Source organism: Astatotilapia calliptera, chromosome 9 (genome assembly GCF_964374335.1).
Source record: "Astatotilapia calliptera chromosome 9, fAstCal68.1, whole genome shotgun sequence".
NCBI classification, from domain to species: domain Eukaryota; kingdom Metazoa; phylum Chordata; class Actinopteri; order Cichliformes; family Cichlidae; genus Astatotilapia; species Astatotilapia calliptera.
Window position 1 is genome coordinate 7,825,301 of NC_137430.1, and position 72,089 is coordinate 7,897,389.

The window sequence follows — 72,089 nt, forward strand, 5'->3', positions numbered from 1 at the left end:
AAAGATTAGATCCTTCTGTCCCTGTAGGCAGCTGGGTATCAACTAGTTCAATTCTGCTGGTCTCTTTTACTACAGTTGGTTCATTATGTCCATATTGCTCACTACTGTTTCCACTGTGCAATAGCCTCTTAAACTCCAGCTTCATCTTTTATTGATGTCATTGCAGTGAGCTGCCAGGTGCTTCTTGGGCAGTGTGGATGTTGGCTTTTGTGTTCATCCATAGTTCCCACATGTGTTAAAGATAACTGATCTCTTACTGCATTGGCTGGAATAGTAGCATCCATCAATTCTGTGTTGTCAGTCCTTGTCCATGTATAAGGCATACATGGACAAGTAGTAGTTCCAGTAGTCCACTTATCATCAGTATATCTGGGCATATATACAGATGTATAGTATTGCACTATTGCAAAAAATTCACATTCATTCACTCAGCTTAAATGGCTGAGAGTAGTACAACATGCTAATATAAACTGGGAGTTGGTGCAGACTATTGACTGATTAGCAAAGTCTGATAAAAAGTAAAAAAAACAGGGACACTGCAGGTTCATATACTAACAACTGCTCAATCATTGAAGTCATGTCCAGAAGCATACCCTGCTTTGCTGTCTGTTTGGTCTCTAATGAAATTTTTTAGCCTGGATTACAGAATCCCAACTCTGTGTACAGATATGAATCACACAGCATCAGTCATAAAATCACAGGATTAGAGAGAAGGTTCATAAGACAAAGAGGCATTTGAGAACCCACACACTTTTGCTTAGAGAGTTACAATTCACAGCAAAAAAAAAGACACACCTTAATGTGTTTATGTTAATTGCTATAATTCTACTCTACCTGGTTTATTTTATCAGCAAAATGTGGAGATCTGCTCTTCAGAAGTGTTACCAGGTCTTCATAAGCATCACTTGTTCGCTCATATCCATTCTCCTCCCCCTCCTGTTTTATGCCCTGTGAAAACAAAGTTAAATTAACTTTTTTTTATTCCAAAAACCACAATTTATTGTGGCTCACATGTCAGCTGTTGTTAGTTAAAGTTACAGTTGAGCTGAGGTTAGAACATATCTGAAAGCTTGTGTGAAAATGAAATGATTATGTTTTAAGTCATATTTACATAGAAATATAAAAGATCACAATGTGGACCACACTGCCTTTCTACGGAAGAGGATTAGGACCACTGGAAAAAGAATCTGAGAAAAAAGTTAGAATTCTGACTTTTTTCTCAGAATTCAGGAAAAGAAGAAAAAAAAAGACGTGCCCACTTTTTTTTTTCCAGTGGCCCTAATCCTCTTCCGTACCTTTCACTTCTAGTCTTACCCCATTGAGAAAACTCCCAGCAGTGCTACAGGTAATGTAGAGGGTTTCAGTGTCACAGGGCTCAATCACAAGGTAGCAAATGTCACCCTGCACCTGTCTCCACAGGGGGGCACGATAGCCATTTGAAAATTGAAAGTCTGAAAACAAAAACAAGAAAGCCAACTTAATAACCTTGGAAATGGTTAAAGGTACAGTCCGTTGATTTTCGAGTTTATTTCACAGAAAAAAAGAATTCAGCTTCAAGCCTCATCTCCTGAACTCAAGTTAGGGTTCTAACCAGGGTTCATACGCATTTTTGAGCATCAAATTCAAGCACTTTCAAGGTCCATTTTCAAGCTTTTCCAGCACATTACCAAAAAAAAAGAATGCCTGTTTCACTTTGCATCACCTCAGTAAGACCATGTAAAAATTAAAACAAACCATCTTAGGTCGACTTAAATGTACTTTGTGCCTCTTGTTAAAACAGAGAAAAATGCACCACACAAAAATACTGAAAAAGGAAATGGTTGCCTTATATGCATATAGTATACAAACTCAAACACATTTCTCTTAAAAATTAAGATATGCAAATGTGAACAAATGAACTTGTTAGAGATATTCATCTCCACTTGAAAAAAACAACAACCCCACAAAACAAGAAAACTGCACCAAACACCACAATAATACACAGCAAGGCCAAATTAATAAGTCTCTTATCAGGTATTGATGCTTCTTTCCTATGTGACACAAAAATAGGAGACAGATGTTTGTTTTTTTTAAGCACCCATGCCCAGAAAAATGGGGGCAAAAGGGAGGAGATCGCGTTTAATCGGTTATAACAAGAGGTCAGAAATATAAGTGCCGACGTGAGTAGTGTCCATAGAAACCTCCGAATCTCAGCCAGAAAATCATGTAAACCATTTCAACAACAACCAAACAAAGCGAAGATACCAAACAGTTAAAAGAGCAGCTATGTCACCATGAATCTGTGGACAGGTAATATCCATATTTTGATTTATGATTTTCTGGAGTTAAAGGTGTTATATGCTATAAAATACTTTTAAATAAATTAGGTGAAGGGACTTTAAGAATGCACAAGCATCTACCTAAAATCTATTTATTTAGTCTATCATCTGTGATATAATTATGCAAAATTATAATGTGTTGTTCATCTCCCTTAAACAAACAGGCAGCCTTAAAGTATGAAATATTAATATATTAAAACACTTAAATTTCTCTGCTGTCTTGCTCATAGAGGGGCTGTCTGATTGTTGAGGTTTTCTCTGTATTATTTTAGGTGCTTAGCTTACAAAATAAAGGTGATGGTTGTGATTTGGCACTATATAAATTGTTTTGAATTAAAGTAAAAATATAGTGTGTAACAATTTTCTTTTTACGCAAACAGTAGTTGAACCACACCAGCTGGTGCAGCCAGTCTAAATTTCATGTTTTTGATGTTTTCTACAGTAGCTAATCTACTGACATCTAACAGTGCAGCATGATATCATTGGTTATGATGTCTATAGTTATACTTGCAATATAAATCGGATTTGAATGGGGTTTTTTTTGTTTGTTTGCTTTTTCTGTAGAATAGAATAAAATGTGTCATTATGTGTGCATGCTGCTAAATGCAATGCAATGAAGCAAAATACCTGAGCTGAAAAATGACTTTGTAAACTGGAATCTGTCTCTCATGTCTTTGAGAGCAGCAGAACACAGCTTTTATGCAGCATTAGAGTTAACAGTGACTGCTTTCCTCGTATTCCAGTAAAATGTGGAACTGATTCAAACCTGATGTGTATCGCAGCGACTTCAACAGCCCTTTATCCCCTCCACCGCAGAACATTTGAAGGATTTCCACTTCATTCTTCACTGCTTTGGGGTTCAGCCTTACTTGTCTTTTGTGAATATTAAGGAAAACAAAACAATAATTCATTAGTAGTTACTTTTTTCAATATGCTTCCTAGTCCAATCAGATAGGCTGTTTCAAATGTGCTTGAACATGTCTAAATGGAAATATTGTGGAGCACTCACTCTGATATGTCTTTAAGAAGCTTGTCAAGGATCTGTTTGTCCATGTCTTGGAACAACTGAAACAGTTTGACCTTGACCTCCAAGTCCTTAGATAAGCCTTCCTCCTTCGTCCTGTCTACCACACTTACTGCATCGTCATGGGCTTCTATCGCCAGGTCAGAGGAAAAGCTCCTACCAAGAATCTTAACCAGGGGCTCTTTGTTTTCTGAACAACAAAAGAGGGGAGGTTTAGCGATTCAAATTCAAATGCTATGAGTTGGATTCATTCTGAACTATAAAAACAGCTGGCTTTGACTGTACTTTGTTTCTTTTCAAAACTAAGCTAATATTATCTCTCCATAACAAATCCACTGGCAGTATGAAATAAGTATTACTATATTCATCATGTGTCCATCTGTTAAAGAAATATATATTAGTTCAGAGAAAGAATTACCAATGGTGGCATAATTGGATGGCTGTACACAGTAACAAGGAGGACAAACACATTAAGTCTGTGGGTTATGGAAGAATGCTGGTGGTTGGACTGCTTAGGATGCAAATTGGACTCAAATTTACCTTCTAGACATGCCCGAACCTCCACCAACTTCTTATCATCTGCCAGATGAAGCAGTTTAGAGAGCTGGCTGAAGCTGCGTACATAAACAGTCGGTGGAGAGAGCTGCAGGAGTGGATGGCCCTCACTATCTCTTTCGTGGGACTGAACATCTGAGTCACTGAGTAGGAAATAAAACAAAAAAGAAACTTTAATTGCCTGAAATGCTTAATGGAGATCTGAGTCTTTGTTTTTGTACTTCTGATGAAATACAGTGGAACGTTCTCAATCTTACTGAAGCTGAAAAACAAATTAATTACAGTCCACATGCAGCTTTGAGTATGTCTAAGGTAAAAACATTTGGAGACCATGGTGACAGCAAATCCTGCACAGACACATAATACTGAGAGCCAGCCAGCTGCCCACTTCATGATTAGACCAACCTGATGTCGTAGTCTGTTTTGAAATCAGACGGCACTAAAGTGGTACTCCACTGGAGTGGCTCCTCAAACACATGTTCAGCTTCCTGTGGGTGTTGGGAACTAAAGTGCTCCACAAAGTGCAGGATTTCTTTCAACAAGGACTCATTCATTGGTGTGGATGCCAGCTTTGCAGTACTGGAGCTGACCATGGTCCATTGGGCAGCCCTGGTCAATGATATCCCCATCGCTGTGTCTGGGATACTCTAAAACTTAACATTAACAAAGGAACCATTTAAAACAGCCTTTTAAGTCTTGGTTTGCTTGTTGGATATGACAGGAAATAAATAAATATTTCTGGATGGATTCATGGATAATTTAAAAAAAAAAAGAAGACAGATGCTTGCACTGGTATCATGATGGCCATAGTGGGTCATTCAAATAAATGGCATGTACTATATACACTATATAATCCCCTCCCTCCTCCCATCATTATTATAGCTAAATACAATCTAGAGAGCCAGACCCTTACGTCTGTGTTAGCTGCAGAACTTTAACAAAAGAAAGACATATCCAACAATCAAAACTCGCTAGAGGACAGCAATGCAAAAATAAACAAGTAATGTATTATAATAACGGCGTTAACGAGACTGTGAAGAGCACCAGCACACTTTCTTGGGACAGGAGTGACTACAGTTAAGCGTATTTTTATGCTACAGAGTCCCGTTATTAGAAAAGCCGATGGTCTTCAGCTAATATTAGATACAACAACTGAAACCACACCGAGGTATTCCTCATTAATTCACCATGAAGCAAGTCTCTTCCGCTGTCTGTCATGACGTTATGACTATCTGTTTTTTACCTGTATTAGTACAAACTTACCGTGTATTTTAACTTGCTTTACAACACCTTTACTGGTAGCTAGTCAACCACAGTGTCCATAGAAACAAGACCACTATCGGCTCTAGTAAGTGCCCCTCCCACTTTTGTTGCCATGACACTGGTAAACGAAACGGCAAGCGAGTTAAGTCAAAATTCACAAAACCAATTGTTTCAGTTGACACATGACGATAGAAAACGACTTTTTATATAGAGAAGAAGAAGAAGAAGAAGAAAGGTGGTGTCAAGTGTTGTTGTTGTCACTTACTGAAGTTGGCAATCTTTTCAGCTGCTGGTGAACATGTTAGGAGCCTACAAGTCATGTCCTACGACCCAATCACTTACTGTATTCAAATTCAAATTTTATTTGTCACATACACAGTCATACACAGCACGATATGCAGTGAAATGCTTAGACAACTGCTCGTGACCTAAAATAAAAGACTATGAATAGGATAGGAAATAAATATGAAAATTAAAAAAAAAAGAAAGTTAAAAATAAAATAACTGTACAACAAAATACACAATATAGAAAATATATAAGAATATATGAAGAAATATAGAACAATAAGAGCAGCTGTACAAGTAATAAATGGTAATGAAAGAAATGTAATGTCCAGGGTTGTGCAATCCACATATTTAAGTGTCTTGTGCAGTGCAAAAATGCTTAAAAGTGATTTATTTAAGTGACGTGTGACTAAGTGAGTGATTTGATTAGATGACCACGCAGTGTAGTTGTGAAGTGCCCACTAGTGTAAACAAATGTCCGGAATGTCCAGTGTGTGTGTAAGAACCATATGTGTGGGTCAGTATTATGTGGTGATGTGATTGAGAGACCGTATCGCCTGCGGGAAGAAGCTCCTCCTCAGTCTCTCTGTGTTGGTCTTCAGGGAGCGGAATCGCTTTCCTGACCTCAACAGAGAGAACAGTCTGTTGTTGGGATGGCTGAGGTCCTTCACAATCTTCCTGGCCTTGGTCCAGCACCGTCTGCTGTAGATTGAGTGCAGGTCAGGGAGCTCGGAGCGGATGGTGCGCTCAGCTGATCGCACAACCCTCTGTAGAGCTCGTCGTCTGTCCTGCATGGTGATGTTCCTGAACCAGGTTGAGATGTTTCCCGTCAGGATGCTCTCTATGGTGCACGAGTAAAAGTTCCTGAGCACCTTGGAGGGCAGTTGGAAGTCTCTCAAGCGTCTGAGGTGGTAGAGACGCTGACGGGCCTTTTTCACCACGGTGTTGATGTGACAGGACCATGACAGGTCCTGCGTGATGTGAACTCCGAGGTATTTGAAGCTGTCCACTCTCTCCACTGGGCACTCGTTGATGACAGGGGTCTGGTAGTTCCTCTCCTGCTTAGTGCTGAAGTCCACTATCAGCTCCTTTGTCTTACTGACGTTTAGAAGGAGGTTGTTCCTCTGGCACCAGTTCTCCTGTACTGTACTACTTTGTTATTTTAATGATCACAGAAGTGTAGTAAACGTTTCACGGATAATATTTGTGTTTAGTAAGTCACATAAACCAGTAAAATAAAAAGCTATGAAATGTTCAGGATTTAGCCTGTGGAAGGTTAGTGTGTAACAAATGAGATAATTATAAAAATCACTCTGTGTGATAGTTTGCATGTGAGAGGTGTATGAAAACACAGCTGCTGGGTGATCTTATGTGTGTTGGGAAATAATTTATAATTGTGATTTTTTCATGAAGTTATGGCTATTGCCATAACTTGGCAATAGCCATAACTATGGCTATGCCACGTGTGTCTCTTAGATACAGTGAGTACCAAAATGCCACTGAAAATTTGTCACACTTTCTCAAGGATGATACAGTTTGATAACCTCGAGTCAAGACCTGCAATATGTGTGATGACAAACTAGCTGCCTTAAACTAGCCCACTGAATGAACAATGGGCTTTGAGGTCGGTTCCATAATCATTAATAATCAAGGAACTGACCTCACAGCCCATTGTTCTTTCAGTGGTGCTAGTTTCAGTCATTGTTCAAAGGTACTGTTTATAAGGTTGTGAAAATCCTGCAGTCAGCTGAGACTCAAAGTCGTCACTTAGAGGAGTGACAAAATGTTCCTCCCACTGAAGACGCTACGTCCAGATGAACAGAACTTTTGGGGATTTACTTACTTGGATGACTGAACATGCATCAAGACATAGCTCCCATAACAGAGGTGTGGGACAAGTGGGTAAAGGTTCTTCAGATTTTAGATTTTTAGTGAGTTTGGGTCATTTTTGACCCTAGGCGTGTACAGGACATGAGGACAACAGGAGGGCTAGAGTGTCTTCCTTAAAAGATGCAAAGCAACTTGTGGTATTAACAATTTAAGAGAAAATTTGGTCAAATACACTTACTTAGCACCTCCTAAACCCATCACTGTGCAAGCTTTAGACAGCCTGGAGGTGCTGTTGCCAGTACCCAGTACATCTCCGCATATTAAAAATGAGCCACTGACCTTGATTGCTTTTGGGGGGGAAAAACGTATTTGCCCATTCATTCACTTGTGCGTACAGCCTTGGGAGTGTGGAGGGTTAGTGCCACATTACTGTATGTGAAAGCAGCCATTTTGTGTCCCCCTTTACTCTAGTATCCTAATTATGAAGCAGGAATGAGTGAAAGACATCAGCAGCAATGTGTGGACAAACTGAGTAAGTGGCTTCTCCTCCTCTTCCCCCACCTAGCACTTCTCTGCCCAACACCATTAACTCTCCTTTGCTCTGCTCTACTCTCAAAGTGAGCACCATGGAAGGTGTTTGGGTTAAGTCAACCTGATTTTGATCAGTACAGGATTTCTTTTGAACATCAAGCGGAGGGCGGCTAAATCCTCTTCTTAGGAGCCCCCCCCCTTTCACCACCTCCACCTGTTCATTACCTTTATTCACAAAATATGCAACATTTTATTAAAGAGAAGTAGGGATTGTGCTGGTAAACATAAAGTTGTGTTCACTCTTTGCTTGGCTAACAACATATATGAATTAATTTGGGGACATTGCAATTACAAGTTTAGTCGTATTTTCTTTAATAAAAAATGCAGCAGTTATCAAGAATAATGTAAATTCATACAATGTGCCACTTAAAGAGTATATCATTACAGGGAGACATTAAAAAGGTATTTTCTGGAGACTGTACAAATGTGACTTTGATCTGTAAGATGGGCAGCAGGGGGGTGGGGAGGTAGAAAAACTGAATAAACAAAAAGACAAAAAAATGTTGGGACAAAGTATGGCAGACAAGAGTGTTAAAGACTTTTAAATCATATTACATCAGAGCAGTATAACCAATCATGCTTACACTTAAAAAAAGGACACAAATCAAGTTTGTATATGTCACAGTTGGTGGAAAGGGAGAAATAAATGATGCACAATTTGGAAACATACAACCTGAGCTGGACATTCAGCAGAGTAAGAGAGTATTCTTAGAGTAAAGAAAAAAAAGAATAAATATAGAGTTTAAGGAATCATTTAGACAGTTTGGATAATATGCTTAATGCTTTTTTTTACTGAGACTTTGGAAGACTGATAGCACTCTTAGAGTTTTAAATGCAGCTAGAGATTGGAGGCAATCAGCCGAGCAAGCACAGAAATTAAGAGATGAATTCAATATGAACTAACTGTTATTAATAGGGATGAACAATGTACTAAAATCACAAGTTCAGAAAGACTAGCAGACATAGGCTAGCTCCTCCTAATTGTTTCCAGTCTCCAACTATCCTTGCGCTCTACCTCCATGTATAAAGGACAACTTATCCATTGGCTTGTATTTTGTCATATACTAAGCAGATATTAAACACTGCTAAATATGCAAAATATGCAAAAGGTCATCTCTGGGAGGCAGTGCATACGAGCACTAGTTTCTGTTTGCACAGGCTAGGTGAGGGGCAACCAATCAAAGAAAGTATACTTTTAAGGAGCAGGAAGTTAAAAAACAAAACAAAACAAAACAACAGCCCAAAGCATAAATAAATAAAATATGGATTGTTTTTGTGTGAATTCTGGTGAATAAAAATGTAGCTGGAATTATAGTCTCCCCTTAATTTAAAGGAGGTCAGCTTGTCCCAGAATCAACAAGAGAGCAAAATCTGGAGCTAGGAGAATTGTAGCAGTGCTGATAATAGAGCCAAATAAAGCCAAGTAGAGCTGACAGAGCCAAAAAACTAAACTAGGGTGACGAACAAAAAAATGCTAGATTGAGAGAAAAAAATGCTTCTAGTAAAAAGAGGCTGTCACAGAGATGGCTACAGCTAAGATCATATTAAAGTCAGAAATGTATATAAAATGCATAAAAAGGACTACAAGCAGATATTAGAAAATATATTAATTTCTTTTAAATAAAATTACACTTATTGCCCTTTCTCAAAAGTGTACCTGACAGTGTTTTGCTTGGAATAACAGTCATGGAAGATTTTAGATGTACAAAAGTCTAGTAAGACAGAAGGCAAGTATGTTTTCCTTTCTCCTCTTTCCCTGGTGCTGTGCTCTTTTACAGACAAACACATGTAAGTTGTCCACGAAGAAGAAATACATCAATCCCTTTGGTTTCTAATGGTCTAATGTTATAAAACCACTAAAGGAGTCCTGTTTGGCCGGTTTACTGATGTGCTGGCAGGACTGCTGGTGCTACGATGCTCCAAGCTCGCTCCACGTTCCGGTTTGGACCAAGGCGCTCCAAGTTGTGGCCATGGATGTGTGACCCAGACTGAGACCCTGATCAATGTCAAAGTCTTAGATTCTGGAAAGAAGCCTGCAGCCACAACCCGATCACATCTGGTCAGACCTGGAGCTTCCAGACCACAGCTGAGGTCTAAATCCAACCTGATCCCAGGCAGAAGCTTATTTTTAGCTCGATGCAGTTCAGGTATGGCGACACAGCAGCCAGGCACTGTTTTATTCCTGATTTACTTCCCAACACCGTCCCTGGCAAATATTTTTTTAAAAAGATAGAAAACCTGCATATTTTTGTCAAAGCGCTTCCCTTTTCTCCTTTTACAGTCAGTATGTCTCTCAGGAGTGAGTCCAGCTGACTGGAATCCAGTGTGTCTCTGTCTCCACTTTCTTTAGTGCCAACTGCAGCTCGCTGAAGGCAACATCGAGGTTGTCGTTGACTATAACCATCTCAAACAGATGGCTGTACTGAGTCTCCATTGTCTGGGCCGTGTTCACCATCTCCTGAAAGTCTTCCTCCTGGGAAAAGAGGGAAGAGACAAAATAGATGGAAGTTAAAAACACAAAACGAATAAAATCTCTTTCGTCAGTCATCCAAGTGACTGATGAAACGTTTCTCCCACTGAGAACGCTACGTCCAGATGAACAGAATCAACTTTTGGAGAACTTATTTTATCATTTATCATTCAAGTAAATACTGCCTTTCTAAATGAGCCCAGGTATCTCTTGGTAGGTTAGGGTGCTGTGTTTTTACTGGGAACACTTAACTTTAAATTGGACTTTAGCTCATTTTCGCTGCTTGTATCTGTGATCTCGTTCTTTCAATCACTACCCAAAGTTCATGACCATAGATGAGGGGAGGGACATAGATCCACGGATGAATTGACAGCTTTGCTTTTACACGTTGTCATGATGAAGCTGTCTCTTACAGGGACTTTTGCCAGCAGTTCCTTCAGAATGTTTCTGGTGGTTTCTGCTTCATAATGGATTAGCTGTGTTTTTGTCTGCCCAACAAGAACATTAATCTGAGCAGGAAGCCGTTTAAGGAACAGCAAGCTGGGTTTGGAAGATGAATAGAAAATCAGAGAACTTAAAAAGAAAAGATTGGTTTAGGATGATGCCTCTTCTGGGGGACCAAACTTGAGAAAAAGCACACCCGGGACTCGTTTATTCCCACTAGGTGGCCTAATTTCCACAAGAAGTTATGTAGCATCTTGTGCCTGTTTAAGTACTTTGTAACAGCATAGATAAATTTCATTGCACAGCAACAAAATACTGAGTCACAGTTTAGGTGAACGTTCCCTCTGTTTTTATTGTAATTCTTTTATTTGTAGCCTTTATACATTTGTTGCTTTTACCTTACAGGACTATAAATCTTTACGCATTTCAGTGGCATGAAGCAGCACGTGTCAGCCTCAGTATCCTCTTTTACAAGCAACCACGTTCTCTGCTGGACACCTGCTTTGTTGTGCCAATAAAACCCACCTGTCTTTGCGTTTTAAAAAAGTGTCAGAAACCAAAGAGATTTCCTCAAATCACTTTGAAATGCCTGTGGTTCTTTCAGATTGGGTGCCAGTTTCTATGCTAACCACATTACAGCTGGGATTTTGCATTACATCAGATTGTTTTGCTTGTATTCACATCACGCTTCCAGCCAGCTCGACTGAAACAATGAGACGACTGTTCCTCGGCCTTTATCATTAAAGCAGACCTGTCTCTTGCAAAGAAAAATACAGCTAGCGTTGGATTGAAAATGTCTGGGACGACTTGCCCAACAACAGCTTCCCTTCATTTAATAGTAAATATAAGATGGGTTTGGGTCTGTCAGTGTACATGAACATTTACACAGAGACTTTGTTTGTTAGCTGGTTGAAATACAGCCCGCTGTCACACAGCTTTATAGAAGTATATTTGTATTACATGAGAGAATAACAGAAGCTAATAAAGGGACGTTAAAACTGCAACAGACTGTTCACAACCAGATTGCTTCTGACAACTAAAGCTTATTGTTCTCAAGACCCAGCTGGGAAATAAGGAGCGGACTGAGACAGAATTATGTTTACCTGTGTGAATAATATAAGCTGATGCTGTGTCTGTATCAAGGTTTAACAAGCTGACCTTCAACCATAAATTCACTGCATGTTCTAGGTGAAAGTGTATTGTACTCTAGCATTTTCCTCAACACTTATTACCCATAAATGCACTAAATTATGCCTCAATAAGTCGGATCCTATTATATTTTGTGTGAATATGACTTGACTAACTATCAGCTCTGGGCATATGTGTTGTAACTTTTTTAAACAGAGTAATGTTTGACCTTTTGATTTGACATGTGAGTTAAAGGTAAATCAACACATGTGGAAATGAAACCACTGGCTATCGACTGATGACAAATTAGCTTTTTATTAGCTTTCAAAAGTTTTCTACATTCCTAAACAATGACCCCTTTGGCTCAGATGTCTGCTGCCTATACCAGAAGCCCTGAAATATTGCCAGTTGTTCTACAGAGGTCAACTAAAGTCCTGTGACTGTATCACTGCAGATTGCATGTGTGTGACTTGTAGTTCATCGTAATATAATTGCCAGAGACTGCTTATTTTCAGGTCATTTCAGATCGGGTCTGACTACCAGGCTTTTAATTTTTATGGGGTTGTGTTTGGGAAATTAATTTGTACCAGTTTGTAATTTCTCTATGGTCCATTCTGGTGTCAGTATAGAGTTGATAGAGCTATGACTAGAAATGTATCAGTGGAGTCATCAACTGATGTGGAATTAAGATCTGCTGGAATTGCAGCTTAATTTGACTGCATGTCCTGCCTGAAGTAATGCTATGCTTGATTTGACAACTTTAGGAAGGTTTAACTGCTATATTAGCTCAAATAGAGCTGTTGAAACTGAAGAGAAATATTTTTATTTCACAGTATCACGTGAACCGTGCTTGAATGAAATGTACAGGATTGTATTCGTTCCTTGTTGGTCTTCAGAACGGCCATTTGCCCCAAGGCTGCACTTTGAAAACATCTGTTTGAATCAACCAAGCACCACGATGTACCTCAAGCAAAAAATACATCAGAACAAATCACATAAAACAGGTCGTGTGGACAGAGAGAAAGATACATTTAAACCCGACCAAGTCACAGTTACACAGTAACAATTTCCTCTTGCTTTTCTATCTCAACTTAAGCAGGGAGGTAATATCTGATTAACATACGATATAAACTATCAGCCATGTACAACCCACACACTAGAAATAAGTTTTTACCGTGAAGGGTTTGGTGGAGTCCTTGTCGTCTTTGCCTGATATAATTTGGGTTTTCTTTCTGGTCTCTCTCAGTCTGTCGACGGTCGGGGGCTTCACGAACACAACGAAAGGTTTAAACTCTGCTGTTCGAAGATGCTTTATTAGCTGAAAAGAATAAAAGTGGATGCAGAGAAAAAGGAGTTAGGCATTTGGCAGCACATTAAGACGTAATCACAAAGTGTGTCACGTATGGTATAAACAGACTGTGAAAAAATTAATAGACAAAACGTTTAAAAATATAATCCTGAAAAAAAAAAGGTTGCCAATTCATGGTCCACTTGTAATAGTGATATGAACTGGATTATGGGGTTGTCACAAAGTCCAGTTTAACAGATTCAGTCTGCTGATTTCCAATTGAGAAGATATTAAAAATTAAAATCTTCCTTCTATTTTTAAGCAAAGACATTTTCTGCCTTAAGTTCCTCAGACATGAAAAGTTGAGGCTTTTCTTCCATTCTCTCATTGTAAACCGAATATATTTCTGTTTTGCTGAAGCATTAAATCTTAAATTACCTTTTAACTTATTGACCTCTCTAGAATGAAGAAGTCTTTGCATAAATGACTTATTAGTTGGACAGAACAATTAATAATGACCACAGAGCAGATGACTTCCCATCATTCTGAGTGAATCTAGAACTTTGAAATCATGTTTATAGTTTTTGTCATTTAAAAATGACTCACAAACACCAATCTGAGGGATAAAGACTACTCACACTAACTCATCACAGCTTTTAAATTCTTTTGGAAGATAGTGGAGGATATATATGTTTTTATTTATGCCTGATCTTTGTGTCTGTCTCTTCTTTGTGGTGACAGTTTTCTGAAATAACATGCCAATCTGGTACCTCAAGGGCCTTTCACATAGGATATGGCAAGTGCAGAGCTCTGAAACCCATTTGTTTCTATTGCTTGCGCCACTCAATAACAGTTTTAAAGAGCAAGTGCGCCGGTAAGAGTACTCTTGCATGCAAGGGTCAACGTTTAACTGGGTTAAACTTGGTTAAACTTTGACTGCTGCGACGTACCGTCGCACGACCAACAGAAACGAAGCAAACAGCCCTACTAAGTTCAACCACACAATGAATGAAAACAAGGAGGAAAAGTTGATTGTGTGTGTTTCCGAGTTCAACAAACTTCATGACACAAGTTGACATGCATACTGAGACTTTGGGAGGAAACAACACAAGTGTTCACTTGTGGGGACAGTGCCAAAGCTTTCTTTTTTATGGATGAGAAATAGCTGGTCCATCGAGTTTTCGACGTACAAGAGCGCAACAACCACTGCAAGACAAATTTTAGGCCACTCGCTCCAGCTCGTGGTAGGTGCGTCCAATTTGAAAGGCCCTTCAGAGGTATGAGAGAGATGAGATTTGATTAGAGGTGGTGTCTGGTGTCTGGTTCTGGCATGATCATCTGACCTTCTTGCTATGCTAATAGCAGTGGGTCAAGACCCACAACTCACAACAAGATGGATAAAAAACTTAATGGAGAGGCAGCAGCGGAACCACTGGGAAACAGCTTCCATCATTCACTCAGTTGGTCAATAACTGAGAAATGGCATTACTGTGGAGGTTTATGGTGACATAAGCCAAAGAGGAAATCTTCAAATAAAGTAACAGGGCGATCTGCTTCTGAGACAGGTAGTTTCCAAAACAGGCTAAGAATACAGTACAGGGATGGTGAGAAAGAAGGTGTCACTCACATGAGGCTGGACATCCAGCAGGCACACTTTCTTCTTTGAGAGGATTGAACGTATCGAGTCCAGACTTGTGCCGTAGAAATTCCCTTTGTACTCGCCATGCTCAATGAACCTGAGACATGAAAAGAAGAGTGATGAGAAAAAGCACGAACGCACATCTTTGGATGGACACATGGACAAAGTTTCAAATAATTATGTCAGTTTTTAGAAGAGTAATTACTGTAATCTGAGTTAAAGATCAGGCCTTGTACCTGAGCTAAAAGAGGTTCTTTTAGACTGTGACGAGACAAGGATTATTTTTAACTGCATATATTGTCCAAGAAAGAAAATATAGATCTTGAAATGAGCATCAGGAGGACATTTTTAAACTAGTTTACATAAAACAAACAAACCTTTTTCCACTGTATTAGATATGTTAATTTGTGCTTTTAAGATTTTTTTATATATCCTCATAAGAGCAGGATTTTTTTTTTTAAACAGCAACTTTCAACTTTCATTTTTATAATTAATTTTCTACAATCACTGTGATTTCTGAGATTAGAGTTTTGAGAAATGGTGATAAACCAAAACAATTCAGAATTGTTCTCTCCATTATAGTAAACATTAAAGAAAGGCCGTTTGAAATAGAGACGTACAAACATATAATCTACACACAGCAGGATATCCAAAAAAGTTGTTCTCTTTTTTTTCCCAGGGAAAAAGTACTTTTGTTTTGGCCAGAGTATGAATATCAATTGTTCATCTCTGCTGCATAAAGTCTGAATGTGTGTTGTGATTGAATTCATCAGTTTTGCTTACTTGTTGTTTTGGATGTCCGTCTCAAAGAGCTGCTTGGAGATGAAGTGGTAATCCACACCATCGGTCTCCTGGTTCTTCTTGGGTCGACTGGTGTCTGAGTGAAAGAAGATGAAGATGGAAAGAGAGGGAGTGATGCCTGTGAGTCATTGCAATGAATAGTGCAATGCTCCTTGTGTGCAACAAGCAGAGAGACAGAGAGAGAGCCGGTGGTCTCCAAAGCTCCGGTTTTCAAATTAACAAAAAGAAGCAACACTTTTGGGCTTAACCCGAAACAACAGCAAGTGTTAAACATATCCATGTGTCCACTGGCAGCGATCAAACATTCAAAAAGAGCGAGACGAGACACTTTCCGATTCTCCTTCCTCTCAATGAGAGCCAGGACCTGTGCCATACGTTTCCTATACGGGCCTGAATCAGACTGTCTGGGCTCTATTAAACAACAGCAGCACAGGTCACATTTGAGAACAATTAACAGGCTGTGTGGAGAGAAAAAGGCCACGCCAATGGGATTTTAATACCGGGGACATTTCAAGTGTCAGACTTTGGCTGGGGGAAGACAATAAAGTCATAAAACTTGGTTATAAAAGTTTTTTTTTTTCAATAATTAAAAAAATCTCTCTATGTAAAGAAATATTTCAAATAGTGAGAACAGTGAGAATAATACAGCCACGTTTTTATTACATTTTATTTTATTTCATTTATGTTGCATCCTCAATTCAAGATAAAGCACAGAACGGAAGAAAGACAGAAACTTTAGTTTCGGCACACAAATGTTTAAAGGTTTCTTTGGGATGAAACAAAGAGAAAAGAGATTGTTGGGAACACCACATTTAATGGTCAGCGAATTAACTTCTATTCTATTAACTAGTATAAAGCACACATTCACATATAAGACGCAGAGATAAGAACAAAGAAATATGCAGAGCGAAAGACAAATGAACTGTACTGTTCAGCCAAAGTTTGGTGGGCTTAAATCAGAAGAGTGAAGTTATCTTTTTTCCTTTTTTTTAATTTAACCTTTATTTACACAGGTAGTCACACTGACACCCAATGTCTCTTTCACAGGACACTTACGTGGAATGGTCACACTGAAGTGCTGGGGGTCAGAGATCAACAGTTTCTTCTTCAGTTCACTCAAGCCGACACCTGTGGGTCCTACACACAAACATCTAATTATAAACTCTGCCAAACTCCTCATCACGTTATTATCACATCCATAACATGATATGAGACATTCAAACTTTCTTTCGTCTGTACTTGGTGGTTAGAGTTGCCGAGGTTAACTCAAGACCTCAAACACTAATGATGAGAATATAAATTCAAATGTCTAATAGGATCAAATGATGAACTAATGAAAATTTGTATCCAAAAGATCTAAAGTTACTTTCTGGTTATTCATATTCACTTCTTAGGAACAGATGATAGAGAAACATAATATTCAGCTTCTCTCTTGCAGAGCTGGGCCACCTTTATTGTTTCTGTCGTCTCTATGTGACAATGAGATTGAAGGTGAGGATTTTCATTAAATTCGGTATCCTAACAGCAACAGTGTGTGAGGTAAGCAGCGACATCAGAGTTTGAGAACTTAAATTTCTCTTTACTCACCTACTAGCACCACCAGCCTGTGTTTGTCTCCCCTTTGCCTGCGGTACGGGACGACTTCCTCGTATGTGGGCACGTCAGCCATGTCGTACATTTCACTCTTCTTCGCCTCGTACATGGACTTGGTGGTCTTTCTGTCTCTCCTGCTGAGGCGAAAGCTTCTCCTGAACCCAGCTGGAGGTCAGCATGAGCCAAAAGAGGAGACAGAAGAAACAGATCAATCAATGCAAAAAAAGAAAATTCTTTGTCAGTAGTGTAAAATCCAGCACAACCGTATGTACACATACAAATACTGTGGACTTCAATTTATAGTTGTTTCAGGATCTTGGCAAACACCTCCACACAAACATTACTTTCCCCAGGTGACATCAAACAGGTGAAAACTCATCATAGGTCTATCATCATCCAAAATACAGTCCCTCTCTCCTCTTGCACCCGCTGACACACTCACTAAAATAACACAGGTAACTAATTACACAACAACAACAACAACAACAACAACCATCCTGTCTTCCATACCAGTGGAAACTGTATTACACAGAGAGGATGACAATGAATGTGCTCCAAATTTTAGAACAAGTCAGGTATGGGTAAACGAAGCTTGCTCATTTGTTCTGGAAAGCCTCATAAGATGATCCAAACACGAACAAGTTAGTAAAAAGAAAGGAACTGGCACAAAGTTCCGATCTCTACTTTGATTCAAAGCCCCTTCAGTAAAGTAGAAGTGCAAAAATGTGAAGGAAAAAGATGAGCATATTTAACACAAGCTGGGACGACGCACACTTACACACAGATACATACAGGAAGCGACTTTACTTCCACAAACAAACAGTTAAATGAAAACAGAAAGTTGGTGTAAAGATTGAAATCAGTGAATGAATCTAAGCGTCATCAGCTTAAATGTAAATTAATCTCTACACTTGATGTAACCTAACACTGACCCCCACAGCTGCTCTGTATCAGCCCAACACAGAGCTTTACTGTGATTTCACCACATTAATGCAAGCTAACCTGTTTATTCTGCAAATATGATATTATAGAAAGACAAAGTTAGTATACTCACACAATGAAAATAGCCCATTTGTCAAAACACATATGTGATATGTGATTAAAAATTTTGACATGTAACCTTTAAATCTGCAGGTCATTAAATGTCCCAGAGCAGAGATCAGCTTTAAAAATAATCTCTACTCTTTCTCTCCTGACCTGACTTTCTTATCTTTCTCCGTCTCTGAGTGAAGTTAGCTCTCTTTCTTTTCTCTCCTTGTGAAATACAGCAGCTGGACCTTTAACTAGCAACACACTGAGACGAACAGCACACAAACAGCTTGAGTCTGCTGATGTTTGTTGAGCTGATAGAAATGTTGTAGAAACATTATGTTGTGAAGCAAGGTTACTCCCTTTATACTCATTCCTCTTTTGTAACACTAGCTACAAGCTGACTAAAACATACAGACAAACGCATTTTTTCCGACTCAATTTCAGCTGATACTGTTGAGTCTAGAGTAACGAGCCTGTTTTAAAAATTTGTGCAAAAATGTAGAGAATAAGAGTAAATACTAAGGTAAAGTACAGATACCTGAAGGTTCTACTTAAGTACAGTAACGAAGAAGCCTCTAAACAGTGCTTACTAAGGAGATATCATTCTCAAGTTTGCAGGCTGTAAAATCAGGAATCTGTTCATCCCAAAGTTGTGCTCAAGAATGACTCTGGCAATGGAAGTTACAGACGTTGCATCATTGAGAGGCATGGGGAGAAAACAAACCAAAAACTAAGGACAACAACTGCCGCCCCCTCCCACTCCTTTATTTCCCCATGCAACCTCAGCAGCATTGCAAAAGCATCTGTAAGTTCTAAGATTTCAAACTTTTAGGGACAGGCCAACTTTAAATCATACAACCACATCCAACAGGCTGAAAAGCCATGCAGCAAGTACTCTCATAGAGAAGATGTTATTATAACTCACTATTTTTTACTTCTTCTCCCGAGGTTCTCTCATTTCATTTAAACCTCGTTCTTGGCTGCTGGACTCAAGGTGCTGGACTTTTTTGGGCAAAAAAATGGAATAATGTTTGGCAGAGTTCGGCTTTGGGAGTGACCCTGATTGAGCTTGGCAGACATGACTCAAATGTAGTATTTATAAACTTGCGTGTGCTCTGGATATCCTGTGAAATCTGGAGTCTAAATGTGCAAATGACAGTGGTAATAAAAACACGATGGGAAACATTTTCTGTACAAGACAGGGATTTGGAAGCAGCTCTCTGGAATTAAAGTGGTTGCAGAACCAAAGTGGGCCATGGTAATTGTCATTAAGTCTGACTGGAACCACATCAGCAAGACCGGCCTTCATCCGGACCTCCACAATGCAGCGAAGCACACAAACCTTTCTTTTAAGCCAACTCCAACCAGAACCTCTCAAAGAAGTCCTCAGACCCACAGCAGAGGCAGAACAGGATAACTACATACTGCAAATCCATGACATGATCTGCCAGTGCACTCATGCTGTCAGCATGGGAGCACAAATAGCACAGCACAGTGAGAAAGTACAAAACTATTAAAGTCCAAAAAGTGAATTATGTAAGAAGGTTTAAGAAGTGAATTATTTGCCCCACAAGTGCTCTGTGAGTTAGAAGAACAGGTCAAAGGTATGAACAACTGTTCCGTCCCGTGAAACATGTATGACTTAATAGTTCTTAGAAGATGATATATGAAGGATTCATGTGGAAAAAACAAAACTTGTACTTGGCCACTGTCCTCATATTTATTGTAACAGTGAAATGACCACATCTGGCAGGAAAAGGCAAGAAGACAAAAGAAGACAATCTCTCACCTAGGTGAAATCCACCACTATAATCAGCATCCTCTGGTGATGAAAAGAAAGGAGCCAAAAGAGAACCACAAAATCAAGTTAAAGAGAATAGTCAGAAATGAGCTGCGGCCCTCTAAATATGATAAAGGGGAAAACACACAGGTGCTGTTAAGAAGAGAGTGATCAGAGAGGTTTGGGGTAAATTTTGCTTGAGTTACATTTTATAGTGTGTTCGTTATTTTTAAATATTGGCCTTTGCCCAGAATGACAGCCACGCATGTAGAGGTAAATTCAAGGACAGGTTACATATAACCTCCATCTAGTGAGCAGCTAAAGTTGACCAAAATAAACAAAATACTCTCTTTTTCTTTACAGAACTAACAATGTTGAAAAATGTTGATGGTCCCAGCTAACTGACTAAGCCCCATTTAGCCTTACAGGCCACTACATTCTTGGCTGTGGTGTTGGACGATTCTTGGAGACAGTGAATCAGTTTGTGCTGTGACTGAGTCCAACAAATATTATTTGTGACGGGATGATTCTCAAAAATGATGTCCACATTTGTGAAAATGAGTTGAGGAAAGGTGAAGCTTTGTAAAATGTTAAAGTCAATAAAATCTATGAGGAACCATTGACTGTGACAACTAATGTTACTCTTAAATGGTGAATAGCTTTAATGGGTCAATTGGGGAGATGAGGTAAGAAGTGGACCTCATTACACACAAATAGCATGAAGGGGAACCAATCACAGATGGTTGGGTTAGTAAAGTCCTACTCGGTGGAGGATGTCAGAAAAGTAGTACCTTCAATCTCTTCAGCTTTGAGTGCAAGAGAAGCAAGGAATGGAAATTAGGTAATACTAAACAAAATATTAGATTAGGAAAGTAAACATAACTCAGGGATGAGGAAGAAATATAAGAAGAAACCTACCAAACTCTACTGTCACATCATCTTAGAAAAGCAGAGCAAAAGACAACAGAGAGAACATTATAAAACATTTTAAAGCTGAGTGCCACATCCACAAACATCCTATGCAGGTTCAATTCAGTCATTTCTCACAAAACACTGAAAAAGCAAACAATTCTCTTCAGTTTTGTAATGTTTGTGAAAAATACCGAGCTTGACCACTACACTGTAACTCCCAGTATCACTCTAATGGTATCACTAGTTTAACTATCTACGTTTCAAATAATAAAATAACTCAAGTTCCACTTGGTTCTGAAACACTCGTCAGGTCTTCCTGAGAGGAAGTTGCAGTACACTCAGCTGTCATGACATAAATTGATGGAACTCATTGAGGAAATCTTATCCTTAACTTCTTTCTTTTTTTAAGGTTGGGTTTAAAAAGAACACGTACAGAAACCCTTCATAAGCCATGCTGCTACTAAAAGGTTACAAAAACACCAGTAAGTGGAGCTTGAGTTCAGGTTTTATGAGAATATAACAAACATTTACTTTCTATTTGCTCCTATTTTGATAGAAATGTATATCCATTGTTACCTAGTGATACACAATCTGCGGTACATGTCTGTGGTGCAGTCACTATTTACAGGGGGGAAAAAAGCCATTTAGATTCATAAGCCTCCAAATGATTGATATTGTAATACTGATACAGTCCTCTGTAAGTATTTAACAGTATGAAGCTCACCTTACATCACTGCATTCATTTTCCAGAGTGTTGTTCAGCATGTCCAGAATTAATGTCTAACCAAAACAACAGTCAAGACCTATCTGTGCAAGGTTGTTTGTAGGCTAGACGCATCAGGCACGAGAGCGGCAGCTGTTCTGAAGTGTGTGTACCTTTATCTGACATCTTGTTTCAAATGTCAGTGGCCAGGTCAGTTTTCCCACTGATGTTGCCCTCTTCCTGCTCTAATGTGGCATCTTAAGTTGGGACAGCGACCTCAAAATGTGGTTTTAAGAAGGATGAGAATTACTGTACTGTGAATAAGAGTTTAGCCAGATTTAATTATCTAATTTATTTGAAACTAAACCTTAAAGAAAGAATGTGATGAAAACTGCCATAAAGATGTATGATTAGTCCACCTTTATCAAGTCCATGGGTGAGCTGCCAGGAATGTTTACATTGGAAAAATCTGGGTAATAATGTAATAATACTGTAATACTGTTTGTCTTCATTCTCTTTTCCGGCAGTGATGATAAGGAGTTGAACTCTGCAGTTGGAGTCAATCATGGACAATTGCTGAATAACAGGCTGCCATCAAAACCATCCTTGTTATTACCCTCATCATCATCACCCCAAGAGTATAAGTGATTATCCAAATTAGAAGCCAGGCAGCCAAGTGACAATACCAGTTCACATGAACTTGTCTTTTATCTTTGCTATCTGCATTATGCACAGCTTTTAGAAAATCAATCATCTCTTTAGCTAGAGTAACAGCCAGAGGGCAAACCCTCTCCTAATTCATATTAAAGCTCCTGCGTGACTACAACAACAATCATATGACCCCCTATGAGCAAGCACTTTGGTAACATTGGGAAGGAAAAACTCCCTTTTAACAGGAAGAAACCTCTGGCAGAACCAGGTTTAGGGACGGGCGGCCATCTGCCGTGACCGGTTGGGGGGAGCAAAGGAAGGCAGGATAAAAGACATGCTGTGGACTTAGTGAACAACACACAAAGAGGCTGTAGAAGACACATGGAACAGACTCTGGATAGAAATTTAGAGGGAGAAACATTGAGCAGACAGGAAGGAAAATGAAAACAAAGATAAATCTAAATTGCTTCTCCAGACGACCAGCATGAACTACACAACTACACGAAAGACTCCAGTGGTGGAATCAGCAGAAGGATGAGTCTGTTTCAGAAATGAACTCCACAAACTGTCCTGACCAGCATTCCTCACTTTTGCCATTCTTCTCTTCCTCCCATCCACCTGTTAAAGACAACTGTCTTGTTGTGGTTTATTAGTCGCTAACACAGCAAATAATATATGCTTACATGATCGTCTAGTAGACCTCCTTAGGGACGAAAGAGTCGTAACAGGTTGCTGAAATGCAAGTCTCCTGAAAGCAAAAAGATGGATAAAGAAAGAGAAGAAAAAGGAAAGAACAGAAAAAAGAAAACCATCAGTTTTCATGGTCACTCTGGGAATAATAAACACTCTGCTATGCTACAGAAACCCTGCTCTACAATATCCTTCATTTCTATTCTGTCAGCTGAGACTGGTGAAACCAAAGATTGAGGAGGTGAAGAACAGAACATCTTTCTATTGAAAAAAGTAGAATAATAAACCTGAATATAAAATGTTCTACTCGATCCCTTTACTCTTCAGCCTTCCTCTTTCTGCCCAAGCCTCCTGAGCTCTGTGTAGGTCTGGTGTGTGTTTTCCATCCACTTGCAGTTCAATGTGGATTGGTACCAGCGCTATCATTTTCTGTCATTACTCACTTTGGACCAGAAAATGTGTGGAAACCCAGACTACTTTGGCAGAGTGAAGCAAGAATACATGGATTAAAGAGGGAGAGAAAGGAGATGGAACATCTATGACAGTGACAGCACTGGAGCCAATAAGGTCAGCCTTGTGTTTCTCACCTCTCCTGGAACTGTTTGGATGGTATTAAGCCAGCACGAGGATTTGTGTCGCCCTCGTGTTTGGCCTGCCACCAGGTTGCATCATCTTGGCTCATGATCTGTAGGATGCAACCCTTCTTGAAGGCCAAACCAGCTTCCTTACATGGGATGGTGTTGTCATCTTTTGGGTCGTAGTCAAAGAGCGCCTTCACAAACATCTGTACATCATCATGAGGGAAAGGCAAGAAAACAAAGAGGAGGATTGAAGACACAACAGGAACAAGTTCACTATGTTGTATATAAAATGTTTTCTTTCTAAAACATTGTCATCATGGTTAAAGGTGATTCACCAAAGCTCAGAGTGATTATTCTCAAAAGATTACAGCAATCGATGGTAAACGCTGCAAGTGATGGCCAAGATGGTCTTTCAATGACTTTCCACTATTAAAGGGTCTAAATCACTTAACAAGTGGATAAACCAAATAACAGAGAAAGACAGGACCTACCTGTGGCTCCTTGATAGATGCCTCGTCCTTTGCACCAGGGACAACTTTAAAGGTAATGGCTCCTTGTGACTGTGCCTAAATAATGTAGGAACAGAAGTTGGAGTAATTGTAAAGGATAGTTTTCCTATCCTTTTAAGTATTTTATAAGAGACCTAATCTAGTTACAGTGACATAGCGTCAAGCATTGATTTTTCAACAAAGGAAGGTTTAGTGGGATAGTATAACCATTCTTGACAGAATTAGGGAGTACAGTGCAGGGGTGTAAAGGAGGAGTGTTGAGAGCTCAAAGACTTTTGTGTCTGAGAAGGCCTTAAGAGTTTAAGATCCCAGGCACATGACAGAGCTCATTTAGGCCTGTGACCAAAGCTGCGTGGAGGAACTACACATCATCAGCCTCATCCACAGAGACTCTGCATGTGATCTATCGGCCATCAACACGGCAATGGGAGGCCTGGGTCGTGGATGAGTTGATAAGGGGAGGTTTCTGTCATTATAAACAAAGGCTGGTACCAAGGGAGTGGAGCTGAAAAACCCTCAGTCTCACAAACGTCCATAGAAAGACAAGACTTACCAGAATACGAATGATTTCCTCTGGTTTCTTGTCGTCCACAGGGATTCCATTGACCTCCTTCAGTTCATCCCCTACATGAATTAAACCTGCCACACATAAACAGACGTTACTAATTTGCAGTCATTCTGGCATTCTATTATTTTAACGCCCTGATGTAAGCGAGGTACTAAATTCTGTGCAATCCCAATATATTCCACACTACAGACTTGTATGGCTCTTTTCCACTAGTATCTACTTTGCTCATCTTGACTTGACTCTGTTTTTTAGGGTTTTCTATTAGATGGCAGCACCTGATACCTACTAGAGCAGTCGTTTTGAGCAACCTGAGTTGATCTGAAACTGTGACGTCAACAGACTCCATGCCACCATGTGATGCCAGTCAATTATGTCACTTGATGAGTCATGAAAGTGATTCCTTCACAAACATCAAAACTGCCCTTTTTGAAACACGGCATCCAGGGAAATGGGTGCAGAAAAACCAACAGTGTGATCGGACAGGTATACCAACGCCTCCATGTCCACTATTGTGTGCTGGGTTTGTGTTGCATACAAATGACATCATGGGACTTTTAAATGAGTTGCTATAACGACCCCATGTAAACTGAGGTGCTACACAGTGACAGAAAATGACAGAAAACTGAGTAGAATCGAGTACACACACACACACACACACACACACACACACACACACACACACACACACACACACACACACACACGCAAACTTATAAAAGAGAGAAAAAGGCTGGAACCAACCACTTCTGTCAGCTGGCCCTCCCTTCATGATCCGGGCCACAATGATGGCACCTGTGCTCTCATCACATCTTATTGTTGCTCCCTATAAAAGAAGAATAGTCATTATAACAGCATTTCTACCTTTATGACATTATGATGTGCAAGTCAAACAGCAATGACCTAAAATCACTGTAAAGATGAAAATTAAGGCGTAGAGACAGATAGATACTGCACACAGGATGATTGTTAAGTTACTTACCAGTGGCTCCTTGTTCTTGACCAATCTTATAATTTTCACAGAATCTTCATCGTCATCGATGTCTTCAGGCAGCGGAGGTAGTTCGGGGTCATACTTCTTTTGGGCAACTGCGTCGTGGACGGACAGGAGGCTCTAGAAAAAGGAGAAAATAGGATTTATGGGAGGAAACACAAAACAGGCAAGGGTTATCTGTCAAGCCACGAAGGCCTCAACTTTACCCCAGTCCACTTAGCTAAATAAAGTATGGCCATGCATGCTATTAAGAGTCCGATCTATCACTTCCTTTTTTAAGCAGGACAGAGACACTGCAGACTGCAGGGAGGATGGTTATGAATTGGGTTGTCTCCCTCATGTGCTGGGTGATGGATTTGAAAGCATTCAAGGCCAGAGCTTGTAGATGAACAAGCATTAATTGCCATTAGGCCCGTGCTCTCCCTCCATACATCTCTCTGATTAAAGGCAACCCAGGCTCGCCCTGCACCATTGCTCAGCAAGAGCTGCAAATGTGACCACCACAAAATCCACACTTTGCAGGGTAAGGTGGTGAAGACTCAAAAGCAAAGTTCTCAGCTCAGATATTTCACACTTTCACGAGCAGGCATAAAAAGAGACGGGACGCAGACGGGAATGATGCCATTCAGGAGACATTCATTTTTCAAAGTATTTAACAACCGCGTGTCCGGACCAAGATGCAGCTAGATGCGTGCTGCTTTTTCTGTGGTTTAGAGGGGGGGAAAAAATTGAGAAAAACATCTTCCAACCAAAGTGCCAGACAAAAGTAGAGGGGTGGAGAGCAAGAGAAACAGGGAAGAAAGAGAAGGATATGGTGAGAAGAGAAGCAGTGTGTTTTATGACATGGGAGCATGCTGCAGTACAGCATTCAAGATGTTGCTAACTGGGAGCAGATGAGAGGAGGAGACACAACTGGAGCTATGTGAGTAGTCTTTGGAAGGCAAAGAGTCTGTATTACCTTATTATAACTAAAAATAATAACTTCTTTCGATCAAGAGAATCCCAAATGAATAACACATGTAAAGAAAATCTCACAGCCAGGAAATCTTTAAAAATGGTTGGTTTTGATCCTACTTCAGAGATAAAATGCCACTCCTCTCCAGCTTGTCTTCTTTGGCTTGTGCTGCTACACCGTCTGCCAAAATTCACCAGCCAGCAATGGAGGAAGCAGTAGCAGAAAGAACATTTTCCATTGTTTGGTGGGGAATTGCTTGGCTGACCCCATTCTGCACTGGAGCTGAGAGACCACTGCACAACTACAGCAGCAATTATATGTGTTAGGTGCAGGGGAAAAACATAGTAATGAGCCAAATGAGTACCAGTTTGCTGGAGGTGTGTGTGGAGTTGCTGATTCTATGTCTAAAATATGTGCTGCCTGGTGAAATATGTGTGTCTGTACCTATAGCACCTGTAAAAAACACATGCTCCACACTTGTCTTTGAACAGATTAATGTAGTTGTTCTTAATGTGTTTGGAGAATTTAGGAAATGAATCATAATTACCAGCTCAGACATTGAAAAATCCATGTTTGGGAACCACCATCTCTTGAATTCCTGCTGTTTGACACTGATAGGTATTAAATATTTGCATGTACTGTAAGTGTGTGTGTGTGTGTGTGCTATGTTGGGGGAGAACTAGAGAGCTGTTGTTTCTGGCAGAGCCCAAACAAGCATGACGACAGCGCATTAAAAACGGAGCCTGTCCAACTCTGCTTCTATCCTGCCGTCGTGAAGGCAGCTCTGTCTGGCTGAGACACCTGGAGGCCCTGATGGATGGCCCCAGTTATGCATTAGAAAATAAAAATGTGTAAATTTATTTTGTAGCTGTCTGCATCTGGCTAACGAGGTCAGCAACGGCAGCCAAGAAAACGAGACAAGGCTTGGATCTAACAGGCGTGTTATTTTGTGTACAGCACGATGATTGTAACGCTTTAATGTGGCTGCTGTGCAAACAGCAAAGATCCAGAGCCAGAATTGCCAAATGCTTTGCTGTTTTTTGGATGGAATAATACAATCCTCCACAAAGAGAATATGTGGTTTTAGTTTGTTAAAACCTGCTCAGTACAAAATAAGCAAATCCTTTACTCACCTTTACATGTGGGTTTGCCAGCAGTTTAAGAAGCTCTTTGACATCCTGACTGGCTGATTTGCCTTCCAGCTCATCAGACACCTGAAAATAGTCAAGGACACAATGTTCACACAACTGTGCTCAGACCATTAAGCATGCTTCTCTTTTTCAGGTGTGCATGTGAACATTCAATGCTTCGACAAGAAGACAACAGCAGTCTGTATAATGAAAAACCAATGGTAGAGGTTTGTAATTAACAGTTCAACTCTGCAAGGTGTGCTTTGTGTCAGTAATGAATAGAGGACTTGCATTTAGAGAGATAAACATACTAGTTATGCTTTATCTAAATAAGTTATGTTGGTGTATCTTCTATTTGTATCATATTGTATTAAGACATAAAAATGCAGCTCTTTCAGTTACAGGATTTATCTGCAGCTTCATCTTGTCTTAAATAAGGTAAATCGCAGCTGGAGGCAAGGCCACACTTTGTCATGTGGCCTAGAACTCCCACCTACTGGCACCTGCCCTTTGATAAATCTTCTATTGTACCAGATCATTTTCCAATGAGAATCTCAAGAACTAAAGAAAACAGTCAGTTAAACCTGGAAACAATGGGAGCTCTGAGAGCATCACTGATTTATGGAAGATCCTCCTGGACTTGGTTGGAGTGTGGAAAGGAGCAGCAAGCCATCCCACACAGTAAAAACTGACATGAAAGCCACTTGACACTGATGAACCCTTTCTCTGTGTTTGTATTTTTCGTATCTGACCCTGCAGGAATAAAATGCAGACCAATGCTCTCTGATGGCACCAAGTGATCTGTCCAAGTAACAGCAGAGTTTGTATTAAGATGTTTGGAAGTCAGCCAGAAGAGGAAAACGGTTTTCCAACAGGGAGAAGGATACAAGTCAACCATAACAACCATACAGTTCTAGATCAGTGGCCATCATTTGAACTATTTATTGATGATGTGGTGTGTCTCACTTGCTTACACCAACGGCACTGGCCATGCTGGTTTCACTTGAGCGGTGGCAGTCACTTGCTGGGAGTTCTAGACAGTACGGCCGGGGCCAGACGAGGGTTGAAGTGTCATTTTATGTTAGTCAATAAATTAAACCTCCATTAACCGAAACCCATCTAGACAGACACTGTTCACCAAAGGTTCCTTTAATCGATTCATTTGCCTCCCAGCCAATAAAAAGATCGATCAGTTTAAACATGTTTTTTAAAACACTTACGTCACGTGCCAGAGGTGCAGCTCCTTCCAGGACAGGGGCGGGCTTGCTCTCTTCATAGTGCTGCAGCCGTTCGTGGATCTGAAAGGACAGATTGTATTCATTATTAAGGTAGTTATTGAGATAGTAGTGAGCACATGTGGAAGAAAAAGTGTGCACGCTGGAAGCCATGTGCACATCTCCAAACAGACATGTGAGAAAACATGTACAACCTTCATCAGCACCATCTTGTACATACACAGAGTTCATTAAATCATGTCCTTAAATACCAAAAGCACACACAAAGATCTTTCACTCCCTCGATCCACTAAGTATTTCAGTTAGCTTAGCCACTGTACAAACAATCCAGTTTTCCACCATGCATTCGATATGTCCCAGTGGCCCCGTGATGATTCCAAATCATTTCAACAGTCTGGTGAAATTGGCTAAACATTTCCTTATCAGCCTCAGCGCTGTGACTGCACAGTGTTGAGAGACAGAGCTGCGTCTCTGGAGAGTTGCTAAAATGGAAAGTAAGCCTGACTCGTGCGCTCACTTTCACTCATTTATACACGCAAAACCACTTCATCATATGTGGAGCAGAGATGGAATAATTTATATACACACAAAGCACACGTTCACACCCACGCACACAACGTCAAAGGCACAGTTGCACAACTGTGCCTACGCACACACAGACTCACAAAAAACACTACAGATATCCCATTTGTGATTTAAAAGCAGCTGCGCAGGAATGCATTGACAGCCTACAGGCTGCTGTCAGGTCCCATCAAGGAACAGACAGGGACAGCTTTCCTCCCAGCAGCCACTCCTGCGTCTCTCCTTCCTCAGGCCCAGCATGGTGAAGGGGATCTGGGCCACGGGTCTGACTGATAGCTGGGCCCCGAGCCTGGAGCTTCCAGCTGGATGTCCTAGAAAGCATTCCAGGAGGATGGTGGAACAGAGGAGCCTCTGGCTGAGGAGAGAGTGACAGAGACGCTCTGGACCACTTCTATATCTAAAGGGCCAAATCCACACATGCGGGAGTGCGCACACACACACACACACACACACACACAGATGGAGCAGTGACAATGTGTGACAGAAAATCACTCAGCAGGACAGAAAAAGACAAGAAAAGCAGTTTGTTTGCTGTCACACTGAACGGCTACAGATGCTTTGTGCAATTAAAACATCTGTTTTAGGAATGTTAGACATAGTTGTTACTCCTCGCAACACAGGTGATTATGTTTTAAAGCTAGATGGTAGCAGTACTGTAAATACGGAGGAAAGCAAGTCAGAATCACTGACAGTTGAATGTTCTGACACACTCACAGGACGGTATTTGACCTCAATGTTTTTGGCCCTGGCAGAAGTTCTGATTAGCAATAACATGAGCAGCATGTGTAGATGAGTTGATTTGAGTCTCTTCAAGCTGTCATCTGGCTTCGATAATCACCAGGGACCAACACCAAAATCCAAAACATGATGTCATTCAAAAACATTACCCAAACACCAAATGTCACCCATCAAAATCACTTTTATAACTTTCCAGTGAAGTAAACGCGACGCAACGACGTGTGAAATGTCTTTACATCGTCTCTCCCCATCAAGATTCCAGTTTAAATCTTGGCCTTAAACAGCTACAGCCATTTCAGCTGGACTTATCCATACAGTCTGCCGAGATAAATCACAGCCTGTTAGGACTCTGTCTTGGCCAGCACAACAGTCATGTTTCAAGGTCAGCTTAGAAGTTCAAATCCTGCATAAAGCCGTTATTACTCAGCAATAAAACACGGTGCATTAGGCGTGTCGTGGAGGTAAACATGTTTTTCCCCTGTGGACATGCTGATGGATGTTAGGACTGCTGTTGATGCTTCGGCAACCTGTCATGCTGTAAACTTTTTTAGACCCCCAATTATCTCAGAATTAATCCTGAGATAAATGGGGGTGAAATCACTCTATAACACTATATAAAACAGTGCTAACTGCATCTTGTGAACATCATCTATAAGCCCTAACATTATGGCTAACTAGTTTTATTTTTCTTTCCACTGAGTTATTGGTTTGAAATAATCTGTCACTAGTTTGCTAACATGAACTAATGTAATGTTTAGGGTCAGGGTTGCACACTTTGGAGACTTTTCAAAATACCCAAAGACATAAAACATAGTATTTAAGCAGGCTTAAGACCTCTGCCCAGAAAACTTCACATCACATCCTTTACAAGCTGAACATCTTTTTCAAAGTGACCCGGAGCAAAACCCTGTGACAGACTGGCGACCTGTCCATGGTGTACCCTGCTTCTCGCCCTAAGACAGCTGGGATAGGCTCCACAGTCCCCCCGCAACTCTGAAAAGCAGCAGAGAATGGATGGAGGGATGGATGAAACTGGAGTAATGGCTGTGGGATTTTCCTTGATTACCAATACAGACAATACAAAATGATAGAATAGGGACTGGTTGACCTGTAGCTTTCTTCTTGTTTTAATTGTCCCTCCAGTGTGCTTGACATGGTTCAAAAAGTTTTTCAGTAGTCAACAGCATACTGTGACCTGTCTGCTGCAATATGGAGTTTCCTTCTTCCTTCCCCTGTCCCTATCATAACCTTGCATTTGGCTTCATCTATCATCATCTAGCCACTTTTGGCTCATTTCAGAGGTACTTGTTTGTGAACAACGTGCTTGATCCGGTAAATCTGGGCTGCAGTCGACCATTGAACTTTAATGAAAATATTTGGAAGGCAGCCTAAATCCAAAGTAAGACAGTGCAAGGAAGGGGATATATTTTGGATTCAAGTGAGGCTTTTAAAATATAAATAAGCACCTGGCTCGTGTCATGAGAATATTTTCTAGCAACAAACAGATGTAAATAAAAGCTGAAAGATGATATCGGACAATAATTCTTTCATCTCTGTAACATAATCGGATTAGGATGGATGTGAGACGTCCTGACCATCTGGTGAGTACAGGTGAGAGAGACAGAAAGAGCATATGTCTGGTTTAAGTCTTCATGTTACTCTGAATTCTCTACTTCTTTCTTGTTTCTCTCTCCATCTGTGACACCTCCTCCTCTGGACCGTCTCTCTCCTTCCAGACAGAGTGACCAACAACTGGTTGTAATTACCCAGGTGAGGCAATTACAACCAGTGAGCGACCTGGGTTGGGAAGCCTGTCAGATTAACTTGATGTGTGTGTTTTCTCTCTGCTGTTTAGCCATTCTTTCGTATCCCCTCTACAACCTTACACAAATCCCAAATAAAGGTGGACTGTGGAGATTTGGTGGCCGAGCTTTAGGAAGAGGATAATTAAGGTTTTATTAATGGTGTGTCCATGATGTTAGCCTGAATGCTGCATCTGGTTTCTGAGTAAGACGAGATGGTTGTTTAGTACTTGTGTGCGTTTTAAAGTCTGCCCGTCTGTCCATTTGGCTCACTAGGATGGCTCAGTTAATCAGTCAGACACAGCAGTCGAGCAGCTATTACATTTATTTACTGAATAATAAAGAATGGAAAGCCGATTTGCAGGAAACTACCCCATGTTTAGGGGGGAAAATTGTTCTCTATTTAACAACAAAAATCAGAGAAAGATTTCAGACAAACCTTCTCCCCAATCTCTGCAGCTATCTAGTTTAACAGGCAGTAACCAAACCACAGGCCCCTTCCTGCTGGTAGAGGAAGGAATTAGAAGATCTGGGCAGGTAGATGGTGCAATAGGACTGTAATTCATGAATAATAATTGCTTTGGAGGCCGGGGGCTCCTCTTTTCAAGACTTTTTATGTGACTAATTTAGTTGTCTGCCTTCTTGACAATAAACTTTGTACACAATCTACATGTGCAATTAAAGCTAGGCTTGGTTAAACTGAGGTATTCATATGTATAGCACTTAAATGAAATTACTTAAGTGTTTTAAGTGTATTTAAGAGTTATCAGTGCGTGCATATGTGAGTTAAACAACACGTGATTTTCTGAAAAATATGTAGGCGAAATTCCTATAACTCTATTTGTTTGTTGTACCTTAACAAGTGAGTGGAGACTTCTCTCTCCAAACATATCCTGAAGGAAGGTGTTGTCCTCAGAGCAGTTGACATGAGGCTGCAGCTGGGATGGCAGGGCCGCCAGCAGCTCATACAGACCTGCAGAAGGAAAGAGGAAGCAGGAGGGGTCAGTGTGGTAGTGGGAGGTGTGAGTTGTTGCATGCACAGCAAAAGACACAAGTGCTGTATGTGTGCATGAATACATATACACCCAACACACCCAGAGTCAGGCAGAAAGCAGATGCACACGTAAAAACAAAACACACAAAGTCCTGTACTAGTGCCTTTAGGAAGGAGTACATACTTACACAGACTACAGCTCTAATTATAATCTGTGGATGCTCTTCCTTTTCCTTCCATGCTGATTCTATTACGCATTAAAAAAAACAGAAACAAAAATGTATGGTTCAAACTTCTACGAGCGACAAAACAGACGATGATATCCCTCCCTTTCTTGCCACTGGAAAGAAGAGGAAACGTAAAGGCAATAAACTATTTCCCTTCCCCCGCCTTTACTTCTTGCTTTTGTTCCAGCCCTTCCTGTTGTTTGAGGGACGCTTCTGTCCATGATTAGAAACAACTGAAAAAAAACAGGGAATAAATCTGAATCCTCTCAGAACAGCGGATGCTGAAATCCACAAGGCCTTTCAGGGTTTTACTCACCCAGCTTATAAAAAGAATGAAGATTTCAAATTCAATTTAAAGAGAACCAGACTGGGGAGCTGATGGTTTCAAGATTAAGCAGGGGGGAGGTGAAGCACTCAAGACGGAGAGAGCACAAAACCAGTGAGTGAGTGGGGTTACATCCAAACACAACACAGTCTTGGAGCACAGCTGATGGAGAGTGGTAGCAGATACTTGTTTGCTGCTCACTTCTGGTCCTCAGCCTGGCTGTGATCCACCAAACTAGGTGATGCATTAAAGGTCAGGCTCATACTGAATGCAGTCAAGCTGCATCAAAGACCCCTTCACTAATTCTCCAGAAAAGGCCCCCCAGTTTCAAACTCCACAAACACAACCACACGGTGCTTTAAAGCTTTTGAACTAACACTGATCACGTGAAGAAGTTCTAAACATATCCACAGCAGAGCCACTGAAACGTCAAAACAAAGACAAGTAGCTTGGCTACCTCTCTGAGAGTGTCTTTCATCAGAGCACAGGGCAACAGAGAGAAAGGAGAGAGCAAAAAATCACCACAGACAGAAGCAGAGTAAGTCAGAGCTGAAAAGGACTGATTGATGGTTGACGTTGACTGCTGGATGAGCGACTGACTGAACTGGGTTCTGACCAGGTTAGAGTCAGTGTGTACTGGCAGCTCTGGACGTTTTGTGGGAGAGCTGATGTCATGCTCTCCGTCTGCTGCTGTTGGGCACCAGGATACATCAGTATGATATCCTGTCCTTTTCTCTAAACCCTGACATGATTCCTGTGCAGTGTTAGCGCCTCATACCTCACCGTTTCTCTGGAGAAAAAAAAAGGGGGGAAGAGAGACCAAGAGAACTTTTACACATAATGATGCAGGCCAGATGCAGGTTCTGGTGTCCTCATCACCAGAAAGTTTGCTTTGTAGCTAACAAAAGCCGACTGAGGGCAGCTGGCCCTCTCAATCATTTACAACTTGGAACTCTCTACAGAACATCTCACATAATATATTCAACTAAAGGATTTAAAGAGACATGGGATGAGGTGATGGGTGTAGAAAGGGCTGCTAAGGGAGCCCACTTCCCACACTATACTGATCTTCTTACAAAATACGAACTGATGAAAACAAACTCGTTTGAATAGAGGAAATGAACGCTGGGTTTTGTCTTTCTCCCAGGTGCTCGGTGAATTATGGACCCCCCTCAATATATGGGGGGATTTACGAGGTTTGCCAGACTGCTGGGGGAATAGTGTTGTGACAACATATTTCAAACACTGCCTTGTGAACATGTCTGAGAGTCATGTTCACTAATCCACTTGAGGCTTGATTTACCTTCCTGTTCTCCAGTTGAGAGAGGAGGAAAGACAGCCTCAAGCAACAGCTTTACTGACAAAGCAGTAGACTTGATAGTAAAAGATGCTTATTTGAAATTTTTTTTGCCAAACTTGCTGAAAAAAACGGTTTTCAGTGAACTTTGATAAAAGAAATTACAGAAGAGGATGTACTGATGGATAACTGCAATCACACTGAGGAGCGTGAATTTTTGTCAGGCATGTGTTTGGTGTTTTGCTGACAGATTTGACATGTTTTGAGTATAAATGTGGGAACAGGGTGACAGCAGAAGTTGCAGACTGATGGATTTGGATGGAAAATCTCAAAACCCCATTATTTGTCACTATGACCTGCCAGTTTAATAAGCTAGAACTGTCAGATGACATACAAGGGCCCAAATAGCAGACAGGTCTGGCCCGGATCTGGTGTCAAGCCGGCACTGCTGGCTGACTTCCGGCATGGTAAGTGATATGTCATCCAGATATGGGCCAGGCCTGGCATAGATGGCACTGTTTATGTGATGGCATGCCACATTTGGCCCGATGTGGTTTGGTGTATGTGGCCCAGGCTCATAGAAAATAGGTCTGGCCTGGATCTGGGATCAAGCTGGCACTTCTGACTGACTGGTGTCATGGCAGGGTGTATGTCAACCAGATGTGGGCCAGGTCTGTCAATGATGGCACTATTTATGTTCCTATTTTCCTATTTTAGTTAGAAGACCCAAATGCCATGTTGCAATACTATACTGCTATGGTAGCCAACGTTTCAAATGCAGGTTTGACAGGTTTATGAGTGTACACTTTATCCAAAACCTAGTGACAGTTTACTCATGTTTACCACTGGGTGGCTGTAGTTCAGGAGGTAGAGCAGGTCATCTACTGATCGGAAGCTTAGTGATTCGATCCCTGGCTCCTCCAGTCTGCATGTCAAGAGTGTGAATGTGTACGAATGTAGTTAGGAAGCACTGAGTTAAGAATCAGTCCATTCACTGTCTGAACACAGTTTCGTCATGTTACTTTTGTTCTATTATGTTCCAGCACATGTTGTTATTACATGGCTTGATTAAGGTACACATTAGGCTGATATCTGGGGCCAGAGGTGAAACTGTTCTGGGCCAGCACAGGGCCAGCAGTGTGTCTGCAACTGGCCCTGTGCTGGCCCATGTGTGGGCCACCTCTGGTAACCTGATCTGGGCCACCAAAGGGCCGTCATTCTTTGTGGTATGTGTGCCACGTGTAAGCACAATGTGTGGGCCAGATCCGGGCCTTACAAATTTTGCTATGTGGGGATGTGTGCTGCATACAAATTCAGGAAAATACACATCAAAACACAAACATTTTGATGAAATGTATCTACAAATTGAAGTTTACAGACATACTTACAGTTTTTAGAGGTTAACATTTTTCAAGTTATTAAATTTATATGAATTATTATATAAACAATGGCGTGGCTTTTTGGCAACAAATCATAGGTATGGAAAATGTCATTTTTTCCCACTCATCAAGTCAGGAACTCCCTTTAAAAAACACACATTAGTAATTTAATGTGTGTGACACCATCCCTACCATATTGTCTGTTTTCTTCTCATGATTCTTTTAAAGTCAGGTGTCACAGTGTAAGTACCATATTCTTTATTTCCTCCTGAAGTTTAGCTTAGATTCATTTCTCTTACCTCTGAATAAATCTATGGAAGTGCTTGTTTGTATAAGCCTTTGTGTTGTTGAATGTAACTTCCTTTACTCTATGTCCTCTTTGTCTATGTGTTATTGTCTGAGTTTATTCTCTCCTTTTTTTTCAGTTCCTACCTCTTTCATTTTAAATGTTGGTTCCTCTTTGGGCTTTCACTTTTAAAGATAGATTTGGCAGAAAAATGAGTTTCATTCTAATTAAGGATGGGAATCAATAACAAGTTCTTGTAGAGAAACAGTTCCCAGTAGTCCAAGTCCTTGGAACCGTTAATGTGCTTGCCTATCGATTCCACTTATCCACTTGCACTTGCTCTACAATCAGCGGGTGTTAAAGTGCAAATGATATCCAGGACAGAAACAACTGTACTATGCTCTTAACACAACTTTGGCTCTTTGCAAGTATCTGCATAGACAACATGCTAATGCTAAGCTAGCCAAGAACCTAAAGTGATGTTAAAGCTGAGTGAATGGCAACCCCAGACCCTGAACTTCAACAGATTACAAACAGACGAGCACAAACCTTTGAGCATACAGTCTGTAATTAATTTGAACAAATGTAATGTCTTTGAGATCCTACTTAACAATGGTGACAACAGCTGATATTGATAATGGAATCAGAATCAATAAATTCTGATCAATTCCCATCCAGGATGGCTGGGCTGTCCCTTAGAGACAGGATGAGGAGCTCGGAGTAGAGCAGCTGCTGCTCCGCATTTAAAGGAGTCAGATAAATAAGGGATCTGACTAGGATGCCATCTGGATGCCTGCTAGATGAAGTACAGTGGGGCAAAAAAGTACTTAGTCAGCCACCGATTGTGCAAGTTCCCCCACCTAAAATGATGACAGAGGTCAGTAATTTGCACCAGAGGTACACTTCAACTGTGAGAGACAGAATGTGAAAAAAAAATCCATGAATCCACATGGTAGGATTTGTAAAGAATTTATTCGTAAATCAGGGTGGAAAATAAGTATTTGGTCAAGTGGGTCACAGCAGTCTCAAAATGGTGACGGGTTATTCAGCTTCTTATAGTCTCTGGTGGCCCCCACCTAGTCGTAAAAGCCTAAACATTACATTCTTTCTCTCTTACGGCGCCTAAGTTATGACCTCGGCTCCCTGTCTTTCTGCTCTTCTGAAAGGTGGGGGTATGGAATGTGGTCTATCTCCCCTGTCTTAGACACCAAGTCTCCTGCTTACAACCTTCTTTTTATGATTCAACAATAGAGCATGTCAAGAAAACAGTGTAACACATTCCCAGCAGATCAAGGATACAGAGTGATGCACATTTATCTAATGAACTAATATGTGAATATGTTCTGTTAACTCAAAAGTATAATGAGAACTAAACTACATACAGATCACACCCTCTATATTAAAGGGTATAATATGATCTACAGCAGTATTATAATTCAACTACTTTGATTACATATATAAGGTAACATATAGTAACAGAATAATCTAATACTTTGTAACATAACCTTTGTTGGCAATAACAGAGGTCAAACGTTTACTATAGGCCTTTACCAGGTTTGCACACACAGTAGCTGGTATTTTGGCCCATTCCTCCATGCAGATCTTCTCGAGAGCAGTGACGTTTTGGGGCTGTCGCCGAGCAACACGGACTTTCAACTCCCGCCACAGATTTTCTATGGGGTTGAGGTCTGGAGACTGGCTAGGCCACTCCAGGACTTTCAACAGGACTTTCAAATGCTTCTTACGGAGCCACTCCTTTGTTGCCCGGGCGGTGTGTTTTGGATCATTGTCATGTTGGAAGACCCAGCCTTGTTTCATCTTCAAAGTTCTCACTGATGGAAGGAGGTTTTGGCTCAAGATCTCACGATACATGGCCCCATTCATTCTGTCCTTAACACGGATCAGTCGTCCTGTCCCCTTGGCAGAAAAACAGCCCCATAGCATGATGTTTCCACCCCCATGCTTCACAGTAGGTATGGTGTTCTTGGGATGCAACTCAGTATTCTTCTTCCTCCAAACACGACGAGTTGAGTTTATACCAAAAAGTTCTACTTTGGTTTCATCTGACCACATGACATTCTCCCAATCCTCTGCTGTATCATCCATGTGCTCTCTGGCAAACTTCAGACGGGCCTGGACATGCACTGGCTTCAGCAGCGGAACACGTCTGGCACTGCGGGATTTGATTCCCTGCCGTTGTAGTGTGTTACTGATGGTGACCTTTGTTACTTTGGTCCCAGCTCTCTGCAGGTCATTCACCAGGTCCCCCCGTGTGGTTCTGGGATCTTTGCTCACCGTTCTCATGATCATTTTGACCCCACGGGATGAGATCTTGCGTGGAGCCCCAGATCGAGGGAGATTATCAGTGGTCTTGTATGTCTTCCAATTTCTGATGATTGCTCCCACAGTTGATTTTTTCACATCAAGCTGCTTGCCTATTGTAGATTCACTCTTCCCAGTCTGGTGCAGGTCTACAATACTTTTCCTGGTGTCCTTCGAAAGCTCTTTGGTCTTGGCCATGGCGGAGTTTGGAGTCTGACTGTTTGAGGCTGTGGACAGGTGTCTTTTATACAGATGATGAGTTCAAACAGGTGCCATTCATACAGGTAACGAGTGGGGGACAGAAAAGCTTCTTACAGAAGACGTTACAGGTCTGTGAGAGCCAGAGATTTTCCTTGTTTGTGGTGACCAAATACTTATTTTCCACCCTAATTTACGAATAAATTCTTTACAAATCCTACCATGTGGATTCATGGATTTTTTTTTCACATTCTGTCTCTCACAGTTGAAGTGTACCTCTGGTGCAAATTACTGACCTCTGTCATCATTTTAAGTGGGGGAACTTGCACAATCGGTGGCTGACTAAATACTTTTTTGCCCCACTGTATTTTGGGCATGTCCTACCATGGGGTAACCCCAGAGCAGACCAATGACTTGCTGGAGAGATTATATCTGTTGATTGGCTCTGTTGAAGTCTTGGTGTCCCCTAGAAGAGCCTCCTTTCTCTGACTAAAGATAAGGCAGCCAGGGTGAGGGAAGTCTGGGCTTCTCTGCTCAGGCTGCTGCTGCTTAACTACGATACAGGGCAGGGACGTGCAGAGAGGTTTAAAGGGGCGGGTGCTCAAAGTTAAAAAGGGGCACATTGAACCATGCTGAATAACAACAACACACATTCATCAAGAATCTAATATGGGAAGGGCAGGGCTGTGTTGATCTGAGACTGTAGACATTAAAAAGTCCACAGGAGAGATGGTAGCTGATTAAACAAGTGTCATGAGATAATAACAAAATGCAAAGATTGGTGACAGCGCTTGGAACCATAAGGCAACGAAAAACTGTGACATAAACTCGGCTCTGCCTGTGAATCACTCTTTGCTTCTCTTCTTCCTTCCTTCCCATCATTTCATATATCACTCTCCACTTGCTGTCTATCTGAGAACAAGGCACAACTTGCTATTGCAATAAACTATAATCTAATTATCCACACCTAACAACTCTTGCACTTAATCTATAATAAAATGATGACAGAAAAATGTTATAGCACTGCCTTTAGTAGCCTCATACAGCTCCTACTGTTTCCTCCTCATGTCCTTACCAGCCATGTCTGCACAATGTTATATCATGAGTAATATTTTTTTAAATCCAGCTAAATAAAACACACACATGCACACACAGTGACATTTTAGACCTTCTTCAGAATACTGTATATACTATGGGCATCCTTACATTATTATTTATTACTAGAGCTACAATAATAAAGCAATGAGGAGGGGGAAGTAATAAATATGAAATAATGTATTTATGATGATTCCATTTGTTTCACTATCCACTCTGTGCAGGGCAAAGCTTATTACATTTTTAAACTGTATTTTTACTGCTGTAAAATCCAACTTTTGTCGTATTTAAAATATAAATCTAATATAATCTGCTTCTTAATGTATGTTCTTTAAAATACAGCGTGTGTTTTTTAATATATTATAATTATAATAATTATTATGTGGACATGCATATTAGATCGTTTTTTAGTGAAATATAATCCCTCCAGAAAGGCAGGAAATGCCCAGAAACTTACTTTAAAACTAAATATGTTCCCTAAAACGGTGACAGAGCTACAGACCCATGACAGCCTTACACAGGTAGCCAGCAGCTATGACCAGCACTACCTGTGCAGTTAATAAAAGGACAGGTAATGTTTGTCGCGCTGTTGCACACACAGCACCAAGACAGCTTACCAACGTGTACGTAATAAGCTAATACTCCTGTGTGCTACACACTACAGTGTACGCTGTACACCTACTTACTGGTTTTGTCGCATCAGTCTGTGTCTCTGAGTTAACTTGTGTTTCTCCTACAGCTCCGGACCGCTAAAAATGCGCGTGCTCTTTGTGAGCTCGTTCCCGGCTCGTAACCAGCGCGTTCTGCCGTCGAGGGCGATCATTGGTTAAATGTGATCATGTGACTGATGCAAGCCAGATCCTTTTATTTAGCAAAACTATGATTAATAGTTAAATATTATTGTTGAGGGGCACAGACAGGACTCCGCACGCACACACACATAAAATAAATAAATAAATAAATAAATAAAATTTAAAAGTTGCCTCAACAAAAGGGCACTTTGGGCACTCATCAGGAAAGGGGCGGGTGCTCAAGCCCCTCTAGCCCCCCCCTCTGCACGTCCCTGATACAGGGTGATTGATGGATGGATGGATGTTGTTCATTCTTCGTGTGGTAGGAAGGTGTGATCGCGTAATACCTTGCTAAGGGTGCAACAAACCTCAGCATAGCACAAACCTTTCTCCCCATGCCATAACTGCCGTTCACTTTAGTTTATCTCAGTTTCTCATTTCTTCTCTCTCGTGCTTGGCCTCTCACTCGTCACACGATTCTGCAGAGTTTCATCATCATCATTTTTGTGGCTTATTTGTGGTAGCAGAGCAACCTTTAAAACCAGGGCATGGCAAATATAAAACTACATTGCAGAAAGGAAATTCAATAAAATATTATCTATCATATGTCTTCCAGCTGGAAGTACAGATTGTATTGAAACAGATTAAACAACAGTGGTGCACCAGGAGTCATCATATTTTTTAAGATGTTATTTCCTTATTACATTTTGAAGCTGTAGTTTTAAGTCACAGCTGATCTAAAAATGTATTTATCAATTAAATGGTTGCTTTTTTTCTTGAAAACTATGAATTCTTTTTTCCATCATTCTCACAGAACTTTGGCTCCTAAATCAACAGCTTTCTTAGGATACCAGGAGTAATACTACCAGTAATCTGTGCGAACGTCGGTCACTCCCTATGCCAGGCTAACCACAAGCATTTATGACTTCTCCCAACCTGTAACACAACATTCATCCATAATGCTCATTAGGTTTCACCTGCACACACAACTTCACGGCTTTCTACTTTGCCTCTACAAATTTCCAGAACAACAGGACCTTTGGTTACTAGTAAATGGACTGATTCTTATATAGCGCTTTTCTACTCTCCCAGAGCACTCAAAGAACAACATGCCACATTCCCCCCCATTCATTCTTCTATACTTCAGGGATGTTTAGCAAACATTCACACACATTCACGCTGCGACGGATGTATTGGAGAGCAACCGGGGGTTAGAATCTTGCTCAAGGATTTTTGGCATGCAGACTAGGGGGAGCCAGGGATCGAACCACCAACCTTCCAATGAGTAGCTGACCTGATCTATCACCTGAGCTACAGCCACCCTGGTGCTCTTTACTCTGTTAAAAGTCTGGACACAGAAAAACACACGCTCTTTATCCATCAGCGTAAGACTTAATGTCTCTCCTCCTTTTGTCCTCATGCTGTTCGGAGCTTGTCAAGACCTCTGTGTGTGCGTGCACAGTGATGTAGCTGCCCATTAAGCCGGTCTGAGAGGAGGAAAGCGTTCCTGAGGGGAGAGGTGGTGATTTCTGCCAGCTGTCTCTGTGATGACAAGTCTGACATGTTCCTCGTTCTGACATCACACACACGCACTCCTCACAACTGGAAGGCGAGAGCACGGTGTATGTATTTTAACATCGTTTTGCTCTATGTTGTTAAACTGTAAATTCACAGCAGTATGCTTTTCATTGAGCTGGGCACAAAATGGAGCGAAAATAGACTTTGGTTTATTTTCCAACCGCAGTTTTACATGGTCCACTCGAGTCAAGAAAAAGTACCCTGAGGCACACGAATAGTAATTCTTTTCTACACTGAAATTAAATTTGGGCTCCCCTTGAAGTGGTGGGCGCACCAACAGGCTATACTGACATTTAAATAAAGATGTATTCATTTTTCAGCTGAGGTCAGACTTGCATTCATACTCTTCTATTTGTATGCTGTGGAGCCACATAATAGCATGAATCAAATAAGTCCTTTAGCAATTTCTTCTAAATGACACATATTAGTAGTGTTGCTCAGGTGTGATTTTTTTGACAGCTCAGACAGAATCAGCACTCAGCCATGTGTTCCTCATGATTCTCTAGTTTTTCCACATAAAATACTTCTGCTTATATATGTACACACATGAACAAATACATGCTATACAGATATAAATCTGTGTTTAGGTCAACCTGTCCTTACAGAGTGCTTAGATATGTGAAATCATTCTCTCCTTACTTAGTGCACGCCAAGAAAATCAACATGAGTCTACTGTATTTTTTATTTCCTATAGAAAACTCCAGTAAATAACTGGTAGGTTTTGAACTTTGCACCAGATCCTCACACTTCCCGTGTTAATATAAGCTCTTAGTTACAAGGTTATCGTATCAATCAGTATGAACTGTACGAATAATGATAAAAAGTGACAAAAGTCACTTTGTCTACACAAAAATCATTTGACCACAGAAATAGATTTGAGTAAGCCAACCAGCCAAAAATCTACAGGAATACAGGATGATACCCACCCGCCAGGTGTGTCAGCTCACCTGAACAGACCTGGAAATCAAGTTTCTGCCTAAGGTTTGACTGTGCTTCTCCCTCTTTTACTTTAGACGAGATCGGAGGTGCTCAGGGTGGTATGGCTGTAAGTTAAATAGGGGTGGCTGTAGCTCAGGAGGTAGAGCAGGTCATCTACTGCTCAGAAGGTTAGTGGTTTGATCCCTGGCTCCTCCAGTCTATATGCCGAGTATCCTTGGGCAAGTTGCTTTCTGATGCATCAATGAGAGCATGAATATTAGTAAAGAACAAAATCTGAATTGGGTGAATGTGGCATGTTGTATAGAGCGCTTTGACTACTCTGGGGAAGTAGAAAAAGGCTATATAAGAGTCAGACCATTTACTTAACACTACAAATCAATAGTGAACAGACAGGGAAGGTTTTATCCAGTTTGACCCCCCAAAAAACAAAAAGAAAATTATAAAAGACTTTTTGAGAAACTGGAATTTTTCATTCCATTTGTGTTGACATACAGTTTAGTTAAACATGTTTTTTAACCCTTTAAAGCCTGAAACATGAAATCATTTCAGGCAAATTCCTTTTTTCTTTTGAGATTATTGAACCATTTGACAAATTTGTTATAAAATGTATTCTTAATTTTTATAGTATTTGCTACATCTGGAATTTTGCTTAAAATGTATTGTGCAATTTATTTAGATTTTTCAAGGGAAAAAGTCACACTGATTATATACACTAGATGTCGATACACCATATCTATCTATCTATCTATCTATCTATCTATCTATCTATCGATATATATATATATAAAGTTTTGTTGTTGTTTTTTAGCATATATATGTATATATATATATATATATATATATATATATACATATATATATATATGTCTTTTAAGAATGTGATGATAAAAAATAATCACTAGATGGCGAAATCAGCCCACTGAAAATATAACACACAAACCCTGTATTGGAGAATGGTAGGTACCTTAGGTTTACATTGCGGCTTCAGTATCTGTATTTTTGTGTTCAGACATCAGTAATCTCATCCACTGCCTTCCACGCAGGGCCCCTTATTCCTAATGATACGAAGGGGCCACAGAGGAGACTGTTTAGCTTTTGATCCTCATATAGTTAAGGTGGCACACAAACATAAAAAATTATATATATATATATATATGCTAAAAAACAACAACAAAACTTTAATTTTACAGTGTTTATTTATCGGATAAAGTAAGTTAAATTTCATCGTTATTATTGTCCGGCTGGAAGCAGCAGGGGTGTCAAAATTCAGAGGCCATATCCACCCGAGGCCTTCGCGGTCTAAGTGCGCCGGGTCCTCCGAAAGCCAGGTAGGCTGAAGTGAGCGACTGTGAAATTGGACGGTCAGAATTACGTCACGAGCTCTCTCGGTGGAGATCAACTCTGCCGTCTGCTGCTTGCTATCTAAAATATAACCGGACTTTGGCGCAAATTCTCGACCATCTCACACTTCTGTTTAATCGGTTTTCTGTTTGACGTTTATTCAGTTGTGTGAAATACTCAGGAATCCTCCAGAGGGCTTAATAAAGTTTTATTGACTCTAATCATCTCAGCCAAACCGATTTACTCACGAATAAATAAAACACTGAAAAAAGCCAGACAATAACATTTTTAAGTTATCCAAGTGACTTATCATGTTTAACCTGAGTAGCGAAAACCGCGGGGGTTTGCTGCTCTCGCCGGCTCAGATATTTAAGGTTTACACACCTACATTCTCGCCTGAAAATATGTTAAAAGTTTATTTTGCGACCCAGAAAGAATAATAAGAGTAATATTAACACTAAGTAGCTGCCGCCATTGTTGGAAACTGGAATTGGCTGGACCGTGCTTTGAATTCTGGGATATGGTTTTTCAACTTTGTTGTCCGGGTGGAAAATCGGGAGAAATTCGGGAGAATGGTGGCTCCGGGAGATTTTCGGAAGGGGCACTCCCGGAGAAATCGGGACGGTTGGCATGCATGCCTTAGACCCATGCAATTCATTTTTCCCTACTTTTACAAAAAACAAACAAACAAACAAACAAACAAACAAACGGTTCTGCGGCTCAGACAGCGTGTAGCGGTTGCTAGGCAACAGTTTCTCGTTTTTTCTTTGAGGGTGGGCGGGGTTAAACGCAGATCAAATGACATCACAACCAGGGATCAAAGGAGTAGTCACGTCACAGGCAACGTGAATCTATATATAGAAGGCAAGGCAATGTCTAGACACACACACCGCTTGGGTTCAAACGCAGTTACTTGCTTAATAACAAACCTAGAATAAATTTTCACGAAGCAAAGAGAAATTTAAACACAATGAAAAATATAAAAGCTAGGAGTAATCTGGATAATTGTACAACTGATGACACAGTAAGTGCTGTGAAATCACTTGTGCGCCAGTTGTTCGACAACATTACAGCGGGGCAGTGGGACGAGTTTATGTTAGGTCGCGCAGACAAGGTCACCACACAACAGCTCTCTCAATTTGTGGCAAACATGGTGACCCTGTGCTCGCAGTCGACAGCTGCAAACCAGGGGTCTTCCCAGGCCACCCCCGCACTTGACGTCTCCTCTGCCACTGCTGGCAGAAAAATAGTCAAGCGAAGGAAGACTGCACGTGGCGGTGGGTTAAAGAAAAAACTCAAAAACCCGTGGATGCGCTGTAGGCGTCAGTCAAGTTCTGTCAGCTCCGCAGACGGAGTTGAAAGCGCCATAGAAAATCCAGTAACATCTTGTGACGTTCCTATGGATTACACCGTACAGTCAGTCATTGACGGTGTGATTTTTCAGGCCGAAAAAGCAGCACATCTCTCTGCTGAAAATTACAAGAAAGAAATGTTTGACAAACTCTGGCCTGAGCTGGAGTCTAAAGATGTAGAAATCGCAGAAAATGTGGAAACGGTCATTTTCTCTGACATCTGTAAGGAGCTGGCTATTCCAGAGCATGCTGTTTTCTCCACCATGGTTTTAGACGAAAAACACCAAGAAACGATCATTTCTACATTCAAAAAACACCTGGTTCCATCTTCTGAATATACATCTAGTTCTGTAAAAGCTCCAACCCCACAGAAATCCCCTGTTAAACATGAAAGCGTGCCGGCTGAAAACAACTCTGAGGATAAAATATGGCTGAGCAAACTTATTCAAACTGTGTTTTCAGAGTTTGCTAAAATATCAGTGTCCCCCTCTTCCGATTCTCTGCATGAACGTTTGTTGGAGAAGGTCTGGGCTGAAATCCAGAACATTAAAGTGCCTTTAGGCCCAGAAGTGCTGGAAAAGGTTGCCAAGGACATTTTCAGTGATCTAAATGAAAAATTAACTGCTTTAGATGAATCACTGAGTGACACCACAGTTTTTTGTGTGTTCAAACAACACCTATTGGCATTAACAGACACGTGTGAAGTTGAATCACGTGAGAAAGAAGAAAAATACAGACTTTCTGTGGAACTCTGTAATGGGGACGTGATTAGGTGTGCTTTTGATAAGGCAGGCATTTTCATGCCCCCAGACATGATTGAAGCCATCCAAAACAGATTTACCACTGTAGTCTGGAAAGAACTCAAAGAAGAATGTGTTAAAGTTCCATTGGAGAACTTTAAAAACCTCAGCAAGCTGGTTTACAAATCTCTTTGCAAAAAGTATAAAACGCCTGAGAACGTTCTCCTGTTCATGCAGTTACAGTACCCAATAGTTGAGGAAACAATCGTGGACGTGTTCAAAAACCAAATAGCAAAATTATCTAAGAAACCGGGTTCCATCCGCCAATTTTTAGCATCTGCACGCAATTTTTTTTGCCGGAGCAAAAGACACAATAAGGTTTCTGTAATGTAGGGAAATCAACTGAAAACATTTCTTAAAAACTAATTGGAGCCATTTTTAAAATCATAATGGCTCTTTAATTAATTGGATCATTTATGAAACTCCGCGGACCGGTCGCGACAGATGGCCGTCCCCTCACTGAGCCTGGTTCTGTCGGAGGTTTCTTTCTCTTAAAAGAAAGTTTTTCCTCCCCACTGTCGCCGAGTGCTTGCTCAGAGGGGTGTGTCTGCTGGGGTTTTCTTTTTAACACTGGAAGGTACCAAACCTTACAGTAATACATTGTAAGGTTTCCTTACAGTGTATTACTGTAAGGAAACCTTACAGTGTGAAAAGACCATCATTTACTTTCCCTTACAGATTGAAGTGAACTGAATTGAACCGAAAACACAACTAATTCAGCGCTTCAAGTTAATGTCAATAAAAATGTTTACATTTCATGCCCTGATTTCTGTTTGATTTCATTGTCTGTGAGTTGAACAAATTCTTTCTTACCAACTTCGTGTTTCATTTAAACGTGTAACCTATTTTTAAACCTTTCAAAAATCTGAACATGGCAGAATACCGTTTAATAAAGCAGAATGTGATATTTTGTATCTGACTTATTTCAAAACATACATTGATTTATGTGTGGAAGAAGACAATGTAGCATTTTTTAAAGGAGAGAAAAGAAAAGAGCCAGCTGAGTCTATTATTGTTACCAGACAAGAATATAACTGCACCAAATTTTGGAAGATTAAATACAAGAAATTTTAATCTTTTGACAAAGTGATTAAGTGAAACATTTTGGATTTACTCAGTTTCGAATGATGAGATTTTCTGAAATGTAGATATATTTAAAATAAATACATTTTTAAAATAGACATTGAACAGGATACACTTCCTTTTCAACATGACACCCACCTTCAGAAGGCATGTGACGCTCCTTATTGGCCCACAGTTTTCACTGATCGATGTCTCAGGCCAAAGGGTTGAGTAATGAACCATGACGGCTCTGTAGGCACGTTCACTTATTCAACCTGAACTAAACTGAGAGCAAATTTTGGCTTTTAGGGAGAGGTGAAAGAGATACCTGTAAAGGAAAGAGGAGATGTTGATTCAAAGCAAAAAAAATATGAACAAATGAGATCTTCAAAGTTAACGGAACGCAAGCTGATGAATGATTCAAATGAGTTTTTATCCCAATGAGCTTGTTTAATTGGTTGTTAAAAGCCAGAATTGTGATTTAAATCATAATTCAATTCATCTCCCAGCTCTGTGATTAATTACTGGATTATTAAAAGTATACTCATCACTTCTCGTAGCACAACAATAAACTGTGAAAAATGAATGAATGAAAATCTGTGGTCTCAAAGAATCACCTGTTAGGACATTAAACATTGTTGAGCTTGATATGGCCAATTTGTTTGTGTTGAGCTTATTCCTTGGTCATTTGGTGAAGAGGGTTCTGTGTGAACCTGTGATGACAAAAGTGCTGAAATTAAATTGTGCGTTTTTATTTTACTGTGAATGACAAACAGGAAGTTGGTACATGCAAGAATGAAATGTCCCCAGTAAATAGAACAGAACTGCCCTTTTGTCACGGTACTGGCTTAACCATCATACACCCTCTCTGTGCTGTTTGAGTTTTTGGTTTTGTTGTCTGTATTAGAGTTTTCCAGCAACAAAGCTGCCGTTTTGACTTTACTCCCCATGTACAAGTCCTGGTGAGACCTTTACTGTCATTGTACATGTACAACGAAATTGAGGATGCTTCACACCAACTGCAGGAATAAAATATTCATTGTAAGACAGCAGCAATTTAAAAAACAAAAACAGAAATGTATACAAAAGGAGAGAGGAGCACACATTTCACTGTAAGGTCTAGTCCAACGTAAGATCACTAAGTTAGGACAACTTAGTCATTGCAAGTACACAGTAATAAGAATAACCCGATTAATCTCAGTGTGAAATACCAATTGTATACCCACTAAACACCAAGTGCTAAAAAATTAAAAGAAAACATTTTTTTCTTACACAAATTAAATGCAACTAGATCACATGATGTTTTTTTCTCATATTTCTAGATTAACACTGCAAATATAATTCAAAAATAATTAACAACACTTCTTGTAATGGAGTTAAAATCCAAATTTTATTTTCAAAACAAAAAATATATCAGCCAACATACTGGACACTGTTCTGCTGCACAACAAACAATATATTGCCACTATTAGAGCTTGTGTTATTTCACTATATTTTAAATGTTATCAATTTTATATACTATATTTTTAGTTAGACAACCTGAAACTTTAAGCTTACAATGAAACTTAGTCTCAGATTTAATTAATCTGAAACTAAGTTTAAGCTTCCCATAACTTTGTATTGCAAGTTACATTACCGATATAGTCTATATAAAATGTATTGTTTACCTACAAATGCAGTCTGTAGTTCAAATGCTTTTTTTGCACTCAAAAAACAGAAGCTAATATTCCAGTCATGGCATTACTGCCAAAATGACTGTCATGGATTTAGGTCGTCCAAATATAAGTTGATTCTGTTCATCTGGACGTACGCTACGATACGTCCAGATGATACAGTAGTGAGGAGTAGATTTCTTCACAGTAGATGTCATTCTAAAAGTGCGGTAACTACGTTTTTAGGATATAATCCACCCACTGTTATCATCGTCAATGCCCTGTACCAACACAGAGCAGAGCAGCTACTTGAACGCTACTCTAACAGAGGTCGATTATCTTGTTAATAATTTTACCTCCTCACTATTTATGACTGGTGAGTACGGTGGCCCCTAGAGACAAAGCATGTATAAACTCCAAAACACTTACAAATTCCAAATAGCACGCACAAACTCCTCAACACATACAAAATCCAAAACACATGCAAACTCCAAAACACATGCAAAATACAAAACACGTACAAAATCCAAGACACGTACAAGCTCCAAAACACATACAAAATCCAAAACACATACAAAATACAAAACACGTGCAAAATCCAAAACACGCGCAAACTCCAAAACACGTGCAAACTCCAAAACACGTACAAAATTCAAAACAGTACAAAATTCAAAACACGTACAAAATTCAAAACACATACAAAATCCAAAACGCGTACAAAATCCAAAACACATGCAAAATCCAAAACACGTACAAAATCCAAAACACGTGCAAAATCCAAAACACGTACAAAATTCAAAACACGTGCAAAATCCAAAACACGTACAAAATTCAAAACACGTGCAAACTCCAAAGCACTTACAAAATCCAAAACACGTGCAAACTCCAAAACACTTACAAAATACAAAACACGTGCAAACTCCAAAGCACTTACAAAATACAAAACACGTGCAAACTCCAAAACACTTACAAAATACAAAACACATGCAAACTCCAAAACACGTACAAAATACAAAACACATGCAAAATACAAAACACGTACAAAATACAAAACACGTACAATATACAAAACACATGCAAAATACAAAACACGTGCAAACTCCAAAACACTTACAAAATACAAAACACATGCAAAATACAAAACACGTACAAAATACAAAACACGTGCAAAATACAAAACGCGTGCAAAATACAAAACACGTACAAAATACAAAACACGTGCAAACTCCAAAACACATGCAAAATACAAAACACGTGCAAAATACAAAACACATGGAAAATACAAAACACGTACAAAATACAAAACACGTGCAAAATCCAAAACACGTGCAAAATCCAAAACACGCGCAAACCCCAAAACACGTGCAAACTCCAAAACACATGCAAAATCCAAAACACAACGGAAGTGCTCCAGGACGCTAGGGGCAGTGTTGAGCTTTTGTTACCTAGTAACTACACAAGCCAGGAAGTACCAATGACCGGATTTGGGGTCTGCAGCCTTAAAGGCCGCATTTTAAGGCCGATTATGTCACAGCGACACGACAAAGACTGTCCCAATTCAAAGGCTGCTCGAAATGCGGCCCTCAAATGCGTCCTTAATTTCCCTGAATTTTAAGAATGGATCTGTGTAGCCTTCATGGCCCAACATATCCCAGACTTCATAGCGCGGCGGTGGTTTGGATAATTTTGCCGAAAAAAAAACGGCGGAAGCGGAGCGGACGAAGAGTAAACTTCCAGAAGTAAGTACTGAATATTATGTCACTTATTTATGCGCAAATGTTTTTATAATGAAGAACATTAAAACATTACTGTTGGCAACATGTCGGGAAAGTTATGTGACATTAGCGACGTTTGTACTAACTTGGTTTTAAAGCCTTCACTTCAAAATATTCGCCGTTCAATAGCTGACTTTAATCTTACAGAGAATGTGATGATTTTATGCGTAATTAAAGTCAGTCATGTCAGTCAGCTGACGGTTCACTCCTTAAGCTGAAAGAAAGATGCTTTAATCACAGGAGTCACACATGTGTCCACTGTACCATCTGGGAACTCTTCTTGTTTAGCACTCGTAATGACACAAACACTAAATCCTCCTTCTCTGGTGCTGTTTTGTAGCAGTGTGTACACCTGAGACTGTCACCTGTCTGTCTGTCCTGCACTCTCTCTCTGTTTCTTTCTCTCTGATTGTGGAATAAAAGTATGAACATGTATTTATAAGTCACACTTGTGTTTGAATCCTGCAGCTTATCACACATTTGATTTCTATGTGTGACACCTGCAAGTGTCCAGAGTGAGGACAGACTGAGGGACCCACTGCATTACATCATCTGTGAGGCTTTGCACCCCTGATGATCCACCAGGACAATCTCAGCAGTATGTGAGGAAGAGGAGGAGGAAGAGCCAGCAGCAGCTGACAGATGGAGAGAATAGACAGACTGTTCCCTGTTTGTGAAGGACTGCTAGAAAAGTTTAAAATAACTAATTGTCTGTCCTGAATCAGTCTTATTAGGTAATGTTCAAATAATTTTATCATTCCAGTGTTTCCAGTGTGGGAGAAAGTACTCAGGGCCTTCAAGTTACGCACTATGAAAGGCAGCAACAAGTTTAATGTTCAGAAACCTAAAGTCTGTATCAGCAGCAGAATGGAACTAAAAATAAATGTTTGTTTCAGTTCTATGAAGCTTTGAGTATTTTGGATTAGTAGCACTGCTGTGTTTGTTGCATCATATTGCTGTAATTGTTTATATGCTTTATATATTCTGAGGTAAGTTGATCTATAGTGTTACATCATATTCTATAAGGATGTTATGTGTTTGTATACTTTCTGCCCAGTTTGACCCATTTAGCAGACGTCAGCCTGTTTAAAGCTCTGATATCTATTCTGTATGACTTAAAGCAGTTATGACATGGTCTGATTTTCTCACCCAATAAAGGAATATTTAATACATCAGTCTACTCTTCATTTTATCAGAAACATATATATACTATTATATATTGTACATATATTTATTAGTTTCAGATGTAGCCATTCTTGTATTTTGCTTGTTTACATTATTGTATTTTGCACAACTCTGTTGCTTGTGAAGCTCGCACACAAGAATTTCACTCACATGTGCTGTACCAATGTACCTGCACATGTGATGTGACAATAAAAGTGATTTGATTTGAAACAGCTCACAGCTTGTACATTTTCTTTTTACACATGTATGTAAGCATTTGAGCCAAATTTAGTAATGCCAACATACTGAAGGAACAACATTTGTCTCTTATATATGATACACCTATATATGCACTGTCAATATACATTTTGAACCAGCTGCAGATGTCAGAGTAACAACTGACTGACCCCCACATAAAGTGCGTTACAGTAGTCCACGGGAAGAAATAAAAGCATGGATCACGGTTTCAAAGTGCTGCCTAGAAAGAAACGATTTCACTCTTGCCAGTCGCCTTAAATGATAAAAATGGACTGGTCCAACTTAAAACCAAGGGCAGTAACAACAGGTTTAAAATAAACCTCCAGGGGTTCCAAATGAAAAGAAGAGGACTCACAGGGGCCACTGGGTCCAAACACCAACAAATCTGTTTTCTTTTCATTCAAATTTAAAAAGTTTAGAGCCAACCAAGCTTTAATGTCATCTAGGCATGTCAAGAGAGGTTTTATTCAGATGCCATCCTTCGGCTTCAGTGGCAAATAAATTTGGCAGTCATTCCTATATACTTGTCTTTGAGTGAAGATTTAAGGTGGTAAGACATGTAAATAACTGCAACTTGAATCTGTACTGAAGCTCAGTATTTGACAAAGAGTTCATGTTCACTGCTGTAATACCTAATAATGACTAATATAATAACCATAATATTGGCCATATTATATTTACATTACCAAAGTGATATGACTTTAGTCTCATGAACAACATTAGCTAATTGTTATTTACTAGCTAATCTTAAATGACTGTTCAGTACAGAAATGAAGCCCAAAAATCATGTTTTACTGTCCTGTGGTCTCAGCCTCAGATACTTATCAAATCACACAAAGCTCTTGTAGAAACAAACAAACAAATGAAAAAAAAAATGTTCTCCTTCATTTCTGTCAAAAAAAGTTGTATGACACGTTTCCAGCTGTTAGTATCATAGTTGCTAGGCAACCTGGGAAGCGCAACGGAGACTAGAGCCCATGTGTTTGCAACAAACTTGCCGTTTATTTTACAAATCGAGCTCAACACTGCCCCTAGCGTCCTGGAGCACTTCCGTTGTGATTTGGAGTTTGCATGTGTTTTGGATTTTGCACGTGTTTTGGATTTTGCATGTGTTTTGAATTTTGTACGTGTTTTGGATTTTGCACGTGTTTTGGATTTTGTACGTGTTTTGGATTTTGTACGTGTTTTGTATTTTGTACGTGTTTTGTATTTTGCATGTGTTTTGAATTTTGTACGTGTTTTGTATTTTGCATGTGTTTTGAATTTTGTACGTGTTTTGTATTTTGCACGTGTTTTGGAGTTTGCACGTGTTTTGAATTTTGTACGTGTTTTGGATTTTGCACGTGTTTTGGATTTTGCATGTGTTTTGGATTTTGTATGTGTTTTGGATTTTGTATGTGTTTTGGAGTTTGCACGTGTTTTGAATTTTGTACATGTTTTGGATTTTGCACGTGTTTTGAATTTTGTACGTGTTTTGGATTTTGCACGTGTTTTGAATTTTGTACGTGTTTTGTATTTTGCATGTGTTTTGAATTTTGTACGTGTTTTGTATTTTGCATGTGTTTTGGATTTTGTATGTGTTTTGGAGTTTGCACGTGTTTTGGATTTTGCACGTGTTTTGTATTTTGTACGTGTTTTGGATTTTGTATGTGTTTTGGAGCTTGTACGTGTCTTGGATTTTGTACGTGTTTTGGATTTTGCATGTGTTTTGGAGTTTGCATGTGTTTTGGATTTTGTATGTGTTGAGGAGTTGGTGCGTGCTATTTGGAATTTGTAAGTGTTTTGGAGTTTATACATGCTTTGTCTCTAGGGGCCACCGTAGTACGGCCACATAATAGCATGAATCAAATAAGTCCTTTAGCAAATTCTTCTATAAGACACATATTAGTAGTGTTGCTGATTGTGTTCCTCGCCTGAGGGTCCGTTACCTGGCTCATGGCCGGCTCCGGTGGCCAGGGCAGGCATGTCTCCTGCCGGCTGCTTCCTGGTTCTCCTCAGACTGTGGAAAATGGCAGCGGGGTGTCAGAGTTAAGGAGCTCCTCAGAAGGAATCTCCACGGAGCAGCTGAATCTGAGGATGGGCTTTATGCCATAGAGCCCTGCAAGAGAACAAGAATTTTGAGCCTACTTGTGGCAGAATAGATGTATATGTCTGAGTATGTGTTTAGGGATTACACTGGCATCTGTAACCATGGATATAAATATATTATAGCTGTCGAAATTAACGCGTTAATTGCGATAATTAAATTTTGGAATTAATTACGTTAGAATATTTAACTATTTAGCGCAACACGCAGATAAGTCGCTCCCATAATTCCACTTGATTTGTTTACCGCGCCACTGAAAATGGAGAAGCAGGAAGCGGATGGCCTTCTGGATGGGGAATTTAAATACAAGAAGAACATAGATGGGACAATAAACAAACGCGTTGTAATTTGCACTCACTGTAGTAAAGAGTTTCAATTTCACCGTTCAAATTCGACCTTAAAATACCACCTTAATGCCAAAGACGCGTTTGTCGGGGCAGCAGCTTCACCCGGCCTGCGTCAGACCACTCTTAGTGAACGCAGGCCACTCGGTAAGTCTTCTTTGGACAAACTGACCGACAATATAGCCAAATGGATAGCAAAGGACTGCAGACCGCTAAGCATTGTGGAGGACAAGGGCTTTGCGGATGTTTTAAAGGTTGCATCTCAGGACGCGTCCTACAAGCCCCCAGCGAGAAGCACAATAACAATTCGAATCCACGAACTGTATGAAACGGAGAAAAAGAAAAAAGAAGAGGCTTTAGTTCACACAGAATGCGTGGCTCTGACAGGAGACCACTGGACATCATTGAGTAATGACAATTACCTGGGAGTTACTGCGCATTTAATCACTGAAGCCTGGGGTCTGACATCCTTTGCGCTGACTATAATGAAAACGGAAGAGCGGCACTTTGCGGAGGCTTGTGCAGAGCAGTTCCAGACTGTTGCTCGCAGGTGGAGAATTGAGGAGAAGGTGACAACAGTAGGCACGGACAGTGCGCGCAATATGATCGCCGCGGCTCGCATCATGCCATTCAATCACATGCCGTGTACCGCGCACATTCTACAGAGATGCATCACAGTGAGTCTCGCAGACAGTGGCTTTGTCACTGCGCTGGCCAAATGCCGCAAAATTGTTGGCCATTTTAAGCACAGCCCAGCAAACACAGCAGAGCTGAACGCAGAGCAGGTGTCACTGGGGCGCAAGCAGGAGCCGTTGGCCCAGGACGTGCCTACGCGCTGGAACTCCACGCTGGAGATGGTGAAGCGCTTGATCCGCAACCAAACTGCAGTAACCGCGACTCTGGATAAACAAAAGCATAAACTTGTCCTCCTGACGCCTCCAGAGTGGGACAAACTCCAGAGACTGGAGACACTTCTAGAGCCCTGCAGGTGAGCCTGTCATTGTGACCATAATTGTAGGTTTAGATTAAATGTATCAAACATACATCTTAAATCAGTTTTGTTATTATGAAAATGTCTTATTTAAAAAATAAATGAAATCAAATATTTTATTAATATTACCTAGTATTGAAAAGCTTTTTTTAATTTGCTGTCTTATCTCTCTCTCTCTCTGTGTGTGTGTGTGTGTGTGTGTGTGTGTGTGTGTGTGTGTGTGTGTGTGTGTGTGTGTGTGTGTGTGTGTGTGTGTGTGTATTCCACTGCAGATATGTGACTGAACTGCTGGGAGGAGAGGCCTACGTCTCCTGCTCTGTAGTTCTACCAGCCTTCTGCCACCTGCGCCGTGTCATGGAAGTAACTGATGAGGACCCTGCATATGTGGTGAGGTTTAAAGAGAAGTTTAAGGAAGACCTTGCTTCCCGCCAGGAACATACCAACTATGCATGGCTCCAGATCGCAACTGCACTGGACCCACGTTTTAAAGACCTACGCAGTGTGCCCAAGACTGACAGAGAAGCAGTGTGGACCACACTGGCAGGCATGCTGCATGAAGACTCTCCTAGAAGATCACACACTGCAGAAGAAGGTCCAGCCAAGAAGAGGCTGAGCCTGCTGCAGATGGACTCTGACTCTGAGTCAGAGGAGGAGGTACAGCAGGACAGAGCCATACAGCGCTACAGAGCAGAGCCCTGCACTGCCTTAGAGGACTGTCCCTTACAGTGGTGGGCAGCTCATGCAGGAGCCCACAGCCAGCTGGCCCGCCTTGCTCGCAGATACCTGGCCACTCCTGCCTCCACATTTTGCCTGTTGAATTAGGCCTATGTTCTGTGAACTTGAAGATGTATATGGATAAAACAATGTGCTAGATTTAAACGGGTGGAAAACATTCAGTAAAAATCCCTCACAATTATTTGAAGCCCTGTTCTGCTTGTACTGCTTGTACTCACAATTAATAATAAATAAAACAAACAAGTGTGTTAAAAACCACTATCTGTCCCGATTTTTACACATATATACACACATATACACATATATTTCGAGTTGCGATTAATAAATTTTTAGGCTGTGATTAATTCGCTTCCAGCACAACACCCAGCCTACGTCAGACCACGCTGAGTGAACGCAGGCCACTCAGCGTGGTCTTAGCATTAAATAACACTAACAAGTGTGTAAAAATCCGCTATCTGTCCGTATGTTTGCACACATTTTGGTCATATTTCGAGTTGTGATTAATCATGATTAATTAATTTTTAGGCTGTGATTAATCTGATTAAAAATTTTAATCATTTGACAGCCCTAATTATATTATATTATATTATATTATATTATAGTGCAAACAGTGCAGGCTTCAGCTCTGGGGAACAAGCTGTTCCTCAGTTTGGGTGGATTCCGTCACTCACAGCGTTGTTAGCCCTCTTGTGCGCGCAGACTGCAACCCCCCCACTGTGCTTTGCCCTGATATCTGCAGTGTGAGGTTGGATCGCTCATTCTCATCCTCACACTGATGCCACTTATTTCGGTCTTTGTTTGACATAAAAGGGCATATTTGTCACTTTATTGCAACTATATTTGCACTCTTGAGCTCCTTCATTCACTGACTGATCATAAAGTTATTACTTGCGTTATGTATTCATCCGTTTGAACATAATTAATGAAGCCACATGTAATCACTAAAATTTGTATTTTGGGTACAATAAGAGAGTTTCAGATGGAATGCTGTTTTGTTTTGTTTAAATTTCACCAACTTGCTGATGCCCACGGTTGTGAGTGCGGCTTCTTGCTGTACATGGGTGGATGGTTGTAAATCACATCACAGATGCCAAAAACCTCTCAAACCAAGCCCCCTTGCCGGTGATGCTGTGCGCAACCTCGTGACGGAGTCAAGCATATTCAAAACACCCCCTCACCTCCCGTGTCAAACTCAAATGTCAGCCTATTTCATGTGTCACTTTTGGAGCAGTTGCCATCCCGACGAGCCATGGAGAAGTTTGTGTTTGTGTTATTTTACTTATTTGGTGTTCTGGTGTGTTTGGGCACCGGTCAGCACCATCGTGTTGAGCACGTGTTGGACCGTGGACACACCGGATTCAGTGGGAGAATAACGGTCAGGTGTACAGTTTACTGAGCACTGGGACTCAGTATCGTTTACCAGCACAGACACGGAGACGCGCTCAGCTTCTATTGAGAGCAAACAACCAAGTGAACCCTCCGGCTGCGTCCAGTAGACGAGACACACCGTCTGGGCCGGGAGCTTTCCGAGCATTCAGACTCTTAAACTGCTTCCTCGCATCTGCTTCATGAATATGAAGGGTTGTGGTGGGAGGAGGTGGTGTGAAATCCTCTTTTGTGTGGGGTGAGGAGGGGGGTGTTGTAAAAGTCCCCAAGAGCAATGATGAGAGAGTCCGGGAATGTCCGCTCCATGTGCAGTATCTGCTCCGCGAGTGCGCACTGAGCTGCCTGCGCATCCGCATCTGGCGGGATGTAAACAGCGGCCAAGATGAATGAAGCAAACTCCCGCGGAGAATAAAACGGTTTGCAGTGAATAAAAAGGTATTCCAGAGAGGAAGAGCAGTGCTGAGCAATCACTGTTACATCTGTGCACCAGCCACTATTAATGTAGAAGCAGACACGTCCACCTGTGGTCTTACCAGAGAGAGAGGCCTGCCGGTCCGCGCGCAGCAGATGAAAGCCCTCCAGCTTGAGCGCGCTGTCCGGGATGTCCTCACAGAGCCACGACTCCGTAAAACACAAGACACAGGAGGAGGCAACGTCTCTGTTCATGCTTCTCATCAGGGCCAGCTCGTCCATCTCATTCCTGAGTGAGCGTACGTTGGAAAGGAAGATCCCAGGAAGAGCAGTTCGCAGTCCGCGTCTCCTCAGACGCACGAGTGCGCCGGCTCGCTTTCCTCGCTTTCGGCGTCTCACTTTCCTGATCAGAGTCTGCAGTAAATCTGCCGCAGATGCGACAAATATTGGAAGTAAATCCACAAGTGTTGTAGTCCTGTAGTTAAGAAGCTCTTCTCTAGTGTAAGAATATCCAGAGGAGTGCCCAGACACAGAAGTTATGCACAAAAACAAAACAGAAGTAACGCACTGAAGCACCGGGGCATCCATACGCGGCGGCGCCATCTTGGAACAAGGGACTTGTCTTTGAAAGGTAGAGTGTTAATTACTAAAGCTGAAGGGATATCCCGATGAACATATGCTGCTCTCTCCTTACATCTGGATAAGAAAAGTAGTAAAGATATTGACCGTATGCTCTTTAATTTTATGTGGAAAAACCGTACGCACTATATTAGAAAAACTGTTGTGATGAATAAGTACGAATCAGGTGGGCTTAACGTCTTAGACTTTTCTACTTTAAATAACACTTTCAAAATTAATTGGGCCAAACATTTTCTTAAAACCCTACCTCTATCTGGAACTTTATACCATACCACATTTTCTCTCGTTTTGGTGGCTTTACTTTTATTTGAAATTGTAATTACAATGTTGAGAAAGTCCCTGTAAAGCTTTCATCCTTCCATAAGCAGGTCCTCTTAGCGTGGACCCTCATTTATAAACACAACTTCTCACCTCACAAATACCTTATCTGGAACAACAGAGATATTTTATAGAAAAATAAATCACTTTTCCTGGAAACTTGGCTCCAAAATGGGATCCTATTGGTGGCTCAGCTGGTTAGTAAAGAGGGACAACTACTTACTTACAACGACTTTATTGCACTATATAATTTTCCAATCAGTGTTCCAGATATCAAGCGGAAGACAGTCTGGATGGTCCCCCATAAATATTTGATTGTAAATAAGGTGAAAGAAGTCTCTTTTAAAATTCGACATACAGTGGGGCAAAAAAGTATTTAGTCGCCACCGATTGTGCAAGTTCCCCCACCTAAAATGATGACAGAGGTCAGTAATTTGCACCAGAGGTACACTTCAACTGTGAGAGACAGAATGTGAAAAAAAAAATCCATGAATCCACATGGTAGGATTTGTAAAGAATTTATTCGTAAATCAGGGTGGAAAATAAGTATTTGGTCAATAACAAAAATACAACTCAATACTTTGTAACATAACCTTTGTTGGCAATAGCAGAGGTCAAACGTTTACTATAGGTCTTTACCAGGTTTGCACACACAGTAGCTGGTATTTTGGCCCATTCCTCCATGCAGATCTTCTCGAGAGCAGTGATGTTTTGGGGCTGTCGCCGAGCAACACGGACTTTCAACTCCCGCCACAGATTTTCTATGGGGTTGAGGTCTGGAGACTGGCTAGGCCACTCCAGGACTTTCAAATGCTTCTTACGGAGCCACTCCTTTGTTGCCCGGGCGGTGTGTTTTGGATCATTGTCATGTTGGAAGACCCAGCCTCGTTTCATCTTCAAAGTTCTCACTGATGGAAGGAGGTTTTGGCTCAGAATCTCACGATACATGGCCCCATTCATTCTGTCCTTAACACGGATCAGTCGTCCTGTCCCCTTGGCAGAAAAACAGCCCCATAGCATGATGTTTCCACCCCCATGCTTCACAGTAGGTATGGTGTTCTTGGGATGCAACTCAGTATTCTTCTTCCTCCAAACACGACGAGTTGAGTTTATACCAAAAAGTTCTACTTTGGTTTCATCTGACCACATGACATTCTCCCAATCCTCTGCTGTATCATCCATGTGCTCTCTGGCAAACTTCAGACGGGCCTGGACATGCACTGGCTTCAGCAGCGGAACACGTCTGGCACTGCGGGATTTGATTCCCTGCCGTTGTAGTGTGTTACTTTGGTCCCAGCTCTCTGCAGGTCATTCACCAGGTCCCCCCGTGTGGTTCTGGGATCTTTGCTCACCGTTCTCATGATCATTTTGACCCCACGGGATGAGATCTTGCGTGGAGCCCCAGATCGAGGGAGATTATCAGTGGTCTTGTATGTCTTCCATTTTCTGATGATTGCTCCCACAGTTGATTTTTTCACACCAAGCTGCTTGCCTATTGTAGATTCACTCTTTCCAGTCTGGTGCAGGTCTACAATACTTTTCCTGGTGTCCTTCGAAAGCTCTTTGGTCTTGGCCATGGCGGAGTTTGGAGTCTGACTGTTTGAGGCTGTGGACAGGTGTCTTTTATACAGATGATGAGTTCAAACAGGTGCCATTCATACAGGTAACGAGTGGGGGACAGAAAAGCTTCTTACAGAAGACGTTACAGGTCTGTGAGAGCCAGAGATTTTCCATGTTTGAGGTGACCAAATACTTATTTTCCACCCTGGTTTACGAATAAATTCTTTACAAATCCTACCATGTGAATTCATGGATTTTTTTTTCACATTCTGTCTCTCACAGTTGAAGTGTACCTCTGGTGCAAATTACTGACCTCTGTCATCATTTTAAGTGGGGGAACTTGCACAATCGGTGGCTGACTAAATACTTTTTTGCCCCACTGTACATGTTATCCAGCCAGTCACTACATGGTCAAATTTAAAAGGGACATAAATACTAATTGTACTTTCTGTGGGGATCATCCAGAAACGGTGACACATCTTTTTTGGTACTGTTCTTTTACACAGAGATTCTGGAAGGAATTTAGCAGCTTTGTTATTGTCCATATTTTAAGGGAGTTTTCTTTACGATGGGAAAATGTTTTATTCTGTTTCTTTAAGTTCCCCAAGAAGTATGAGAAATGTTTTTTATGATAAATTTCTTAATACTTTTAGCTAAATTTTTTATCCATAAATGTAAGTTTACTAACAAAACACCATATTTCTGTCATTATTTTAAGGATGTGCACATGCACATACAATCAATATCAGACTGCACCAACAAAAAGGCTCTCACAACAATATATGTATGTGAATTTTTGCGTGTATTCTTATAATTGTTACCTTTTTCTTTCACCCTTGGCTTTTTGTGTTCATGTTCTGTTGTATACTTCATCTGTTCGTATGTTGTATACTCATTGTTTGTTAAATAAAGTTTTAAAAAAAAGACACGCTTTGTTTAGACCCCCAAAATCCTTTCCACGCCCACCCCCGTGACATCACGCTCCAAAGCCCTGTTACGTCACAGAACGTGGTGATGTCATAGTGACAGTCCTTTCATCCTTTGATGTTCAAGTCTATAAATAGAGGACAGCTGTCAAAGGGAATTCATTAAGCTATCGTTTTGTTGGAGTGATACAGCACATAAAAAAGCAGAAATGAGTTCGAAAGCTAACAAAGACAGAAATGTTAATTTCTCGAAAACAATGGTTAAAAAAAGTGAAAAAGAAAAAGAAACATATGCCAGACAGTTCGAGCAAAGACTGCAGCCAATGATCGACGAGGTTGAAAAGCTCAAAACTGAGCTTGACTACTTCAAAAACCTGCATACAGTCAATAAGAAACGGATCGAGGATCTAACAAAAGAAAACAATGAACTTTTGCAGAATAATAAGCTGCTGGGTTCGGTCTTGGATGACAGGACAAACATCGCAGACAGGTTGGACTCGATAAAAGATGACCACGAAGCTCTGGTAAAGTTCCGCGCAGAGACGGAGAAAACTCTGGCTGAGCTTAAAGAAAAACACGAGGACGAAGTCCAAGTCCTGCAAGGACTGCTGGAAACAGAGAAAGAAAAGGTGGCACGTCAGCAATTTCACAACAGCCAAGTTGTTGAATTATTATTGAAACGCCACAAAGAGGAAAAAAATAAGATGCAGCAGTTTTACCAGGAAAATACTAAAAAACTGGAAAACAAAGCAAATGCTGCAGACAGGAAGTTAGAAGAGGTGATCAACATGTATGACTCCAAAATAGAAAAGCTGCAGACGGCAGTAAAAAATAGTAGAGGTGTGACCGTCAATGCGGTTAAGGAACGCGAGGAAGAACGTCAATCCTCGCAGTGTTGGATTGACGGTGTTTTGTTGCATAATACAAAGCTACAAGACGAAAATGAATTTATGGTTAAAAACATGAAAGAATTAACAGAGGAGACAGATCAAATGGGCAAAGTGATAGACGACCAAAAGGCCCAGAATATGGCGATCAAGCAGAAATGCCAGAGTAATATTAGAGCTCTGGCCTTGGAAAAGAAAATGAAGGCTATGCTTGAAGACGAAGTTGATTCTTTGAAAAAGAAAATTGAAGACATCAAAAAGGCCCTAAGCACAGAGCAGGAAAACCACAGAAAGACAGCAGTGGACCGGCACAAAGTAAAAGCGGCACACAATCAGGCACTGGCTGAAAAGGTGGCGCTGGAAGAGAAACTGCGCTCCACAAAAAAGCAACGGGAAAGATTTATATCCAAAGTGAATTGGCTGGAGAAGAAAGAGCGCTACTTCCAAGAGGAATTGTGCCAGTGCGTTTTGTCCTTTGAAAAGGCATTTCCACATGAAGGTCACTTGAGAGGAAAAGAAAAGGTGGAATTTAGGGATATGTTCCACAACTTAAAAAAGAAATACGTAGACGGAGTGGAAGGCACCCCCTTTGTTGGAACAACGAAGGAGTTTCTTGAAAAACAGCTGAACTGTCTACGTATCAGATGCAAGGATCTAGATGCAGCTTTACTAGATAAAACACGGGAGCTGGAATCATTTAAAAAGCAGTACAATGACATGGTAAAGTCTTCCGAGTACGCTTTATTCCGACAAAGAGAGGAGCTCATTGGACCAGTGAACCAGATTATCCAAAAGGCTGCCAATGAAGAAAAAGAGATAGGTCATCTAAAATCTAGAGTGAAAGACGCTCAACTCCAGCTTAAATTAGAAAAACAGAAAGGACAAAAGCTGGCATCGTTGGACCATAGAAGCATGATGGGGAGATGTTCTGAGGAGACTCCGTCTCAGATTAATCCTCGTCCACTTCCAGGGAAAACTACATTTATTCAGGTACGTCCAAGACACCCTGGCAGAAGTGCAGGTATGGCTTCCCCAGTGAATCCTCCTGTAGAGTCTCCATCAACACCACCTTTCCTCAATTCTGATGATGGATTACCACCAGTTGATTGTTAAAAATTAACTGCTAAAATAGGCCATTAGAAGTATACTTCATCTTGTCTCCCTATATCATGGGTGGGCATTCTCAGTCCACGAGGGCCGGTGTCCCTGCAGGTTTTAGATCTCACCTTGGCTCAACACACCTGAATCACATGATTAGTTCGTTACCAGGCCTCTGGAGAACTTCAGGACATGTTGAGGAGCTAATTTAGCCGTTTAAATCAGCTGTGTTGGTTCGAGGACACATCTAAAACCTGCAGGGACACCGGCCCTCGTGGACTGAGATTGCCCACCCACCCCCAACCGGTCGCAGCAGATGGCCGCCCCTTCTTGAGCCTGGTTCTGCCGGAGGTTTCTTCCTAAAGGGAGTTTTTCCTCCCCACTGTCGCCCAGCGCTTGCTCAAAGGGGATCATTGGATTGTTGGGGTTTTCTGGCTTTTACTGTAGTGTTTTCACCTTACAGTATAAAGCAGCTTGAGGAGACTGTTGTTTTGCCATGATGCAATATAGTATTAAATATGACTACATTTTAAAAACATCTATTATAGCATCAAAGTAAAACAAAAAAACTAAATGAAATGAATCAAAATGTCTAATCTGGCAAAACAAGAAAAGAAAAAAGGTTTCACCTTTAAATAAAAATCCAAATCACAAACACATTCTGATTTTTGTTGTGTGTGTTGTCACGTATAAAATCTTTGCACTCTGTCTCGGTGTCTGCCCGGCCGGCTCCGCAAGGCTACATATGTTTATTGTGTTGCTGCTTTCTTCCACTCGTCATTCTGCCTGGGCGGAGCTCAGGCCCACGCACCTGTCTGCAATTACGCTGCAACGTGTCCTGTCTGTATGGAGACTGAGAGCTGCCAGAGTAATAATGTAGATACAGGCCTCTTTCTCCTTCTGCTGCTGTTCATGCTTTTATTCCATTGATGTTGCTATCATTTGTAAATATATTTATTTGCTCTTATTTTATCAATTTACTGTCGTTCATGTATTTAATCTTCTTTGTATTTAAATATGATTTTTTTTTAAGTAATGCCGCGAGATGGACAGTTAAATAAAGGTTTCATTGAATTAAAAAAAAGATTTAAAGATGACTGGTGGCGGAAGCAGAGCACAGACTGTCTGTGAGAATCTATCGCCATCGTGTGGTGCAGAGATATATTGCCATTGAATTTAGACAACGAAAGCTTGGCTCACAGAGCAGCTGCAACACGAACAAAAAACATTAAATAGCAACATGATATATTATATTATATTATATTATATTATATTATATTATATTATATTATATTATATTTATAGCTGTCGAAATTAACGCGTTAATTGCGATAATTAAATTTTGGAATTAATTACGTTAGAATATTTAACTATTTAGCGCAACACGCAGATAAGTCGCTCCCATAATTCCACTTGATTTGTTTACCGCGCCACTGAAAATGGAGAAGCAGGAAGCGGATGGCCTTCTGGATGGGGAATTTAAATACAAGAAGAACATAGATGGGACAATAAACAAACGCGTTGTAATTTGCACTCACTGTAGTAAAGAGTTTCAATTTCACCGTTCAAATTCGACCTTAAAATACCACCTTAATGCCAAACACGCGTTTGTCGGGGCAGCAGCTTCACCCGGCCTGCGTCAGACCACTCTTAGTGAACGCAGGCCACTCGGTAAGTCTTCTTTGGACAAACTGACCGACAATATAGCCAAATGGATAGCAAAGGACTGCAGACCGCTAAGCATTGTGGAGGACAAGGGCTTTGCGGATGTTTTAAAGGTTGCATCTCAGGACGCGTCCTACAAGCCCCCAGCGAGAAGCACAATAACAATTCGAATCCACGAACTGTATGAAACGGAGAAAAAGAAAAAAGAAGAGGCTTTAGTTCACACAGAATGCGTGGCTCTGACAGGAGACCACTGGACATCATTGAGTAATGACAATTACCTGGGAGTTACTGCGCATTTAATCACTGAAGCCTGGGGTCTGACATCCTTTGCGCTGACTATAATGAAAACGGAAGAGCGGCACTTTGCGGAGGCTTGTGCAGAGCAGTTCCAGACTGTTGCTCGCAGGTGGAGAATTGAGGAGAAGGTGACAACAGTAGGCACGGACAGTGCGCGCAATATGATCGCCGCGGCTCGCATCATGCCATTCAATCACATGCCGTGTACCGCGCACATTCTACAGAGATGCATCACAGTGAGTCTCGCAGACAGTGGCTTTGTCACTGCGCTGGCCAAATGCCGCAAAATTGTTGGCCATTTTAAGCACAGCCCAGCAAACACAGCAGAGCTGAACGCAGAGCAGGTGTCACTGGGGCGCAAGCAGGAGCCGTTGGCCCAGGACGTGCCTACGCGCTGGAACTCCACGCTGGAGATGGTGAAGCGCTTGATCCGCAACCAAACTGCAGTAACCGCGACTCTGGATAAACAAAAGCATAAACTTGTCCTCCTGACGCCTCCAGAGTGGGACAAACTCCAGAGACTGGAGACACTTCTAGAGCCCTGCAGGTGAGCCTGTCATTGTGACCATAATTGTAGGTTTAGATTAAATGTATCAAACATACATCTTAAATCAGTTTTGTTATTATGAAAATGTCTTATTTAAAAAATAAATGAAATCAAATATTTTATTAATATTACCTAGTATTGAAAAGCTTTTTTTAATTTGCTGTCTTATCTCTCTCTCTCTGTGTGTGTGTGTGTGTGTGTGTGTGTGTGTGTGTGTGTGTGTATTCCACTGCAGATATGTGACTGAACTGCTGGGAGGAGAGGCCTACGTCTCCTGCTCTGTAGTTCTACCAGCCTTCTGCCACCTGCGCCGTGTCATGGAAGTAACTGATGAGGACCCTGCATATGTGGTGAGGTTTAAAGAGAAGTTTAAGGAAGACCTTGCTTCCCGCCAGGAACATACCAACTATGCATGGCTCCAGATCGCAACTGCACTGGACCCACGTTTTAAAGACCTACGCAGTGTGCCCAAGACTGACAGAGAAGCAGTGTGGACCACACTGGCAGGCATGCTGCATGAAGACTCTCCTAGAAGATCACACACTGCAGAAGAAGGTCCAGCCAAGAAGAGGCTGAGCCTGCTGCAGATGGACTCTGACTCTGAGTCAGAGGAGGAGGTACAGCAGGACAGAGCCATACAGCGCTACAGAGCAGAGCCCTGCACTGCCTTAGAGGACTGTCCCTTACAGTGGTGGGCAGCTCATGCAGGAGCCCACAGCCAGCTGGCCCGCCTTGCTCGCAGATACCTGGCCACTCCTGCCTCCACATTTTGCCTGTTGAATTAGGCCTATGTTCTGTGAACTTGAAGATGTATATGGATAAAACAATGTGCTAGATTTAAACGGGTGGAAAACATTCAGTAAAAATCCCTCACAATTATTTGAAGCCCTGTTCTGCTTGTACTGCTTGTACTCACAATTAATAATAAATAAAACAAACAAGTGTGTTAAAAACCACTATCTGTCCCGATTTTTACACATATATACACACATATACACATATATTTCGAGTTGCGATTAATAAATTTTTAGGCTGTGATTAATTCGCTTCCAGCACAACACCCAGCCTACGTCAGACCACGCTGAGTGAACGCAGGCCACTCAGCGTGGTCTTAGCATTAAATAACACTAACAAGTGTGTAAAAATCCGCTATCTGTCCGTATGTTTGCACACATTTTGGTCATATTTCGAGTTGTGATTAATCATGATTAATTAATTTTTAGGCTGTGATTAATCTGATTAAAAATTTTAATCATTTGACAGCCCTAAAATATATATATTATAAAACATATATTTGTCTCTGTAGGTGAGCCAGTGCATGACTCACTCTGTGTGCATTGACAGCGCGTTCACAGTTTTCTTGAGGTGTTTACAACCCAACACTTTTTTCATAAGCTGCTGTACATCCTGCTTCATACATGATCAAACAACACCTTGCCCAGCATCCATGCTGTGTATGTACACATCTGAACACACACACACACACACACACACACACAGCTATGCCAGAGTTTGTTCAGCATCCAGCAGAAATGATGGAAACTTTATCTGCTGAGGGGAAAATAAGCAAGCAAATACAAGAAACCTGTGAAATATCTAACAGGCGTGGAAAAACAACGCTTCATAAATAATGGCAATAGACCAAACAGCCAGATAGAGCAGGAAGAAGGGGATGTAGAGGATAAATAAAAATGAATGTGGCTCACTGAAATCTTCCACTGCAGCAGATGAACCTCCTGAATCACAACACAAGGAAAACACATAGTTAATGTGAATCAACTTGGACAATGCAAAGCATATTCTGTTCATTTCCGGCTCCATACCTTAATTCCTGAATTCTAGTGAAGCCCATTTCTATGATTCATGGTTCAAACTACTTTTTTATCCTTCTCTTCATCATCTGTATGGGTTCTTCCCCAAAGTTTTAAGCCAGTTTTTTTCTGACTGACCCCTCATATTTTTAAACAAACATCCTGTGACTAGTTTGCTACTCTGTTAAAAAAGATCCTAATCAGCAAGTCTAAAAGACAGAAAATACTGAGATATTAGGTAAAACGGGCACACTAAATAGAAAAGTTAAACATTCGCCAACTACACATTTCTAAACATTTCATTTTCATTTTAAGAGCTGCATGAAACCATTAATCACGTTCCTCATTAATCAAATCATGATTAAGTGATGCTGAAATGTGCAGCACTTTGCACCATGTATATGTTGCAGGCACATAGTTTCAGATTAATATTATATTTCAAAGTTTTCCCTTCAGCAGACCCAAAAGACCCCTAGAAATCTGTGCAAGGTCCCCAAGTCCAGCTAGTTTTTTTGTATCCAGCACAAACGGTTTAACTGAAAAAATAGAGAATGGAAAATAATTCGGCTCTTTACAGCACGCAGCCTAATCAGCTATATGTCAGCTCCCGTGTGCTGTGGCCCAGTCAAACTGTAGTTCCTTTGGGTACTTTTAACATTTCACTTTACTGGAAGAAAATGCTATAATTAAACTCAAGTGGTGACATAAGCTACATTATGTGTGTCTCTCATGTTGATAAGTGTTGGCTCCTTGGGAACACTGAGTCACAGTGTGTAGTATTTGACTCAGAACCACTTGACCAACGATGGGGAAAACCAAGACACCTGCGGCACTCCAGCTCACTGGTTCACTCAATGGCTAGGTGGTGTAAGCCACACACACGAAGTCTGAAAAGAATTCTTCAAACTGTTAACCAGAACTTTATTATACAAACATTTCTGTAAATTAATTTCCTCTGCCCCTGCTGACAGCTGTGTACAAACACATGGAGAGGTTGAGCCTCAAACCTGCCAAGACATCAAGCCCACATAGAAAATATTACCACGCCTGTTTGACATACTGCGACGTGAACTCACCTCAGGGCCTAGCAGACCCCAGGTGGACCCTTGTGGAAAAAGCATCCAGACAATACAGTCCAGTATCAGAAAAAGGGATATTTTTCTTCTGGATTAAGACGTACAAAATATGGTGCATCCATCAAAGACCACTTAAGAAACAATCGATTTTCCAATGTGAGGAGATCTGGGAGATGAATTCAAAATCCTGCTACTATGTCACCGCAGATTTGACAGTCGTTTGCATGAGCTTTCAAAATGGTTAGGGACAATCGAAAAAACCTGAGGAAATCAGATTTAACTTCTGTTAAACCTTTTGTTTATTTCAATAAAACAGGTTAAGAGGATCAGCAGAGACGAGCAAAGGCACCTCAAGCCATGACCACAAAATCTCTCCAGCAGGCCAATTTTGAACAGGGGGACTAATCCTAACATGCCAAGAGCACTGACCCATGCTAAATCAGTTCAGTGTTTCAAAAGACAGCACTATGGCACGGTTTTGTCCAGAGGTGGGACCAAGTCATTGTTTTGCAAGTCTCAAGTAAGTCTCAAGTCTTTATCCTCAAGTCTCAAGTCAAGTCTCAAGTAATGTCAGGCAAGTCAGAGTCGAGTCTCAAGTCACTGGTGTAAAAGTCCGAGTCAAGTCACAAGTCTGAAACTTTGAATTTCAAGTCCTTTCGAGTCTTAAAAAAAAAACAAAAACGAAAAAAAGCATGTTGCAGTTATATGCTAAATGTAAATATTAGACCATGTAATTTTAAAATCTGTGTTTTTCTCAACACATGACAAAATAGTGAACTTAGAAAATATACACAAATTGTGAAATTGCACCTCTTTAAAATGCAGCTCAATTAAACCTAGCTCCAAGAATAATTTTCACCAACAGTTCTGAGATAAGCTGCATGTTATTCTTGGATGCGGTTGTAGGACCGGCTTTAAAATCGCATGACAAAAATATCATACACATTAAAAAAAACTGTATCACCAACTAGCCTGGACAACATTTGCTAGTTAGATGAAGTCAGCTATCTCATCGTAGCATATTTATATGCATATTTATAACCATACGGTTCTTGGAGTGAGTGCATACACTCATGAAGTTTAGTAACTTCCGGTCACTGCAACAAGCCCAGGTACAGTTTACCGACGGATGGGTGCAGGACCTTGAAATGCACCGTGTAGAACGAAAGACCATCGTACGTATCATAAGTTTACCAGTCTCACAAATCGTCGTCATAAATACACATTCCTTAACCGTTTATTAATAGGACCTTTGAGCTCAACGGTAATTAATTAGTAGTGGAAATAATTTCTGGTAGCATCACAGAAATGTAGCAGTGACAACAATATTGTATGCTGTAATCGTACTGGGCAATTAGTGATACAAAAAACCTGTTTTATCCTGTGAATAAAAGTATATGTTTTTGTCAATGTACCATAATAACAGAAGCGAAACGCAATATTGTGTCAGGACAATTCACTATTTATGCACAATAAATAAAGGAGCATAGCGCGACAATTTCTGTTCAGCGACAGACTTGCTTGTAACCTATATCACCAATTATGTTATGAAAATGACGTATTAACTACTAAAAAACACTGACCTTCGTGTAAATGCTTGGAGCAGACTAACCTGTGAGCTGGAGTGTTCTGGGACGTTATATTTGATCTTTGAATGGCTGCAATCCAGGCCATCTGTCGCCTCTTTGTTACTTCGGAAACATGGCTCGAACAATTTCTCTTCAACGACGTAATCCGATAACAACCGATCTCTTTACCCGTCGGCTTCCCGTGGCTGTCATGCGACCGGCTATTGCAGTTAATAATACAACAGCTTCTTGACATTTTTGTGTTTCTTTTTATCGCTGTGTGACTGATTTTAATTGAAAGCCTGCGTGCGCTACTACCGCTTGCCACGAGTTCCCAGAATCCTTTGCGGTTCTACCCGTGAATGACGTCACATTTTCAATCTCTATATAATATGCATGTTAAATTTTATATTTGGGGTAAAATATCAAGTCTTTTCAAGTAAACCGGTTCAAGTCCAATTCAAGTCCCAAGTCATTGGTGTAAAAGTCCAAGTCAAGTCACAAGTCTTAGAACATTTTTTCAAGTCAAGTCTAAAGTCATAAAATTAATGACTCGAGTCTGACTCGAGTCCAAGTCATGTGACTCGAGTCCACACCTCTGGTTTTGTCATAACCTTTGTGATTGGAATGACAGACTTTATGAAAAACAAGGGATGGAGAAATGGCTGTGGTGGGATTAAAGGGGGGGGGGGGGGGGCAGATTTACTGTATGCTATGTTGTAAAAGGGGAATGACCACATTGTCCCTGATCGGAGGAAGGATTCATCTTTCCATTCATGGAGTTTTCTGAAGGCCAAGGATCATGTCGCAGGCCTGGA

The 72,089-nt window shown here is 40.8% G+C and overlaps 2 protein-coding genes across 10 annotated transcripts in view; both read right to left on the bottom strand.

Annotated features, from left to right (window-relative positions):
• The window catches only part of odad2 (outer dynein arm docking complex subunit 2), a 23,022-nt gene extending 17,649 nt beyond the window's left edge, over positions 1-5,373 (bottom strand). For 3 of the 4 annotated variants that reach the window (XM_026180224.2, XM_026180226.2, XM_026180223.2), the window contains exons 1-7: positions 5,161-5,373; positions 4,303-4,550; positions 3,883-4,040; positions 3,328-3,532; positions 3,085-3,191; positions 1,315-1,451; positions 835-948 (exon numbers count right to left, since the gene is read on the bottom strand). In XM_026180224.2, coding sequence (XP_026036009.2) covers positions 835-948; positions 1,315-1,451; positions 3,085-3,191; positions 3,328-3,532; positions 3,883-4,040; positions 4,303-4,526 — 945 coding nt within the window. In that variant the 5' untranslated portion in view covers positions 4,527-4,550; positions 5,161-5,373. The remainder of the gene's footprint in view (positions 1-834; positions 949-1,314; positions 1,452-3,084; positions 3,192-3,327; positions 3,533-3,882; positions 4,041-4,302; positions 4,551-5,160) is intronic. The other variant, XM_026180225.2, reaches the window with a different exon arrangement.
• A 2,781-nt stretch (positions 5,374-8,154) lies between these two features.
• On the bottom strand, positions 8,155-54,903 carry LOC113029736 (MAGUK p55 subfamily member 7-like). Of its 6 annotated transcripts, none has more exons than XM_080305916.1 (20): positions 54,852-54,903; positions 32,943-33,061; positions 28,952-29,029; positions 27,735-27,815; positions 25,635-25,766; positions 25,397-25,478; positions 24,641-24,726; positions 24,070-24,144; positions 23,585-23,781; positions 22,991-23,055; positions 21,530-21,571; positions 20,960-20,980; positions 20,833-20,847; positions 20,051-20,083; positions 17,224-17,394; positions 16,693-16,773; positions 15,619-15,712; positions 14,824-14,932; positions 13,083-13,226; positions 8,155-10,339 (listed from the first exon to the last, which is right to left on the bottom strand). In XM_080305916.1, the coding sequence occupies exons 1-20, from the start codon at positions 54,886-54,888 to the stop codon at positions 10,160-10,162; spliced, it is 1,842 nt and encodes a 613-aa protein (XP_080162042.1). In that variant the 5' UTR covers positions 54,889-54,903; the 3' UTR covers positions 8,155-10,159. The 6 variants fall into 6 exon arrangements, with proteins under 6 accessions (XP_080162042.1, XP_080162047.1, XP_080162044.1 ...); XM_080305921.1 differs by lacking the exon at positions 54,852-54,903 and adding an exon at positions 33,271-33,493; XM_080305918.1 differs by lacking the exon at positions 21,530-21,571.
• Positions 54,904-72,089: the final 17,186 nt, after the last annotated feature.

Coding starts and splice junctions, on each gene's coding strand:
- LOC113029736 (XM_080305916.1), bottom strand. CDS start 54,888: ATGCCTGCCCTGGCCACCGGAGCCGGCCATGAGCCAG. Junction 29,030..32,942: donor GTCTCCACTCACTTGTTAAG/GTACAACAAACA, acceptor CTGTCCTTTCAG/ATCCACGAACGGCTGCAGCA. Junction 23,782..24,069: donor CATCTATCAAGGAGCCACAG/GTAGGTCCTGTC, acceptor GATGATGTACAG/ATGTTTGTGAAGGCGCTCTT.